Genomic DNA, 70,536 nt, shown 5'->3' on the forward strand with positions numbered 1-70,536 from the left:
AACAAGAGGCACTCCTGTTATTCCAAGGAGCTTCATCAACACAGCGATTAAGCACTCTGCTGCCAATGGACAGGTCAGTAGTTCAAACCTACTAGCTGGTCCTGGGAGAAAGATGTGGTGTATAAATATTACAACCTTCAAATCTACATAGATTACAAATTCAGGCTAGCTCAACTCGGTCCTACAGGGTCGGTATAAGTTGGAATTGGAATTGGCAGGATTTTTGTGGAGAGGGGGTTGTACTATTGTTCAGGTCAGGTGCCTTTCATGTAGACATTGCAAAGCAAAAAACGTGAGCAAACATTCTATTTTATATTTGGCAATTACAATTGTGGAAAAGAGACTGATTTGACGACCATTTCTCCTATCTCAAACCAGCTTCCTCTAACACAGCGGTTCTCAACCTGTGGGTCCCAACCCCTTTGAGCATCCAATGATCCTTTCACAGGAGTTTCCGGGTTCATAAATGTAGCAAAATTACAGTGAAGAAGTAGCAACAAAAATACTTTGATGGTTGGGGAGTTGCCACCGCATGAGGAATGTATGAAAGGGTGGTGGCGTGAGGAAGGTTGCGAACCGCTGCTCCAATAGAACCTCAGCTGCTCATCATCTGAGCCCCCACTAGCTGGTGATGCTCAGGCAGCCAAGTGGGCACTGCGGCGTGTCTGGCTTCTAACGGTGACCCTGGGTCAGGTCCACTCCTGCTGAACTCCGTGGAGCACAGCTGTGTAGGACGGCCAACTGCCATAAGGTGAGCGACTGATGCTCAGCACGGCCTTTGGATGCTTCCCAGCCCCCTTGGGGCCGCCGCACCGTGCCTCAGCAGCAACAGTCTGCAAGATATTTCAGACACATATTTGAGGTACACCTGTCTCCCCTGTACATCTTGGAGTTTCTTTTAGATGCTGTTCATCTAAGCCCTCAATAATCTGGGCTAAAATGGACAAACCAACGTGATCTGGCATAAACAATACTAATTTGATAAACGAATGCATGAATGAAAGGTGTTACATCAACTCTTGTGAAATGAATGGCTGATCCCCAGGGAGTGATCCATATAAACACTCATGGAATAAGCAAGTGAACTGGGGAATGAACGAAGGACTAGCTGTTACTTTCCATATGCTTCAAGCTTCCCTTTCGTTTATTTTGTTGTAGCTATAATTCAGTCCCAACCAGCCAACTCTCTAAATTTATGATGTGCTTTTATTTTCTGCTGATGAATTCTTTAATGGAGGTGGGTGTCAGATGGATTGAATCCTGTTTCAAAATTGCCAGGAGATCTTTCCAAACGGCCTTGCCCGGCGTGAGCATGCGGAATGTGGCGGGCGGCACGCTGTGCTGATTTTAAGCTCTGTTATGGCAGACCTGCATGACTGAGGGCCGAGGGCCACGGGGAGGGCATCCTGCTCCTTGGCCGAGCACGACAGGGTTTCCCACAAATGACACACGAGTGGGGCCCTAGTGCTCATGCGTCTGCCTGGGAGACATATGAACGGGCCGGATTGGTGCCTCTAATCCTCTGCCATCCTTCACTTCACTGTGCTAGATCCTGTGGGATTTCCAAGGAGGGACTGGTTTTCCTCCAGGCTAAGTAGAAATCTATACTCAAGTGTCACAACCACTTAGTTTAAATATATTTAGTGACATTGGGATCTTTGGCCCTTGGGGTGTTCCTCTGGCTCTTCAACATTGACCTGAGGGACGCCTGCAACCCGGCCTCGGGGACTATGCTGAGTGGAACGGAAGCTCTAATCCAGAGGCACTGGGTTCTGGAGACCCCTTGGGGAGGTGCCCAGAGGCACTTTCCTCCGCCTGAGCAGGGAAGTACACAGCTTTGAGAGAACTTGGGGCCTCGTCTACTTTTCGGAATTGTTTGAGGTCTCTCAAGGAGGTTGACATAGAAAAGTAAAGTCACTTCAAAGTAACCACAGGGAAAGAGACAGAAGATGGGAAGTTGCTATGACTATGTCAGAACATTCTTAAAGAGTGAACCCAGAGCATGCGTGTGCGTGCGTGTCGTTCTGGGTGTCTGGTACATATCGTCCTGGGTGTGCGGTGCTCAGCCTGGTTTCAGGACACTGAGTAGCTGGTGGGATGTTAAGATCTAGCCTTTTCATTTAGCTAGTTCGTTGTCGTGTAGACGTAATTCTCAAACTTACCCATTTTCTCCATCATTGGTTTTCTGTTGAAAATTAAGCATCACGTGACTGAAACTGATCCAGAGAGAGGCTTATAATCTTAGTCTTAAGAGTCCAGGCTGCACTCTCCTTGTTTGGGAAAACTCATTTTATCTCTCCTTCATCTACATTCCTCAGTAGCTTTCCAGGTGGTATTGCTGCTTCTCTGGAAGCAATGAGATTTGATTTACATTAGAGATGTGATTTATATTAGAATTTATTTATATTAGAATATTAGAATTTATTTATATTAGAATATTAGAATTTTGTTAAACCTGAATCTGAGCAGCAAGCAGCTGCTGGCTAAGATCTCTTTTTCCACCGGCCAGTTTACCCAGCGTGCCTTAAATCAATGTTGAAACAATTCCCAGGGCCTGTTGAGTCAGTCCCTTCCAGGGAATAAGACTCTCACGATACCACCTTTAAAAATGGCCACAAAATATATTCCAGAGCGTTCCACGGCTGACCTAGAAGCTGACAGTTTGAACCCCCACCCAGTGACCCCTTGGAAGAGAGACCCAGTGACCTGCTCCTGTCACCTCGGCCTGGAGTGCCCTCCCTCTGTCACGTGGGATCAGTGTGGGACGGCACCCACACCACCTGACCACAGGCGGTGAAGGGAGTCCTTTGGGAGTAGCAGTCATTGTCAAGCAGAGTGAAATCAGATCGCCAAGGCCCCCTACACAGAGGCACACACACGAGGTCCTGGACGGAGTGGACTCCAAGTCACTGTGACCCTCGGGGGCAGAGGAGAACTGACCTTTGGGGCCATTGGCCAATGGCATCCTAAACGAAATGAACGTTAACATCATAGCGCTTTGCCTACTTCCTCCCTGAGAAGAAATTCACCTCCCTCCATATTGGTAAAGAGACTTGTGTTTCCCAGAAATGATGACCTGTATTTTTCTAAGCCCAGCACAGATGCCTAGTGGCCCGTATTGAATAGGACAGGGACAATATTGAACTGTGCCGCAGGATTGGCCATGCCAGCTGCCTTTCAGAAAAAAATGCCAGCCAGGAGAAAACAACGTTTCCAAAGAAATCACCTGGCAAAGGGGAAAATAAATAGCACAACTGAGCTGCCCGTCTACCGAAGAAAACGACTCCTCTGAACTCTTTCCAGTGCAGTTGTGCCTTTTGTGGGAGAGGCCGAGAGAAAAAGTGTGGGCCCCATGGGGACACCAGGGAGGTGCCCTTTAAAGCAAGTTTTGTCTTTATTTACAAGTAGCTAAAGCACAGGGATTAAACACACGAGGTAGTTGTCGGGTCTCTGCTGCTTATATTCTTGGATGGTGCATCTGATTAATGGCCCTGGCTGCCGATCCAAAGATGGAAGGGGTGCCAACCCACCCAAGGTGCCTCAGAAGAAAGGCCTGGAGATCTACTTCTCAGAAGTCAGTCATTGGAAATGCTGTGGGGCCCAGTCCTGTAAGCCTGTCGTGCACTCGGAGCACTAGCTCTGTGCCAGCCACTAGGAAGTGCAGCCTGAACAACACTGATGGTACCCCGCCCTCCCCGATCCTGCATCCTGTGAGAGAGGCAGAAAGTAGACAGTAACCATGCCTGCAACCGAAACCAGACCATTCCTTTGACATCAGGACGAGTGCTATGACGTCATCCACTTTAAACCAGGATGCGTTTTATGAAGTCATCACTGTAGGTCAGGACGAGTGCTATGATGTCATCAAATTTAGATCAGGAGGACTGCTATGAAGTCATCCACTTTAAGTGTGAGGGCTATGAAGTCATCACCAAGGGTAACCTCACAAACCCTGGGGTCAGGAAGACTTCAGAATTGATATGGCCACCGGTGTGGTGACCAGGTGAAGTGAGAGTTTCTAGATTGGCAGGAACTTCATCTGGGGCAGAGGAACCAGCAAATGCAAAGAAGCCACTCAGAGGGACCTAGCAGGTCAGGTTAAAGGTTTAGACTTTGGTCATCTCTGGGGGGTTCCACAGTGATGTTAAGCAGAGGAGTGACATCATCCAAGCTGCACTGAGGAGACACCATCTGAATGTTCGTAGTCACTGCTTCAGTGACAACACAGGAAAAACACCAGAGCAGATGCTTCTCAGTGGGCAGGGAATCCAAAGAGCACAGCAAGGTGAAACCTCACGGTCCCTGGCTGCTTTGGTGATGCTGATGGTAGGGTGATGGTAGGGTGATGGTGATAGTAGGGTGATGGTGATGGTTGATGGTAGGGTGATGGTGATACTGATGCTATGGTGATGCTGATAGTAGGGTAATGGTGATGCTGATGGTAGGGTGATGGTGATGGTGATGGTGATGCTATGGTGATGCTATGGTGATGCTATGGTGATGCTGATGGTAGGGTGATGGTGATGCTGATGCTGATGGTAGGGTGCTGGTGATGCTGATGGTAAGGTGATGGTAATGCTGATGCTATGGTGATGCTGATAGTAGGGTAATGGTGATGGCGATGGTGATATTAGGTTGAAGGCAGGAAAGTCATGGCATCATAACAAGCCCATTCATGAAATAACAAATCTCTTATAGCTATCAAGTTGGTCTCGAAACAGGTTTTTCAGGGATGAATGATCCTACGGGTTTTGTATTCAATGCTTAGTGGAAGAAATCAGAAGTTTTCAGGAGTTGAGACTCCTGCTCCTTTAAAACAGTTCTGGACAATTCTCAAAATTCTCATACTCCCCACGTATGGTGCGTCCAGCCGGGCAGCTAATGTGAAGAGCTGTCTGGATCTGGTCCCTGGCACACGACAAAACCTCAGCACATGCTAACAGCGATCATCATTTTCCGTAATAAACACTAACCAGCTTCCTCCCTGTAGAATCCCATCACACAGGGCACATGGCCACCTCCTATTCTTCTCTCTGTTCCTATCAATCCTCCCTCCTCAGCCTTACTTGTCTCGGGATTTTACCTGAGGACCAAGAGCAGATTTCCGATGCTCAAACAATCACAGTGCTCGCCCGTCACTGAGCCCAGTGTATGTGATCTCATTTGTTGAAACAAACTTGTTCTTTGGTGTCATCGAACTGGTTGCAGCGCACATCAGCCCTCCGTCCAGCATAACAGTCCTGCTCGGTCCTGCTCCATCCTCTCAGTCCAGGCGGTGCATGCGCCCGCTGTTGCAGCCGCTCTGCCAGCCCATCTCACTGAGTGGCCTCCTCTCGTTTGCGGCCTCTCACCTCTACCAAGCATGTTTTTCTTAGGGACTCTTCCCTCCTGACAATCTACCAAAAGTATGTGGCATGGAGGTTTCCCATCTTGAGTCTAAGGAGCCTCTTGGTTGGGCTTCTTCCAAGACAACTGCTTTACGTTCTCAAAAAGTCCATGTGTGTCCGGTCTGCCTGCCAGCACCATAAGTCAAACATGTTGAGTCCTCAGCCTGTCTTCTTCGTGGTTCAGCTTGTGTGTGCCGCTGAGGCACCTGAAAATATGATTGGACATTTCTTCTCTTCACGTTCACCAGAGGACAATGAGGCTCAGCAAGACAAGTGACTTCTGTAGGGTCACTTGGCCAGCAGGAAGCAAAGTTGGGATTCAGACCCATTGTGGGAGTAACATAGCTCCTGTCAACATGAGGGTATTAAGAATGAAGGGGTGGAGTGTAGCCTGTCAATTGGGTTGCAGCTTGATGACCTCATTTGGACAGAGATAAATAGCTCACCAGAGGCCGGACTCACTCACTCTGCCTTCCCTTTCCTGCTGTTGGAACAGTCATGTGGAGGCCCAAGCCAGCATTGACATGTTTCCACCACCACTGGATCCACAAGACTTTCCACCCACCGGCCTGTGATCTTCCTGCTTTCAGCATCAGTGCAATGCTGCATGAGCCTAAAGAGGAATTTATGGACTAGTAGCAGACATACAGAATATATATCAGAATATGGACTTGATCTGAACTGGACTGGGATGTTTTTCTCTTTGATATAAAGCTCTCACACACGAATGTCTCTGGAGGATGTTTCTCTAGTCAACCCAATCTAATACACCCATTCATGAAATAACAAATTATTTTGATCTGTCTGATTCTGATGCCCCTTTAAACAAACAAACAAATAAATCCTGGCCTGGGCCCCCAAACAATCTCCACTGGCTATTAAAGGGCACTTCTAAGTTAGGGAGACCGCTGGGCGGCACACATGGCTTGTGCCAGACTGGCAGTGTGAACGAGGCTGGGCAGTGTAAGACCCTTCAGCAGCAGACTTGGTAACCAGCCACAGAGGAAGGCATGCTGTCAGTGACACTGTGTTGATCCCAGCTTCACCAGGGTTCAGTGAAGGGGACTCAAGGGCAGTGGGGTCTTCGTGAGTGAGGACACCCTGCCCCGGCCAAGTATATGATTGCTGAGGCCGGTCTGAGTCGGCGCTGGGGCCTCCGTGTCCCACCAGCCAGGCCAGTGGCCAGGGCATCTAAGTGTGGTAGACAGCATTACTTTGACTGTGGCCAGGTGGTGGGGAGGCAGCCCACGCCCCTTTCCGGCCTCTTTGTCCTGTTTAGTGCTGGACCTGGGGCCTCTCCGGCAGCCGGCTGGTCTTGACTCTGAGGAGAAGGAGTCAACATCTTGGGCGCTTTATGAGTTTATTTCAGAAGATGGAGCCTGTTTGTCCCTGGGGCCCTTCCCCCTTTTATGGCCTCCAGCCCTTCTTGATGAATTCTAGTGGGTGGAGAGAACACCCCCTCTCCCCGTTTCTACAGCGGATCATTAAAACACCACCATAAACCCAGGGCCATAAAATATTATGTGCCGGGCATAAAAGCAGGTAGATTTTCCCAGAATGACAGACTGGACCCGCTTTCTCCTGCTGGGCCGAGGCACAGGGAGACAGTCTTTCAGAAGTTGCTTCTCTGTGCTCCGTGTGGTGGAAAGTCCTGTTGGGAGAGCAGCCCCCAGTAGTGATCCATTTTTTTCCACGGACTCGGCAGCGTTTGGATGAGTGGAGCATGGCAGCCCCTGCCCATGCGAGGTCAGAGGACTCAAGGCTTCGCAGCGAGGAACCGGGGCCTCACAGTCTGGGCAGAGCCCACCATTACCCTCGCTCCAACCGACCGTCTGCACATCCCCCACAGCAGTTAGACTGCCTCTGCCCAGGGCAACCCTGAACGAACCCTTGACAGAAGATGCCAAGGGGGGTTCCCACTTAGTTCTCTGTACCCCTTTATCCAGTCACCTGTCACTGACCTAGCGTGACGGAGCTCCGACTGAGCACTTGGCCATAACCCAGAATAGCATCCCAAGTCCATGCAGTCTGCAGCTTACTGCATCCTCCTGGGGTAAGGTCTCAGGATGTCCGTTCCTAACATCATCAGATCCAAGGCCCTAGCCCTGTATCGGGCCAGCTGGGTTACGAGTGGGAGAGTTTGGGAGTTTTGTAAAAGATTAAATAGGGCAGCTCCAATGAGGTCTGGAGCAGTACCAAGTAAGCAAACACATGGGCCTGCTTTCCTATGAAGTGTCAACATTCACCCCTCACATCAAGACCAGGAAGACCCATGTCAGATTAGGTCCAGTGCTGCAGCTCAGGCCTCTGCAAACCCCATGCCCTCAGAGGTACCTTTGGCAAGGGGGCAGGTTCTGAGTGCCAGTGCGCAGCCTCACCCACATCTCTTTGTCAAAGCACCTGTGGAGTCACTGAGAAGCTAAGTGGCTGGCGCAGGGCAGCCATGCGTGTTAGGGTTCTCTACAGAGAACCGTGGGTGTCTGTTCCTGACTGGGACCCAGCACCACCTTCCAGGCCACGCAGCATTCCGAAAGGTGCCGCCTCTGGGCTAGGACGCTCCAGTGCAGGGGAACCTCAGCACACTTTGGGAACTCCATTTTCAACGCCCACACTTCCTGTTCACTCTCAGGGTGGCCACCTGCTAGTCGGCTTCCTGCGGAGCTGCACAGGGCCCAGGGGCTCATGTGCCTCTGGGTGAGTGGAGGCTCAGTAGCTGCTGGGCAGGTGAGAAGGCTTTTTAGCTATCGTGGGTCTCAGGCTGGATGGAAAACAAAATGCTTACAGGGCACTAGTGGGCCAAGCCTGTCCAGGATAAGGAGCAGGGAGCCTCAGAGCCTGAAGCAAGGTGGGGTGGGGGTCAAACAGAAGTTTCCAGAACCTTGCTTTCCTTTTCTTTAAGGATATGTGTATCCCTGGAGAAAGAAAAGGCCAGATGGAACACACAAACCTTGGGGGCGAGGATGGGGGTTCTCCCATGCCCAGAAGGGTCCTGGGCAACTATGGATCTGGGGTGTGTTGGGGTGGGAGGGCAGGATGGTGTCAGGGAATGTCTCCCCTCATGCCCTGTGGTGGCTATCCCAGAGGCTGGTTGGGGTGAGAGAACAGCCACTTCCCCGGGCACCGATTTTGTGCCTTGAGGTCAAGTGTGTGCCACATGGGCAGTGGAAATTCAGTCTTGCAGGAGCAAGGGGCTTCTCTGTCAGAACCCTGGGGGCAGGGCCTAGGGAAAACAAGAATCACGCTTGAGGCAGGGTTTGAAGGTGCCCCAGGACCACCAAACCAGCCCCACAGGGCTTTTAAGAAGGCAACTTGTCTGGCAGGGTGCTTTGCTACTCCCAGTGCCTGCTTCCTGGGGTCCACACACCTTCCAGGCTTCTCACCTGCTGGCAGTTCTTGCCCAGGGTCCAGTGGCTGCACAGGGATATGCTGGCTGGGCGCCCTATTCCCAAATCCCCACCCCAGGCCCAGCCCAGGGGCTTAGAGCCTTTCCTTCGGGGGTCCGAATGGGGTGGTCCCCCACGAAAGCAGCAGGCCCATGCAGCCCCCTTGGGAGCAAAAGGGTCCAGCCAAGGAAGCTGGGGTTCAGCCTGATGAGGTCAGGGCTGCAGAAGCCCAGCTGAAAGCAGGCCTGCGGTGGGCAGGCAACACAGCAGCAGAACCGCTCTGGCCCATAGATGCCTGAGGGATGGGCAGCCTAGAAAAAAGGGTCCCAAGGCGAATGTACCCCCCTCCCCCGTGCACCCCGGGCTGGTGGTATGGCTTTAAAATCCTGCCTAGTTTGTCATAGGCTGGCCTCAGCACGCATGCGTATAGGCAAAGTGGAGTTGTTCTCCCCCCCCCCCCCATGCCTTCCCCCCCTGCTTTCTCTCTTTCCAGCCGCCTTGGGTTCGGCGACTTAAAAAAAAAAAAAAAAACATTTTCAGAGAACACCAGGGGAAAGAGGCGTCCTGAGAGGGTGGGAGGGGAGGCGAGTGCGGCTGTTGGTCAGAAAGGGTGGGGGTGGGGGGACGCGGTGCTCGCCGTCGGCCGGTCGGTCTGTCCGCCTAGCAAGGGATCTTCGGGAAGGTCGCTGCGAACTCCCAGGCGCCGCCTCCGCCGCGCACAGTCCGACCGGTGCGCAGCCACCAGCGAGCTCCTCTGGCCCGGGACGCCGCCCGCCCGCCCTCGCGCTCCCTCCCTCCCTCGCCCCTCCAGCCCGCGCCGAACGAGGAGGGGGACGGCCGCGGCGGCCGTGGACCGCCGGAGCTGAGCCCGAGCTCACTGCGCTCTCGCTCTCCGACGCCTTCGCCCTAGAAAGGCGGGGAAAAGACGAGGATTAACCCGGAGAGAGAAAGAAGGGGGCGGGGAGGGGGGGAGCCAGCATCTCCCCCAGGGCAATCGCCCGTCGTCCCTTGGAACCCACCGCGCGGCTGAACATCCGGGGGCGACTGCCACCCACTTTGCGCCCCTTTTTGCCAGACCCCAAAATGAAAGGACACAAGTTGGCTCTGACTGTCTTAGCGAGGACGGCGACTTGTGCGTATTCAGCTGCATCTCCGGGAGAAAGAGCCACACGCTCCTGAGTGTTCCGTGGCCGTAAAGCGGGTGTGTGTGTGTGTGCGTGCGCGCGCGCGTGCGTGTACCCAGACGTGTGTGTGTGTGTGTGTGCTCGCGCGCCCGTGTACACAGACGTCCACACACTCGCGGCCACGGCATCCGCGCCTGCAAGCAGACTTTTGGGCCACAGGCTCGGAGGAGGAGCTGCCGTTCGGGAGGAGGGAGCCGCCGGGAGTTGCAGAATCCGTAGTGTGAATGAACTGGGGGCACCTGGGCGCACGGATCCCCTCCCCCGCCGCCGCCGTCGCCCCGGGCCAGAGTGGAATAGTGGGCATTTTTTTCACCCTCTTGTGAAGAATTTTTTCTTTTATTATTTGTTGTAAAGTCTTTTGCACAATCACGCCCACATTTGGGGTTGGAAAGCCCTAATTACCGCCGTCGCTGATGGACGTTGGAGAGGGAGCGCCTCGCCGCGAAACAGTCGCCTGCGCGCCCTCGCCAGACCCGCGGCTCGCTCCGAGTGCCTCGGCCGGGCCCAGCCCCTGGCTTGCCTGGCCGCGAGCACCCGCGCCTCCTCGGCTTGGCTCGCGGGGGCATCCCGGCGCTGCTGCAGCTCGGGCGCCCGGACCTGGACGACTTTGCCCGCTGGAAGTTTGGTTCGCTGCGTCCGCCGGGGGAGCTCCGCCGAAGCCCTCCGCCGGCCTCCGCCAGATCAGCCCCCTCGGCTGAACCAGGCCGCTCCACTTGGATTCCTGGGCTCCCCTCGCCCGGGGGCGACTTCCTCCCCGCGCCCCCTCCCCTTGGCCATGAAGGTAAGTGTTCCGTGCGCCGCGCCTACTCCACACTCTGTTAGCTCCTATCCTTCCCCCCCCGCCGCTTGGAACTTAGTCCAGTGTCCTCACCTCTTTCCAGCCCTCCATTTCTCCTACCGCCTCGCAAGGCTGGAACTCCCGCGTCGCTGGCAAGCACCCCTATTCTCTTGCCTTCCACCCTGCGCGCACTGCCTGTGTCCGGGAAATCTCGTCCAGTCCCACCAAACCGCCGTCTGCAAACCTTTCCAACTCTGAAGAAACTCGTCCTGAGAAAAACGGGAAGAGCCATCGCAGGGCAGGGAGAACAACTGAGAACTTTGAATGCAATTTACTATGTATATTTCAGTAACAGGCTAATGATTCAATTCAACAAATATTTGCCGAGCGTCCACCGCGCGGGCACAGAGAGGGTGTGTGGCCCCGGCTTGGACAGGGGAAGGGAACCCCAGCAGCCAGACTAGCGCCCAGCTCCCTAGAGCAGGACCCACCTCCATTCAAACGCAGGCCGCTCCGCTCCGCCAAGGCTGGTCGCGGCCCCGGCCCGGCCCGGCCCCGGCTGCAGGCGCGCCGCGGGACCCTGCGCCTTTAAGAGTGCCTGGCCGAGGGCCAGCGCGCACCCGGGCGCGGGGAGCTGGGTCGCGTTATTTGCATTATTAGCCGCCGCCGGGTGAGTCCGGCACTCGGCCCCGGTGGCGGGGGTTGGAGGCGGCGGACGGGCTCTGATCCAGGCTGCCCAGCGGGGAGCGCACCCGGGCCCCCTGCGAGGCGTCTGCCTTGTTCCTTGGAGACTTTTGGGGCCTCGGCGGTGTTGAGAGAGCGGGTAGGGGGCAGTTTGTGAACCCGTGTTTGTTTTAATTGTCAGTTGTGTGTTAAAGCCGAGTCACATACTCCCGAAGGTCACGGAGAGTTCACTTTTTACGAAAAGTTAACCTTTCTTCCTGCAGTGGAACTTGCTGTTTTCCAAACACATTTTCTCCTCCTTTTTCTTCTCGCTTTCCTCCAAGCCTTGATGGCCATTTCCATTTGCTCTTCGCTGGCCTTCTTTTCATTTTCCCAGAGAATTCTGAGGGTTTGGCAGGATGTTTCTTAAAAGCAAACAAATAAGCTTAACTCAGGAAGGAAAATAAATAAGTAAATAAATAAAGATAAAGCAACAAAATAAAAAGACCTGAAAACCCCGCCGGGCAGTTTTCCAGCCCCCGACCAGGGCCTCTCGGCTCCTTTTTGCTCTGTCTTTAAACGGACATCGTGCCTTTGGAAACGTGCTGCTGCTGCGTGGGATCTCACCTCCTGGGCCAGCGCCTTGCCTGCCCCCTGCCCACACTCACACACTGCTGAGCTGGCCAGAAGCAGAGCCTTGGGCTGCCAGGCGCCCTCCGCCAGTTTCTAGGGAGCATTGCTGAGAAGGAGCTAGGAAGAGGGCTAGTTGGGTGTGTAATGCGCCTCTGTATGTGGACCCCTGCCATGAGGGGGAGGGGTACACAGGACCAGCTTTTCTGGGATTCTGGGCAAAGGAGCCTTTTAGGCCCACCCCTTCCCCTCCAAAGGAAGACCCTCCCCAAACCGGACCAGGACACCCATTGCCTTTCCCCATCCTTTTCCACCCGTGCACCCCGGTGCACAAGGGGTGTCCAGCTCAGGATGCCTTTCTTCCCTGCGGTGCGGTGCCGGCCGCCCTCTGTTGGACGCCAGGAGGTAGGACACCTCCGAGTCGCCCTTCTTTGGGGAGGCAGGCAGCTGCCCGCTTCTCCCTCCCACCTCAGGCTTCCTCCATCACTGCCAGCCACCAGGCCCATTCACCCTGCTGGGCCCTCGGAAGCCTCCTGAGGACCAGCTGCACCATGGGGAAGGGGCCATGGGGCTGACCCCACAAATTGAGTCTGGTGGCTGCACTGAGGGTTGGTAGCCCCTCCTTGTGTAGGAACTGGAATCTCTCTCCAGGAGGACTCACTTCTTTCTTCTCTCCACCCCTCCCCCCTCCTATCATTGCTTTTGCTCTCTTGGCCCGGGAGTTACTGCTATTGAAACAATGTTGCAGTTCCAGTAGTCTTTCATACTCAGTCCATGACTGAGCTGAGTGGAACCTGCCTGCCAGGAGAGCCTGGGAGGCTGTGTGAGGAAGGCTGAAGTGGTAGGGGCAGGGCCGCTGTGCTATGGGGCCTGAAAGGGCTGGTCTAGAAAAGGAGGGGAACTAGGCCTTTCTTCCCTGAGACTTCTTGTTGCTGAGTCTGCCTGTACCTGTGCCCAGGGCACTAGAGAGTGCCCACTTGCCTTGGCATTGATTTGAGCTTCTGCTTTTTCTCTCACCACCTCCCCCGCCCACTAACTGCACTGTTTCTTAAACTGTGTCCTTATGCCCCTGGTTCCCCTAGCTCTGGTCCCTGCACAAGTTCCTGGGAACCCTGGCTCCTTTATCATGGCTACCAGAGGTGACTTCCTCCTGGTCTAGGCCTAGTAAGTTGGGAGCATCCCTCAGCATCTCTCCTTTGCCCCCCCTCCCCCCTCCCTCCCCCACCATCTTCAGGACATCCTGAATTTGCAACTGTGGCAGAGATTTGTGCCATGTTGCTCCAACACCTCCCCTGCTTCAGTGATAGAGCAAAATTCCCTTTACATCTAAAGTGGGATTCTTCCAGGAAGTTCCCATCCTGCTTTTCTCCTGGCTCACTTCATGCCTCCTACCCAGTTGACTACTCTCATCTCACTGGACTTCCCCAGACTTGGGAGGCAGCTGCCTGAGACTGTCTGGTCTGAGGGGGGCTGCGGGATGGAGGGTCTTTGCTTGGCTTTTGCACCCTTTCTCGTTAGAGGCTGCCTGCCTCCAAAGACAAGGGTGTCCCCCTCTGAGGTTGTGCTCCTTTGCATTCTCCCTGCTTCCCTTCCCCACTTGCAGGAATATCTTCAGTGGGTGACAGAAATAGGGAGGCCCACCGTGAATTGCCTTGGGCCAGAAACAAGGCTTTTAGATGCCTTTACTGCCAACCACCCAGCCACTGTGGTGTTGGCGCCTGATACCACCTTCCCCATCTTAAAGTAGGAGCAACACATGCCTCTTCTTGGCCCCCAAAGCCTTAGAAGCCATTTAGCCGTTTCTTCCGAAAACTCAGCATGCACCCAGAACTTTTGCTTTTCAGGGTATGAAAGGAAACCTCTCTGGAAGCTGCTTTCAGATCAAATCAGATCTTTTGGTAAATGCACAGAAATGTTTTCTCTGACCGAGTCGTTATTTATAACTTATTGGTTTGCTGCCGTGGGTTCATGGAGTTTTTGGAATTTACAGTGCCTTGGGGTGGGGGGGGGGAGTTACTGCGCGGGAGATTGTAGCAGGAAGGTGGCCAAGGGCCTTCCTGGCAGGCACGCAGGGTTCAGTGTAGGTGCTTACTTCAGATGCTCCCCCTGCACCATCTCCTTTGGTGGCTTCCTGGTCTGGAGCAGGGGTGACCCAAGTCACAGACACCGGATGGCGATTCTCCCACTTGGCTCTGCTCAGAGGGCGTCTGGCCAGAGTAGGTCCGGTTAGTGTGGCCTCGCCTCTAACAAAGAGATCTGCTGTAATCCGCAGAATCTGTTATCAATTTCTTCACTACCCGAGCCCCGCCCCGCACGCCCCGCCTGTCGGGGAGCTGGGAAAGTGCACGCGGCCCGCCGCGATCCAGCCAGAGGACTTGAGCACGGTGGAGCAAGTGTGCACGCGTGTGAGTGCGCGTGAGTGTGTCTGAGGGTGCGCCAGCCAGTCCAGACGGCCTGGCCACCTTCGGAGAGAGTCGATTTAGCCACCGGGGCCTTGGAGAGAGACAGACCTGGCGGCCCACCCCCTCCAGAGAAGGAAACTTGACACTTCGGGCAGGAGTGGGGAGGGAGACCTTGCCTGCGCTCTCCTAAACTCGGGAAACCTCAGGTTTCTGCTCTCCATGATGAGCCCCCCTCACTGCACTGCTGTGGGGAGGCCTGGGCGGTGGACAGCAAGCCCTGGTGAGCAGTCGCAGGGGACCACGGCAGCGGTGCTTCTCCCGCAGCCCCAAGGTGCCGCTGTGCGCCCCCAGCCCCTTCCTGCTTCTGCGGCCGCGCTGGCCGCCCTCACAGCCTTGCTGCTGCGCGCAGGTTCTGGCAGGGCCCTTCCCCTGGTGGCCGAGAGGAGGCTTGCCTCACCTTTCCCGAGGAAGGGGCGCCCTCCTGGGCTGCGGGCGGCTGGGTTACACGGATCAGAGAAGTAAAAAGCAACGTTTGGAAACCCACTCCTCCCACTGGCGTCCCCTGCTGCCTAGCTCCTCGGTCGCCTACAGGTGGAGAAGTCACCAGTGCGGAGGAGCCAAGGCGGAAGCTTTCAAGGCCACCTCCTGGCCCCAAAATTCGTTGTGATAGGAACCTTTGCCGCCAGGGCCCTGGGTGCCTTGGACTTCAGGGGTGCAGCTGCGGCGGGAGGGGGCCCTAGGGCCGGGCTAATGCCAAAGGGGGTTGGCCAGCACCAGTTTGGGCCTCGCCCTGCATCCCTACCCTTCTGGACAGACCAACCCTGGTCTGCCCTGGGCTGGAGAAGCCTGCATGGAAGGGGGGAAGGTGGCAGTTTCCCAAGCCAGTTTCACCATGATTGCGAAGTAGCCTCCGCTGCCGGTACCCCTAACTAAGGCCAGGGAAGTTGGAGTTCTTTCCAAGCAGGACTTAGGCTCCCTGGGCAGCCTTTTGGAGAGTAGGGCAAATGAAAAAGCAAACTTTGCGAGATGCGAGTTGGTTTGGGCAGGGGGAGCGGACACTGACCCCCTTCGCTTCTCAGGAGCGCCAGCCGTTCATAGAGAATACACCCCACCCAAGACCTCGGGAGGAGAGGGAGGGGCACTGCTTTCCTTTCTTTTGTTAGGAGAGGCAGTGCCTCTCCTCTGCGCCCCCTGCGCTCGCTGGCTCGCTCGCCCTCTCCTCCTCCCCGCCCCGCTCTGGCTGGAGCGCGTCCTGAAGGAAGCCTGGCCTGCCTTTCCCATCTGGAAGTGGCTTCCCCAAATCGGCCCGTAAACTGATTATGAAACATACGATGTTAATTCGGAGCTGCATTTCCCAGCTGGGCTCTCTAGCTCTCGCCGGTCCCCAGGGCCTCGCCCCCCACCCCCTGCCCTTCCCTCCCGCGTCCTGCCCCCACCCCCCACCGGCGCTGGCCACCCCGCCTCCTCTGCAGCCGCCGGGCTGGCGGGCGGGCGCGCGCTGCACTCGCCGTCCTGCCGCGGCGCTCCCCTGGCCCATGGACTTCATCCCGGCTCCACTTGTTGCGCGGCCCAGGTTGGGGAGAGGATGAGGGTGGCAGCGGGTTCCAAGTGAATTCCCGCGGAGGGACCAAGTCCCACGCGACCTAGAGGGGAGCGAGGGGTGCGGGACGCCGGCGAGCAGGAAGGAGGCAGCGCCTGGCACCGGGGCTCTGACTCAACAGCATTGAGACATGTTTGTAATCGCTGGCGTGCCCTGCGCTCAAGATCCCAGCGAAATCAGATTTCCTGGTGAGGTTGCGTGGGTGGGTTAATTTGGAAAAAGAAACTGCCTATATCTTGCCATCAGAAACCTCACGGAGGAGAAGCGCAGTCAATCGACAGTAAACTTAAGAGACCCGGATGCGCCCGTTGTCTAAACTTGTATCCTTGAAAATTATCCGAGAGGCAATAAACCTCTCCTTTTTCCCTCTGCAGAAGTCCGTTGGAACATTAAGCCCCGGAGTTGCTTTGGGCACTGCCGGCCGGGCAATGCCTTCCAGGTTCTTTCTGACGGCTTTGGCCGCCCTCTTCTCGGTGGCCCAGGTGGTTATAGAGGCCAGCTCCTGGTGGTAAGTTCTCTGCGTGCCTGATGCTGTGTGGTGGCGGTGTTTTGTGTGTTGAGATTTGTGTGTGTGATACTGCAACGTTTCAAGCAGAAGAGTGGCATTGGGGTGCGTTTATCATGCGTTGGCACACACATACATGCTATTTCTATGTGCATATTCAAATATATGTGACAGATGTATGTATGAGTTTTCTTTTGGTTTCCTCATATTGTAATGCTTACCTTCTGCTCCACAGGGAATTGGAACCAAAAAACCTAGGCCCATGTCCGGATGTGTGCTTGTAGCACATCATATAATAAGGGGGAGCAAATGCACGTCCCGAATCATTGTACACCTATCTATAAAATTTATTTTTTGCCACCTCTGAGTAGTAAAAGTGCGTTTCAGCTTTTATTTTCTGTCACTTGAGGTGATTAATCTACGGGGTCTGAAGTAGGCAGAGTTCTAGGGAAACAACTCCAAGTGGGGAAGTACGTGGGCTTGAAGTTTGATCAAAGGAAGGTTAACGTGAAGTAGTCAAATGTCCCTAAATGAGAGTTTCTTTTTTGCTGTGGGCTTTCTCCCGGGACTGTACTATATCCGGAGGATTATTTTTGACGGTGCTCTGGATATTTCTGCCCTTGTAAACGAACAGCGTTTCCCCCCTGACTGTCAACATTCCTCCTGTTCCCTGGCTCCCTTGTGCGGGGTCCTTGAGGATCACACAAGGAGCCCTTTTAAAAGGCCCTGGGACTTGCTGCCTTTTCTTCCTCCAGTATGCCCCCACCCGGGTCTTCCATCCATCACAGGTAACTCTTCTCTTCCACCCAAGTCTTGAGTGGGTCTAGTGTGGGCAGTTGTGCGTCTTCCAGCAGACCATCCGCTTTGTGGGACAGAGGGAGTCACTAATGCCAGAGGCCGACCCTGGAACTGCCATTTGCCCCCTTTTTTCTTAGTGAGTTTCGGAAATTGGGTTCAGGTACATGGTAACAGGGACAAGGAAGCCCCAACCAAGGGGCCAGTTGGCGGGAGGGATGAGGGGCCGCACAGTGCCTCTGTTTGGAGTTCAGACAGGCATTTCACAAAGCCCTCCTCAGACTTTGTCCTGCGGACAAGTGGAGTGGAAAAGCATCTGTGTGCTCTTGGCGGCGTGGGCTGCTGCATACATGCATGCGGGGCCGACTCAGGAGCCCACGTAAATCTTCTGTGTGCATCTCCCCGCCCTGTTTCAGGTCGCTAGGTATGAATAACCCTGTTCAGATGTCAGAAGTATATATCATAGGAGCGCAGCCTCTCTGCAGCCAACTGGCAGGACTGTCTCAAGGACAGAAGAAATTGTGCCACTTGTACCAGGATCACATGCAGTACATCGGAGAGGGCGCCAAGACGGGCATCAAAGAATGCCAATATCAATTCCGACATCGGAGATGGAACTGCAGCACGGTGGATAACACCTCTGTCTTTGGCAGGGTCATGCAGATAGGTAGGAGACCGTTTCATGTCAAAATATGTATGTGGAAATATGTGTGCGTACATATAGATGCATGCGTGTGTGTATACATGCATGTGTATGCACAAACACACTTTTGTCCTAGAAAATTCTCTAGTGTTTACCCATATCCTTGATTTTGTGGATACCTTCCAGCTGGGGTAATGGATTTGGAGATTTTTGTCATGATGAGTATTGGTGTTAATTCTGGTTCCCTCTTTTGATGATAGTTTTGGCATTTCTTTACCTAAATCAAGAGAAGCTGGATCACAGACACTTAGTGCTCAGATTTTTTGGGAAAAAAGTTTTGTCTCATACAGAAGCAGAATGTTCCACTTGGTGTCTCAAAAGGGGCTGGGTCGTTTATACTCTCACACTTTAAAACCTTTCGGCCTCGCTGAAGTTTCTTACCTTAAGCCGTCATTCAAATGTCCCAAACAGCCCCAAATAGCCATCTCTCAGAATGCTGAGTGTGTTGGCGGGAAGGAGGGTTTAATGTTCTTATTAAAGACATTTCAGAATATATATGTTAAAAGCTTTTACTTTAATTCCAGAAGGAATCTTAATTAGAAGTTATTCCATTTACATGTCTGATTTGGGTAATTGATAACCAGTCCAGAAGGGAGGGATCTCAACTGAGAAACTTACTTTTTAAAGGTGTTGTTAAAGATAACACACTTCATTTCTTAATTTTTAGATATCTTATTTGTTTCAGAGGGATGATAGTACTAAAATGAGGGTAAAAGCAACAATTTTGAAAAACTAGGTTGCCTCTGGTTTGGCTTAACCTTAGAGGATACAATACTGTTTGATAGATGTGGCCGTGTGTGTGTGTGTGTGTGTGTGTGTGTGTGGTGCTTTCTAGTGTGAATATTTCAGGTCTCTTTACTTTTATGCATACAAGCCCTTATAATGAATGTGACTTCTAAAATAGTCAGCAGTTTATCAAAGCAATTAACTGTTTATCATGACTACAAATAAGAAGTTGGCCGAGTATCCATCACGGATGGTTAAAATGCTTTTTCACAAAACTTGAAAAGTGCATTCATTGAGAACAAAAAAGAGTTGTCATTGCCTGCCTGAGCCAGGCAGCTTCATAAACTAAAATAATACAGACAAGAAGCTGTTTCTCTAATTGAATGACAAAGAGGGCTGTAGCCTAGGCCTGTGAGGTTTCCTAGGGTTTTGTCCTTTCTGTTAATGAGTGAAATGTGCTGATGTAGGTGCTGGGATCTGAATCCAGAAGTTCAGCGTCAGAAAAACAGAGTTTTCCTTGAATGAGCTGGTTACCTGGAGGTGGGGTGGGGATGCCGTTTTCCTGTATTTGCACATGGCAAGTGAGTGTAGCTACAACCGCTTTAGTTAGTTAGTTTGTTTGTTTGTCTAGCTATGTCAGAATGGTGAGTTGTCCCATTTCCTCCCTTCAAGGGTCCCCTGGCTTTTGCGCTTCCCCTCCACGTGGACAAGTTTCTTGCGTATGGGTGTGAGTTAGCAAAACCCATGCGCCTCGGATGGTGACCAGCCCTTGGGAATGCTTTCTGTGCTTTCCATCACTGGAGCTCAGCTTGCATTTAAGATCCTCTTCTGTCTTCCAAGGCTGCCTGTTTGGGGCCAAAGTGTTCAGAATAAGACTATCATTTGCTAAGTGAAATTGAGTTCTGCCGGAGCCGTACTTAAAATGCAGTCCAAAATTCAAAGAGCGCCCTTCCTCGGGGAACAGGCAGAACCCTGGGTGTCAAGGCCCACATTTAATCATCCTGCCCAAGTCCACTGGCCGGCCAGCCCTCCCTCCTCAGTGTTATCGTGCGTGGGTGGGAGGGAGGGCTGCCTCCTGATGATGCCCCGGGCAGCCCTGCAGGCCCTGTCGCCAAGTCAGCTGATGTTTCTGGAAGATACCAGTGTGTGCAGCATTGGCCCCTGCCAACTCAGTTCCCCAAGTGCCTGCCCTTTCAAGGCTGACCTTTGCTGCTGGGTACCTGGCTGTGGGGTGGGGTGGGCACCACTGGGAGCTTCTCTCTCTGACTTTCTTTAAAGACGTGATGGGGAGAAAAAACCCAGAAGATATCTTTATCAAAGAGGACCATGTTCCCAAGCCCAATAAAGCAGTAGTTCTCAACCTGTGGGCCGCGACCCCTTTGGGGGTCGAACGCCCCTTTCACAGGGGTTGCCTGATTCTTCAAGAGTAGCAAATTGACAGTTATGACGTAGTAATGAGAATAATGTTATGGCTGGGGGTCCCCACCACATGAGGAACTGTGTTAAAAGGTCGCGGCGTGAGGAAGGTTGAGAACCACTGCCATAGAGGGACGGTTCCCTTCATGTTTCTGTTCCCTTTTATGGGATGTGTTTGAGGAGAATGCACAAAGGGGAAGTGTAAAGCCCTGCGATGCTGGAAGGTATAGATGGGCCATAGACACACCAGGGCCCTGGGGAATAATTACTGTCTGCAAATCTGACTCACCCGAGGAGCCTGGTGGATCGCCTCCTCTGGCCCCCCAGCCCTCCTCCGGTCCCTTTTCTAAGGTGCCCCCTGCCTGAAGGGAGGCAGGGCACACAATTGCTGCTGCGCCCACTGCTCAGGCTCCATTCGGGAAGCTTGCTCATTTTTCATCCTGTTCCCCTCTCCTCCCGGCTTTTGGACTTTTGTCCTGCCTCTTCTTTGTCTGCCCGCTGTGAAAAGGGTAGCAAGAGAGGGTCCTTTAGGAAGGGGTGTGAGCACCCAAGTCCGCAGCCAAGTCACAGAGAAGGAAGGCCAACTTCAGGACATGAGCGGTCTTCCAGCCACGATGACCGGCCAGCGGGCTATTCTTCCCCAAGCACTTTCCAAAGGGATGTTTCCCCTGTCCGCACGGGGAGTCCAGATCGTTTGTCTTCTGAGGGGGGGGGACAGAGGGAAAGGAAATGGTGCTTTTATATCAAGGCCCCTGTCTGCTGCATGGATCCTCACGGAGAGGGGCTGATCTTCTCCTTCCCCCTGGAATTGCTCTCTCCTCATCCCCTAGCTGTAGCCTCGCCCACCTGCAGGACTCCTCCCAGGGACACAGCGCTTATTGTTTCATCACTGTTAATCCTCAAACAGCTCCCCAGAATCTCCTCACTTCCCTCTACCCCTCCAGCCCACCCCCCCACACTGAAGTCCTGGGCCTCTCTCCTGCAAGCTGACACAGGAGCTCTCTGGGTCCTCTTGCCAACCACCAGCATACTCTTCAAGTTCGCCCTGTTCAGAAGGGGGGAGAGAGTGGGTCTGTGGTTCATCGGAGCCGTGGCCTTTAAGGGCTGATGCTTACAAGTGGCTGTGGACAGAGGTCTGTGCCCGGAGTGCAGGAAAAGCCGCCGGCAGGATCCTGACTTGGCACTGCCACCCTCGGGGCTCGGCTGAGTCCGCAAACTCTGGGTGTGCTCATTCCTCTCCCCCCAAACACAATTGTCCCCAAGTTCTTGGCCCAAGTGTAGGAGAGAGAGATTCTGGTGCAGGGATTTCCATGCTAGAAGGGGGCTTCTTCTCCCAGACGGCTAAGTCAATTCCCTTATCTTCCAGTCAATCAGAGTGAGGCCCCCTGCACCCCACTGCCCCATCCAGGCCCAGCTTTGCCTAACCAGGCGCGAATCCTGTCTGTCTCGTACAACTTACTCTTTTGATTGAGTTGCCCCCTGTGACCTGTGGGAGTGCCCAGGTGCCGACTCACAGCGACCCGCTGCGGGTTTCTAAGACGGTAGCTGTTGACAGGAGCAGAAAGGGTAGTCTTTCTCAGAGAACCGGCTGGTGGTTTTGAACAGCCAACTATGCAGATCACAGCCCAACATGTGTATTTGCCTCCATTCCCGCCCTCGTCCCCTTGCCAATAAGTCTCCTCTGCCTGCTTTCCAGAGGGAGATGCTTCAGGAGTTTTAGGGAAGGAGAATACTTGTTTTTCCCTTTCCTCCCCCAGATTGTCTGCCCCCTCCATCCCCTGGCTGTCATTCTAGCAGTTGAGGCGGAGGCCGCGGGGGGGGGGGGGGCTGTGGGAGTGGTGTGGAAGGGCATCGGGCAGTTTACAAAGCAGACATCCTTGACTGGGACGTGATCACACCAATCAGCTTGGATTTGAGAAGAGGCAGGTGCCGGTTCTAATGTTCCGGGATCCGGTGTAGAAGGGGCCCGTGGCACAGAAAGCTTTATTCTGCGATGACTGGTGACACTGGACCGAGGAGGAGGAAGAGGTGGAGGGACTGCAGGCCCCAAAAGACTGAAGGAGTACGGCTACAGGGGACCGATCCTTGGGGAGAAGCAGGACCTTGAGGCTTTCCACTCCTGTAAAGAGTTTCAGCCTCAGAAGCAAGCCCACTGGGAAGTTCTAGGGGCATTATGAGTCGGAATTGACTCGATGGCTGTGAGTTTGTTTTGGGGTCTTTGGAAAGCTTTCAGGGATCCTGAATGCCTCAGCGTCTGCGGTCCTTTTCCTTTCCCAAGCATACGGGAATTCACCCAGTTCCGAGGTCTCTCAGAAGAGCCTCCAATCGAGAATTTGTGATGGAAGCCATGGAGGGCACTTTTAGAAGCCAGTCTTGGGCCCTGATGTGTCAGTGCAAAGACCGTTGCTAAGCTTTCATGTGCTGATGCTGTGCTGGTGGCATAGTGGTGATGTGTGTGGGGCGTGATTCGCTTGGTCGGCAGTTGGAAGCCACCAGCAGCAACTTGGCAGAAAGGGCTTTCTACTCCCGTGAGCAGTCACAGCCCCGCACACCTGCAGGGGGTGCTCTGATTCCACATGGACCGCATGTCTTTGGAGTTGGCTGAGTTTTATGTGCTCTCTCTGGCGAGGGCGATGGGAGAGGGTCCTTGATTCCCCCAGGGGCATCTTGGAGAATGGAGTACCTCCTGGCCTAACCTCTGCCCCCCCACCCCCGCCTCCCGCCATCCCACCCCCCACCACCACGGGCTGCCATGACAGGAGGGACCAGAGGCATGTGCCCTGGTGCATCCTGCAGGCTCCGGGGCTGCTGGGTGGGCCGGGCCCTGGTGACCCGACCCGCCTCTTTGTCTGCAGGCAGCAGAGAAACAGCCTTCACCTATGCAGTGAGCGCCGCAGGCGTGGTGAACGCCATGAGCCGAGCCTGCCGCGAGGGCGAGCTGTCCACCTGTGGCTGCAGCCGGGCTGCGCGTCCCAAGGACCTGCCCCGGGATTGGCTGTGGGGGGGCTGCGGCGACAACATTGACTATGGCTACCGCTTCGCCAAAGAGTTCGTGGACGCGCGGGAGCGGGAGCGCATCCACGCCAAGGGGTCCTATGAGAGTGCTCGAATCCTCATGAACTTGCACAACAATGAGGCTGGACGCCGGGTGAGTGCCTGCACCCCTGGGTGTCCCCACCCCCACCCTCTCCCTCCTGCTTTGTCTCCTGGTCTGTGTGCCCCACCCCGCCCCTCTCTTTGCCCTCTGCCCTTTTTCCGTGTGTGTGTGTGTGTGTGTGTGTGTGTGTGTGTGTGTGTCTATCTCTTAACATCTCTTTCCTCACATAGGCCCACCCGCCCACTGGCCTCTCCTCAGATGGACCATGCCCAGGAGAGACTGGGGGAGGGATCCTTTCACTTTTGACCCCCTCCCCTGCCTGCCCTGATACCGAGTCCCATGGGTGGCAATGACCAGTCGGCTAGAAACTGAAGTACTGCTGGAGTTGTCCCCAGTCTGGGATTGCACTTACCCCTCTGAGAGAGGAAGCTGTAGATCCCAGGGGGGGACCCCGCTCCTGACCTTACCTGTTCCAGCCCCCTTGTCCTCCAGTCACAAGATCTCTGACCAGAGTTGTTCAGGGCTTGTTTGCCAAAGAAGTTTTCTAGGAAAAAAGTCCAGTATGGTTAGCAGCGTGGAATGTTATGGACCTTGGTGCTCAGGCGACCTCTGGGGGCAAGGGAGAAGAGCTCAGAGGGGCCCAGCAAGGAAGGTCTTGGATGCATCCCCTCCCCCCGCAGGCCTCCCCATTCCTGTTGCCCCGCAGGAGTGAATTGCACATGGCGCGTTATGACAGCCTTAAAATGAACGGGCAAAGGCTTGCCTGCACGTGGGCAGCACCAAGCACCGGTGCCATGACTTGTTCACAGACACCCACAGCCCGCTGTGGGGCCAGCAACTTCCTGGTGAAAGACCTGAGTCTTCCATATTGGGGGGATCAGGAAAAGAAAGGTAATCACAGAGGGGGGCTAGAAGGAGCCCTAAAAACCTCTGTTCCCTTGCCCTTACTCTAGAGACTGGGAAACTGAGGCCCAGAGACCCACACCACTGCCATGGAAGAAAACTAGCTTTTGATAGAAGCCCAAGCTGCTTTAAAAATGTGTTTTAAACTCTCATTCTTAAGCCAGTTTGTCACAGGGAGGTAGGTGCTGAGGAGAGGATAAGGGTGGGTGGGGGGAATAAGGCTTTATTTTGCTTTTTAGAGATCGAGGTGGAAAGCTAGCTCTGTCTCCCCTTTTGTCTTTGAGCCTCAGTTTCCACATCTGTGTCAATGGCACAGACAGCTGGTCAGGGCGATTGTGGGAACCAAGTAGAATCACATATTAGACAAAACTCTATGAAGTTGTCAACATTTGACGTTTTGTTTTTGACTGATAACATGAGAATTTCATAGTCCCATCCAAGGCCAGCCGGGAGGTTAGTGTGAGCCAGTAGTGAGTGCTTCTTCTCAACTTGGCTATTAGATGTTTTGGGGGGAGGGATGGGGGGTGAACACTGCAAATTTGGGCCGGTGCTGCTTTTCGGGATCAAATCATTGCTCATCTTGCCACCTTGGTCATCTGCGAACCTAGAGGGATCATGGCCTCACCTTACCCCCCGCCCATAGCTGCAGGTGGCTAGAACCATCCACTGCCGCTCAGTGTGAGGCTATCACTGTCTGCTATCTGCCCTTGTTCTTTGTGCAGAAGATGTGCCCATCACCAGGGACCAGAAGGGACTCGGGGAAGAGAGGGGCTGGCTTCCTACCCGACCCATCCGGTCATTCTGGGACCTCTGTCCCATAGAGACACCATTGCACGCTTGGCCAGCAAGGGTGGGAGGGCCCAGGGATTTCCTCATGGCACTAGGGGATTTGGGTTTAGGGACAGCATCTTGACCACTGTGATTGTATCCGGTGTTAGCAGTTAAGTAGACAGACAATACCGTATGGACAGCCCCTCAGTGAGCTGAGCTCAGAGCCTGTGGGTGGGGGGATTTTCCCCCTGGAGGATACTGGGAGCTGAGGCTGGTGAAGACAGGGCACACAGAGCCAGGAAATCACATTAGGCTCTCCACCGGACATCTGCTTTGTTTTCCTTGAGGGAGGGAGAGAGAGGTTGAAATACATTTGCAAAACCCTCCCTCAGACAGGAGTCCAAGGAACTCACTCTGCCCCACTGCACACTTGGGCCCCTTTCTTAAGGAAGCCCTGTGAATCCCTGGTGGAAGACAGTAGCTCTTTGGGGTGGAAGTGTCTCTGGAACTCAGCCTGGCCTCCAGGTCGCTGACGGGTTCTCCTCAGCAGGTCAGCACCACACCAACTCCAAGATCATGAGCAAGAGGAGCCGTGGGCAGTCAGAGCTATCAGTGGGCAGCACAAGTCTGCTAGGCATGGTGCTCTGGGACTGGCCCCAAGAGTGCTCCTCCTGGGAGACCTGGGGTGACCAGCCAGGGGCCTTGGGTGAGGATGCCATTTCCCCATCATTCTGGGAGAGGCGAAAACCCAAACCAAATGTGTTCAGACTCCTAGCAACCCGTTGGGGTAGCATAGAAGTGTTCCCGGGCTTCCATAGCTGTGACCGCTAGCACGTCCCAGGGCCGCATCTTTCCCCCACAGAGAAGCTAGTGGGTTTGAACCACTGACCCTTCCTTCAGCAGCCGGTCATTACCCACTGGGCTCCTTCGGGGACAGCAGGTGGGATCTGTTACGTGCCTGCTCCTTCCAGGTGTTGTCCAGGCAACTTGCCTCGTCCTTCTGCTCTCAGAACAAGGCTGCAGGCTGGTACCACCCCCGTCCCTCCAAAGACTGAAAATGGATTCAGAGAGAGGTGGAGGAGGAAGCCAGTTGCCCGAATGCAGGGTCTGAATCAGGACTAGAACCCAGGTGTCTGCCTCCAGGGTGGGGCACTGTTCAGAGAAACTAAAATGAGACCAAATCAGCAGGGCTCCTCCCCTTCCCCCCCACCTTATTCCAGCCCCCTGACCTGTACAGGCCTCTCTGAACCTCTGCCACCGTTTACCGTCCAGCCTAGGAGACCGTCCGTTATGGCAAGGGCTCAGGCAATAGAGGCCGTGACAGACAGCCCTTGGCATACAGCAGTGGGCAGGGAGAGATTAGATCCCAGCTCCCACCTGTGCTTCCGCTCCTCTCTGCCCACCAGGTAGCGGCTGAGTGTCCTTGGGCAAGTACAACGAGACTCTGACTCCCTGCCCTCCAGTTGATTCCAACTCACAGCGACCTACTAAGTGTCTGAGACTTTTAAAGACTTAACGGGAGGAGACAGGCTCATCTCTCTTCTGTGGAGGGGCTCAGCGCATAGCCCACGGCACCCCCTACTTCCCCAGGGTCCGGAGAGTCACTCGTGAGTGACCGCCCTCCCTGGTCCTCGTTCTTCTCTGTGAAGTGGACGTGAGGGTAGATAGCCCTTCCTTTCCTGGCTGGTTACAGGAGTGAATCCCCGAGGCGGCCTGAGAGACGGGAACAGTCTCTGGCGCGAGGATCCAGGTCCTGCCACGTGCTGCTCGGGTTCTCTTTGCCAGAAACAAGCAACAGGAGCTTCTCTTTCCCCGTCTTCCGGCTCCCACTCAGGAAGTGTGTAGTCGTTTTCAATTGTTGTCCTTCTGCAATAACCCAAACCAAACTCAGGGCTGGCCAGCCCCGTCCGGGCCCAGGTGGAAGCTGAGCACCTCCTTCCAGGAGGTTTGGAGAAGACAGCACACGGGGCTTCTGGGGGTGGAGGCCCATGAAGTCTTCCCTGGGGTTTCCATTGGTTACCAGATCCCAGGGCCACATCCCTCCCCTCCTCCTCCCTCCCTCGTGGAGTCTCAGAGGCACTTGGCTGCTGAAGGGAAGGTTGAAGGGTTGGCTTCACTGGGAGGCACCTCAGAAGAAAGGCCTGACAGTCTACCGCCCATCAGTGGATCGCTACAGGGCTGCTCTGACCACGCAGGTTGCTGTAAGCTAGCCTTCACTCGACACACTCTGCTGTACTGGCAGTTCAGCCGGTGACCCCGGGTCCATGTGGAAGGTCAGGGAGGAGAGCTTCCTTTGCCTGCCCCCAACCCCCCCACCCCCGCTTGCAAATGCCTCCCTTGGACATCTCCGCACTGACCGTCCCCTGTCTCCCTGCAGACGGTGTACAACCTGGCCGACGTGGCCTGTAAGTGTCATGGGGTGTCCGGCTCCTGCAGCCTCAAGACGTGCTGGCTGCAGCTGGCAGACTTCCGCAAGGTGGGCGACGCCCTCAAGGAGAAGTACGACAGCGCAGCGGCCATGCGGCTCAACAGCCGGGGCAAGCTGGTGCAGGTGAACAGCCGCTTCAACTCGCCCACCACGCAGGACCTGGTCTACATCGACCCCAGCCCCGACTACTGCGTGCGCAACGAGAGCACGGGCTCCCTGGGCACCCAGGGCCGCCTGTGCAACAAGACCTCCGAGGGCATGGACGGCTGCGAGCTCATGTGCTGCGGCCGCGGCTACGACCAGTTCAAAACCGTGCAGACGGAGCGCTGCCACTGCAAGTTCCACTGGTGCTGCTACGTCAAGTGCAAGAAGTGCACGGAGGTCGTGGACCAGTTCGTGTGCAAGTAGTGGGCGCCCGCCGGCCCCACGCCCGAGACCCGCTTATTTATAGAAAGTACAGGGATTCTGGGTGTTGTTTCTTTAATATTCTCCCCCCCACCACCACAACTACAGCTGAACCCCCACCCCTCCCCTCTCCTCTCCTCTGCCCCTTCTATTCCCGTCGAAGAACTCTGTACTTTATTATTAATATTATAATTATTATTTGGCAATACGTGAGGGTAGGGAAGCCAGAAGAAGTATTTATTTTGTCGATTTTTGAAAAGGTAATGCAAAACCAATTTGGATGGCAGAGGAGCAGGGGAATCACATGCACGCCCTGTGCACCCTTGCGGTGGCTATGGGACGTGTCCAGACGGTACAGGAAGCCCAGGGACTAGTGTGGATCAGTAGCAAGAGGCTGGGCCAGAGGGGACAGATCCACGCGCGATTCAGCCTCGGCGACCCAAAGGAACGGTGAATGCCCTGCTGAATGTACAAGGTCCCTCTGGGGTCTTGAGAAATAGCAGCAAGCAAAAGAGAGAGCTCCTTCCCAAGGGGGCCTGCCTGCCTGCCTGCTTTTTTTGTGTTTTTCAAATGGTGGTTTAAGAAGTTCCGAGTAAGAAGCTCTTCATCCTGGGCGCAGGTGCGAGGAGCTATTGTACATTCCCATCCTTCAGCCAAACCAGATCCTACTTGATAGACAGGGAAACTTGGACATTAGAGAGAAACAACTCCAGAAATTTCCCAAAAAATTTTTTAAGAGGAAAGGGGAAAAACCAACACACCTATAATGTCTCTGTTAGGACAGTGACTTAAAACCGCATCAGGGATCCTAACGTCTTCCGATTAGAAAACGAGCTCTCCCAATCCCAGTGATTCTGGGGCTAGACTTCATGTGTGGGGGAGAGGAGTTGGCTTGGCTATAAGACAAAACATACTATAATGTCAACAGGATGCTTGGTTAATAAATGACAATACTGTAGTGAGAAGAACCCCTGAATTCCATTCACAGTTCCGCAGTCCAGGCACCCAGCTACTGGCAAGCCACTTAGCACTCAGCACTGCCCTGAGCAGAAAAGCTGGCTGTCAGAGAAGTCGCGTTAGATCCGCTCTCTGCCCTTGACCCCCAAGCCTTCTCTGACTCCCCCCGGGCTGGGCTGCTGGCCCCAGTCCCAAAGGGCAGCTCTCCGTGGGCCCCTCTGGGGAGGAGAAATGGAAGCTTAGGAGTCCGCTTAGGAAATAGTCCACTTCTTTGGGGGGCAGGGGGTTCCCCTAACACTTTTTGTTTGAGGCTCAGTCCTTTTCTATTCTACTGCAACTCCAGGATGAGCGGGGTTCAGAGATGTGTTGCAGCCCCTCACACCTTGTTCCTGTGTTTAGACTATCCACTTGCGCTTTTCCTAGCGTACTGCAGGTGTACCCCAAACTGTTCCTAGTGTACTTGAGCAGTTGCATTTATAAGGAGGGGAAATGTGGTCTAAAGGTGCCTGATATCTCAGTCTTTTGTACATAGCACATATATATATAATATACATATATAAATATAATTATAATTCTATCTCCGTGCGTCCAGTGACTCACCGTTTACTCTGGGGTTCTCTCTCTGACTGGGATGCCCTGGCCCCTTCTTGCAATCCAGGTGGGATCTTCGCTGCCAGTGTTCCTGGTCTTTGCCTGTCAGTTGGGATCTGAGGCATCCCTCGTCCCTATCTTGAGCGCCAAGGAGCAGTCCCGTTTGGGGGAGGCATCTTGAAGGTGTGGCTCTGAAACGCATGCTAGTTTGAAGATGTGTTTGGTCTTCCCTGCGCCCCTCAACTTCCTGCTGACCTCCTTTTATTCAGCCTCTGTGTCTATATACTTTCCGGAGAGGGCATTACTGGTTTGTCAGAGACGTGGAAACTAAGACTGATTCAAAACTCAGAAGCATCGCTAACGTGTTTTTTTTTGTTGTTGTTGTTTTTTTTTTGTTTTTCTGTGGTTCCTTCAGCACAGGGGAAATCGGTGGCGCAGTGGTGAAGTGCTGGCCTGCCGCCCAGAGGTGGGCAGTTCAAACCCACCAGCTGCTCTGTGGGAGAAAGACGTGGCAGTGTGCTTCCATGGAGGTCACAGCCTGCATTCCGTGGGGCAGTTCCGCTCGGTCCTGGAGGGTGGTAGGGGTCAGGTTTGACTCCACAGCAGTGGGTGCAGGGGATGGCGGCTCCTTAGAGTGACAGCCAGTTATTTGGGTTTCCTTTTTTTTTGGTTTGTTTAAAGCAGGGACACCTGTTTGCCACAGTGGCCATCATATGTGTCCCGATGTGTGCCCTGTAACCCTGGAAAGGTGCCCGTCGGGGGCGCCCAGCCACCTCAGCCGCTCTTAATTTATTGCACAAGGCTACTCCCCCGCCCCCACCCCCATTGCAGGGAGTTGCAAAAGATCTTGAAATTAAAAAGCACTAACCAGCTTAAAGTGTCACTTTTTTGGTTTTTATTCTACAAAAACCAGGAAGAGGTTGTTTTAGTTTGCTAAGTCAGATTTTGTTTCTTTTGAGTAATTCCTGTTGATGAGGAGAGCTGAGTTTAACAACCTTAGCTTTTAAGAGATACTATTTAATGTAAAATAGTCTACTTGCCATTCAGATATGATGTATATCCTCTGCGGCCTTTATTCTGTACTTTTAATGTACATATTTCTGTCCTGTGTGATGTGTACATTTCACTGTTGTTTTTTTAAAAACACACATTGAAAGGCTTCTGCCAAATGGAAGATAGAATATAAAATAAAATGCTCCTTGTCTCTTGGTAAGTGGCTTCTTCCATTGTCCTCCAGATAACTCCCGTGGAGATTTTTGGAGAAATCATGAGGGGCAGTGTGGGGGGTGGGTCACACCGAAGTGATCGGAAGAGTGGCAAGTTGTTGCCAAACACTAAACTGCATTTGGAAGCTTCAGAAGGTTTCTATATGTAATGGAATTAAAGAATTCTCTCTTCCCACATGTGCTCCCTCTCCCCACCCCCCTTGAAGAAATTGAGCAGATGGTTTAAAGCTGGTTACGGGATGGCTCGAATTCTTTCAGCATTATGCATATCGCTTAATTGTTTTCGAGCGTGTTGCTGCTGTAACAGCCTGGAGAGGAACCGGAAAGGCCCAGGTTTTTACCCATGAGCAGACTTTGAGTTGTTTTTGTTTTACATTTTAAAACACTGTTATCTTTGTGCTTCGCTGCTGCAACTGGTGCCCCTCTGGGGCTCAGTTTTCCCTGGAGTGCAAGCGGGGTCTCCAGGCCCCTTGACAGCAGCTACGTGGAAGACGCGCCTCGGTCCACAGGGAGGGAAGGAACCTCACTGTGAACGGAAGGTTTGCTGTGCTCAGTGCAAGGTCTAGGAAAATAGGCCCCAGATCTGGCCGCAGCAGCCCAGGTAGATCCGTGAACCCCGTTTTCACTGTTCTTTTCGGATAACCTTGTAACATGGGAACCTTTGAAGGATGCCAAGAATGCGTTATTCCACCCCCCAAAAAACCCAAAAAACAGACCAACAGATTGAGTGTTTAAAATAGAATTTCTGGGCAAATGCAAACCCTGTGGTTCTGGGCTCCCATCTGTTTCAGTTTCCCTCAGTTGTATATTGACCAGCCTTCTTTACGGCAAAAACACGCTCCCTGGAAGAGTGTCGGCATTCCCCCTTCTTCTCCAGGTGGGCTTTCAGGAAAATCAACCACCAGTGCATAAACAGGCTCGTCCAGAGTGGTCCTTGTGGCTCCAGGACAGGAGAGACCAGTTTGAGACCACTGTTTCCTGTTCAGCCCTTTGAGTTGTTGATCACCTTGGACTGGCACTCCATGCTCTCGGCGCATCCCCAGCCCCTCGCCCTGGACGAGTTTGCCGGTACCAGTCTACCACTTGTGTTTGCAAAACCCAATTCAAGCGAAGGGTCGTCGAGCATAAAGCTCTAGGGTAGGATTTTAGGTGCTCGATCTGGCTACGACTGAACCAGGCGCAGCCCGGTCCTGCGCCGGCCTCACAAGGTGCTCTGTGTGGGCCACGGTGGCAGTCACTGTGTCACACCACCTCGAGGAAGGTCGTGCTCTTTGGTGGACGCTGCTTCACTGAGCAAATGCCCTTCTCCAGGGCCTGGTCGGTCCCCATCCATGCCCAAGTGTCCCCCACCTCACAGACAAGAAGCATTCTGGCTGTATTTGTTTGTTGTTTTGGCAGTCTGTGGTATATTCGATTTCTGTCACCGAGACCCACTCTTCAGCCTTGCTGAATGGAAGTGTTGTAAGAATTCTAAGTCAGAGGCTGAGTGGGATTGGCTAACTAAGTGATTATTAGCCACAACAGTCCCCAAGGACGAGTGGTCTGTATATAACTAGAGAAATCAATAGACGGGGGGGGGGGGGGGGGGCTGTAACTCGAAGGCCAACAACACGCACCGAGGCATAGGTCTAAAGTACTGCACTGTCACTGAGAAAAGAATATTTATATTTAATGCTTGTTTTTCCCACTGGAATGGTTGACAGAAAAGTAGAGGCCACATTTAGGAAGTAAGACGTGGCTTTCAGGAAACCGTACGGAGCGTAGCCGAGAGACCCTGGGCGCCACCTGTTCACAGGGCCTGTCGTCCGGATCAGACGGTGCTTGAGACGGTGCTTCCGTGAGAGATCTTGTGACTGCAGAGGGATTACACAGTGGTGTTTCCCCTCTCTTCTCTTTAACTGTGTCTATTTGAATCGAGACGATTTAAGAAAGATGCTGTCTTTAGAATTTTTTAAAGGGGGGGGTCAGAAGAAAACTGCATTTTAGGCCATTTTTATCCACAATGTACAGTGTTCAGGGCTAGGAATGAGATAAAGATTATTTATTTTTGTTCATATCTTGTACTTTTCTATTAAAATTGTTTTATGAAACCTGGCGCAGTCACGTGTGTGTTTGGCAGAGATGGAGGGTCCCTTGCAGCCTGAGGCCCCACGGGGGCATGGAGCACAGCTGTGGCCCGAGGCACCTGCAGAAGAAGAGTTCACCTTGCAGGCACGTGGATGGTTAGGGGCCCGTCTTAGGGCTCAGCCTTGTACGTTACTGATGGTTTTTCTGGGGCTCACGCTAACCTCTTCCTGTCTTGGCTTCTGCGATGCATGCGTGAAGGTGACCTTTGTTCATTTTCGGTCCTGCACGCCCTTTGTGATTGGTGACTGTTGATGAGCTGGAGTCATTGGGGCGCAGGATGGGCAGTGCCTTCCCTCCCCCATGGGCTGCAGCAGCTAGCAGGGTTCTTAAATGGTGGCCCGGGGTGAGCCAATGGCTTCTTCTTGACGAATTCTCACAAGGAGATTTCCAGGCTCTTCTTCGTGGTCTCTCTTTCGTCTGGAAACTGCTGAGCCTTCTCAACCGTAGAGGACCAGGCAGGCTGACAGGTGGCCCGCCCAGCAGGATGGCAGCCGCCCACGAGCTGCAGCAGCATGGCACACGACAGACCAGTGTGTGGTGGGGACTTTTCAGGTGGCAGGAGCTCAATGAGATGGGGCTACCATGGAAGGTCAGGGCCCGGCGCAGGAAGGAAAATGGAATGAGGCACTTGACGAGAAGACAGATCCAAGACAGGGCATCCCCTGGACTCTCCGCCTTGCTGTGGTTGCCAGCCGGCTCTGTGGGCCAGCATTGCTCGGCCTCAGTGCTCTGGACGTTTGAGCTGTCCTTTGCATGGAAGGGCATTTGCATTCCTGGCCTCCACCCACTAGATGCCAGTAGCAGCCCCCATTTGTGAAACCCAAAATAAACAGTGCCCTCCAAGAAGCAAAATCCACCCACCCGACTCCCCCCAGCCCCCCAGTTGAAAAGTACCTGGTCAGGTGGCCTGACAGATCCGCTGAGCACCCAGGCAATGCAAGCTGACCCCAGGGGTGGCCTGTCCCTTGTCTCTGTGGACTAGTTGGGGAGAGGAGCCTCTCGTTGAGTTTCATCGTGTGGAGCGAGGCATGCAGTGTCTTCACGTCTAAGAACAGGCTCAGGCCAGATTGCTTAGGTTCCAACCCAGGTACTCAGTGCTGACTTTGTCAGTGTGGGAAAATGAACTAACCTTCATGCCCCTGATCCAGGCGTCCTCAAACTATGGCCCACGGACCACATGCAGCCCATGGAGGACATTTATCCAGCTCGCTGGGTGTTTTTGCCCCATTTGTTTTTTTACTTCACAATAAGATATGTGCAGTGTGCATAGGAATTTATTCATAGTTTTTTTTAAAACTATAGTCCGGCCCTCCAACAGGTCTGAGTGAACTGGCCCCCTGTTTAAAAAGTTTGAGGACCCCTTCCCTGATCTGTACGTCTGCCATGGGGGCGGGGTGTGAGCACCATCCTTGGGTTGGCTGTGGGATAAAATGCGCTCACGTGGGCAGAGTGCTTGCAGCTGGTTCGACTCCATGAGAAGAGGTTAATCAATGTCAGCTAGTGCTGCCGCGTGGGAGCCCAGGTGGTGCAGTGGTTCTGTGTTGGGCTGCTAACTACAAGCCCAGCTCTTTGAATCCACCAGCCGCCCTGAGAGAGGAGAAAGACAGGCCTTGCCGCCGCCGCTGAAGCGTAAGTCTCAGAGACCCCCCAGGCCCTGTCCTGCCCTGTCCTGTAGGGTCAGTCACTGTGAGTCTTGGTGGCATGAGCTTGGTGTGTTTTGGTTGGGTGTCCTCAAAGGAAAAGGGCGCATGAGGGTGAACCCTGAGAACCACCGGCGCCCTGCATCCAGGATGTGGTTCTCTCAGACCTTCACAGTTTGAAAAATACTCCAAATTGGTTGTCCACAGTTTGGAAGATGGGCCTTACAAGGTACATGTCCGGCTTCTCTGAGAAAAGAGGGAAGAGTAGGCGTGCCGGGTCCGGGATTCCACGGGCCTGGACTAGCGGCCTGTGCCCCTGGCACATGGGGTGGGTGGGTGGGTGGGGGCAGGTGCTGCGGGGTCTCTGTCCCTGTGGGAGCGGTACTCTCAGAGTGGACCGGCTTGGCAGCCATCTGGCTGGAAGCCCGGCGCCAGCCTTGAACCTTCGAGTTTGCTGCTGGGCACATACCACCAGGGCTGTGTCCATGCGAGCGGTGACTGCTCTGTGCTGTCAAGTCCACGTCCACCCAGAGAGACTGTAGGACCGAGCAGCAGAGCCCTAGTCCAGCTTTCGGGGTCCACCTCCCCATCCTGGGGCACACCACCAGATCTTCTTGCTCTGGGGTTGGTCCTTGTGCCCCATGCAACACAGGGCCCCCTTCAGACAGGACTTCAAAGACAAGATGGAACCCCACTCTCGGAGCCCGTGCTGACTCCTAGCCAGCCCCTGGGGGTCTCTGAGACTGTGCCTGTCGATGGGAATAGAAAGCCTGGTCCTCCCAGCGGAGCTGCTGCTGGTGGTTTAGAACCCAACCTGTAACCACTGTGCCACCCAGCTTCCCAAGACAGGACGGGCCGTCCCAGTTGGCCCGTCACCTGGGCTACTTCTGCGAGCTTCAGAGATTGTGTGACAGTCTTGTTTCCTCCGAGTCAAGGTTTCTCAGCCCGGACACAGCATTTGGGACCAAGTCATTGTCGTTCTGCGGGGCTGCCGGTGGACTGAAGACCCTTAGCAGCATCCCCGAGGTCGAGCCCCACCCGGGTGTGACCGTTGCCATCTCCTGGGGAACAGACTCGCCCCGGGGGGCGGTGGAACTGCTGCTCCATCTGGGGCTCGCTAATGTGATGAAAAGCGCATACAGAAGGATGCGTCATTCAGTCTGAAGACGAGACTCCATATCCCAGGATTGCCTGGGAAATGCACGCAGGCACCTGACCTTGTCTGGGTTTGAGCCCCAGCACCCCCTGTGGTGTCACCCTGCACAGGTTCCTGATCCTGCTGATCCCCAGGGTCTTTGCTGGAACACGGAGACACAACCAACCAACTGACCGGTAACCAAAAGCCCAGTGACATTGGGTCGTTTGCACCCATAGCGACCCTGAGGGGCAGGGAGCTGCCCTGTGGGCCTCCCAAGACTGCTGTCTTCACAGAGGTAGACGGCCATGCATTCTCTTGAGGCTCAGCTGACGGGTTTGCTTCAGGTCAGCCCTAAGCGCGGTAACCACTCTGCTGCCAGGGCTCCTGAGACCAACCAGCAGGGTTGTGACATTTCAGTGACATTCATGTAACCAGCAATCAACAAGGAAGCCTTCCCAAACCTACACCCCCTGTCGAGCCCCTGCAGGGTGGAACTGAGTGCTACAGGGCTGCCGTGCTGTCGTCTTTATGGAAATCTGTGGCACCGCTGGGTAGGCGTGAGCTGCTCAGCTGTGGGTGAATAGCCCAGCGTTCGGTTTTTCACCATCAAGACATCCATACATCCAAACCCCCTGCCATCGAGTCCATTCTGGCTCACAGGGACCTGCTGCACAGAGCAGAACCAACCCTAGACACAGAGCAGAGCGTTTCCTAGACAGAAACCTTTCTGTGGGAGCAGAAAGCCTCATCTTCCTCTTGAGGAGCGGCTGGTGGGTTTGAACTGCTAACCCTGCAACCCACTACACCATCAGGGTCCCTCAAACATATCAACAGGGTTGTGCTGCTTAAATTACATGGACATATCATTTGTAAAAGGTCTCCTCAAAAGCCCAAGGGCATTAACAACTTGCAAAGAGAATGAGTATTGAAAACAAAGATAAACGATTAGCTACGTGTTCCTAGAGAGCTTTCTGCCGCAGGGCTAAATGGATGCACATCCCCACTGCGATGGAGTATTTCACTGCCTGTAGAGCCAGGAGGTGCCTGAGAGAGACCTTCGTAGCCAAACACGTTTGGAAAGCGGCGAATGACGAGCCAGGAACGATTTTGTTAGCCTATTGGCAGTGCTCAAAAGACAGCTGCTGTTTAAGCAGTTTGTCAAGGTTTCCGACTCCTGTTTCTTGTATACCTGTTAGCGTCCTCGGGCAGGAACCTGGTGGCACAGGCATTCAGACCACAGCCTCAGCAGCCTCATGAGGCAGCCCAGCTCTGCCATACAGGGTCACTGAGAGTCCAAGCCAATGACAACGGGCTTTTTACTATCTGTCCTCTGGATAGATTGGAAGTGCTGGCAGATGTGTTTTCCTATAAATCAAGAGTTGTCTGGCTTCATGTCTGTGGCCGGGAAGGGGATAAAGTGCTACCTGGTGAGGTGTCTACAGGGCTGGCAGGTGTTCCTCTTGCTAATGGAAGGTTGGCCCTGAGAGGCTGTAAAACTGCTTTCCACGCCTGAGTGACGGGTAGGGAAGAATGCCCCTACCCCCACCCATCCCTGCCCTCTCTCCCGGATAACTGCCCTTCTTGGGAAACGCTGGCACATGCTGGCTCCTGCCTGGACCATAGGAGCCACCCTGAGACAGTATGATAGGAAAAAGGAAATGAGGGAGATCCGAAAGAGGGAAGAGGAAGTAGAACACCCAGGAAAGAAAGCAGGAAGAGGTGCACATGAACACCCAGCGTCACCTTCAGGCAGGTCTGAGTGGAGTCTGGTTTTGACGGGGTGGGGTGGGAAGGCAGGAGCCCAGGTGGTGGTATCGGGCCAGCATCTCCCTGCTAACTGCAAGGTGGGCAGTTCGAACCCACCAGCGACTCACTGGGAGAGAGATGAGGCTGCCCGCTCCCATAAAAGGTGGACCGTCTTGGAAACCCTGGCTGCTGTAGAGTCACTCTAACAGCCTCCGTGCCATGGGTTTGGCCTGGGTTTGGATGTGGCAGGGGCATGTATGACAAGCATGTTGACATGTGCTGAAAGTTTCACTGTTTATCTGATTGAGGGACTCAGAGGTCTAAGACTCACTCATGGAGTTGTATTTTCATATCAGTAGCACGCCTGTATGGTGCTTTCTCTTTGTGCACACTGCTCGTCATCCACACGTGTGCCGTGCTGATGGCCCGTTATTTGGGAATGTGCAGTAGAACTGTTGCCCTCACTGCATAGACGAGGACGTAGAAGCGTGGGTAGTTTGTCTGATGCACGAACCCATTTGTCTGACAATTCATGTTCCTCCTTTCTCTATTGAGAGCTGACACTGGCAGATGGATGCTTTAGCCCCAGACTGCTGCCTTCCTCCATGTGTGTCCAGGACAGTGGACATTGCCTGGGCTTTTATGAAATATATATGACACCACTACTGCCTCTAGTTCTTTCACCAGCTGAGAGCAGAGGGCTCCTTAGGGTGGAGGGAGCCACAACAAGGAAGGAGCCTGGGTCTCCGACTTTACGACGTGGGGGAAAGCCTACACTGGCCAGAAACCCCCTCCTGCGACGGCCATGGAGGAAGTTGTGAAACTCCATTGCATGGAAGAGCTGACCTGTGTGAGAGCCATTCTCATTGTGCTAGCCAACACCCTGCCCCTCCCTACCTGCCGTGCTCAGAGCCCAGGCCTGTCACCGAGTCCCAGAACATAATGGGGGGGGGGGGGTCCACCCAAACAGAAAATTCATAGACTGAGCAGGCCCTGGCACATCTTTCCACCCTCCTCCCTGCCCCGATGATTCCAGACTCTGAGAAGCCTGTGCTCCCACCTGGAAAGGTTCACCACCCGAGAAGCCCAGGTGTGTCCTGTAGCATCTTCAGTCAATATAGAGGGTTCCACCCTCCGTCAGCTGTGGGAGTTCCCAGCCATCTAGGAAATCAGGCCTCATGTAGCCAGGGTGGGGCCTTGTCCTGATTCTGTCAGAAACCTGGGTGTGATATGGGGGCCAATCTCTTCTCCACTTGGGGCCTCTGATTTCCTTTTTGTTTCTGTTATCTACTTCTTTTTTTGTTTTGTTTTTCCTCCCCACCCTTAGAAAACATCTAACTTTATCATTAAATTATCATTAACTCAGTATTTATTCAGTGTGTCAGGTTCCAATATCTAGGTGATGGGGTGACAGGAGAATGAAACAAACTCGCTCTCTGCCACCGGACCTCACAGTCTGGGAACCAGAAGTTATGAGGATAGGAGATCAGATGGACAGGATGCTTTAGGGAGCCCAAAGAGGTGCCCCAACCCCAGATGTTGGGAATTAATAACACTCACAGAAAATTATTTTTCAGCTGAGCTTTTAAGGACACACTGGGGCCATCCACATGAGGGAAAAGAATGAGCATTGAAGAGCCAGGGATCAGGTCATACACAGGTCTGGGGGTGGGAGAAAACGCACTGGCAAACCAGTCAGTTCTGACTTACAGTTACCCTCTAGGGCCAGGCTGAGCTGCCCTGTGGGTTTCTGAGCCTGTAACTCTTCATGGGATAGGGAGCCTCATCCTTCTGCCGAGGGGTGGCTGGGTGGCTGGCGTGCTGTTTTCCGGGCTCTGTGAAGAGAGAGGTTTGCTAGGCTGGGGAAATGAAAGGAGGCCAGGTGCACTGTGATCCAGAGAGCTAACTTCCTCCTTGGGGTGATGGGCAGCTGTGCAAAGGCATTCAGCTATGCGACCTGAGGCATGTCCAGGACTGGCTGGGGGTGGGGTGGCAATTATGCCTCCTCCATTCCTGAGATCCTAGGCAGACCCTCCATTGTGGCCATGGGATCTGGAGACCCTCTGGCGTTCTGTTGCCTTTCTTTCACCCCTTGGTTTCCTGTCCAATTTTGGGCATCTGAGTGTCCCCATTACTGAGAAAGCCCTGACTGCACGCCTGCCACCTCCACTGCATGTCTCACTCATGGTAAATTCCGCCACGCACCCCGGAATGACACTGTACATGCGCTCCTCACTGCAAGAATCACTTTCCTAGACCCCAACCAGCTGCTCAAACCCATAGTATCATGGACTGGAAAAGATAGATGTCAGAATCTTAACCCCTGTACCTGCATGGTCTCCTTTGGGACAGTTTTCTCTGTTACCTGTGCAGTGTCCTGAACTCGATCCATCCCGAGTGACAGAAAGAATAGACACAGAGGTACAAAAGCACACAGAGCAGAGGACAGGTGCTCTGTGGGCTTCTTCTATCAGCCAAGGGGCCTAAGAATGCCTGTGCTACCAACAAGGAAGGTCACAGCCAAGACTCTGACTTGGACAGTCAAACCTGCAAGACTGTGAGAAAAAATCATTTCTGTTCTTTAAAGTTACCTGTTGTGGCTCTGGTGTTACAGCAGGTCTGGGTCACTAGGATGGGTGGTGACCTAACCGATGCAGGCCTAGGGGCCCAGGTTGTGCTTCATCTGTCTCATCTCCTCCTGGTTGGTAGGTCATCAAGAATGGCTGAGAATGTGCTCCTCTGGGTCCCAGAGCCTTGGACAAATCAGGTCACTTGCAGTATCAGTTAGCTGTGGTTGAATAACACACCAGGGCAACACAGGGTCATGGTGAGCCCCAATGAACTTAATGGCCATGGGGTCGGGTTTGTGCAGACCAGAACCCAGTGGCTGGGAACTGTCCTTTAGTTCCTCGTGCTTGGAGGTTCTGCGGAGGCTCCCTGTGAGACCTGGCCAATCAGGTCATCCTAGGGAGTGTCGACCCCAAGTCCACACTTGATTCCTGCCGGGGCGCTTCCTTTCTTTGCAAAGGGTGGCATGGGCTTTCCAGTGCCGTGAGATGGACTCCCAGGAAGTTGATAGTAGAGTCGTAAAAGTTCATCTTGCACCACCACATTCTCTGGGTCAAAGGCGGAGTGCGGGGGGCGGACTCTCCTTCCAGATAGAAAGGGCTGCACAGGCACCTGGCAAAGGCATGGATGTTCAAGGTGGAGGGTGTTGCTGCAGACACCTTGCGGGCTGTCTCTCCCCCCTGGATCCAGGTCCCACAGTGTACCGCTGGCGCTCCCCGGCAACAAAGCCTCTGGGGGTGGGGTGTGAAGGAGAGCCCCACTGAGGCACGCTAAGGACATGCAGAGAGAGGGAAAAGGCTCTGAATTCAAGCAGACCCAACACCAAGCTTCGCCAATTATTGTGTGCATCCTCTGGCAGGTTCCCCAACCTCCCCGTGTCCTCAGAAGCACTTTGTGGACACAACAGTGTGCTGGGTGGTGGTGGAGATTGTGAGCCAGGAGCACCGAGGCACTCATGAAGCGGGGACAGCAGTGACGGTGCAGGGTGGTGGAGAGGAGCGCAGGCCCGGGGAGAATCGGCAGCATGCCCATCGCCAGCTCTTGGATGATTCACGAGCCTCCCTGGTTCAGCAAATTGTAGGTCTCTCCCTTGAAGGCACTAGGAGGCGGCCCCTGAAGGTCCTTGATGCGGTTCAGACTGGGGACGCGGGGGGTGGGAAGTCAGAGCGACAGGCTCGATCTCAGCCCAGGCAAGCCAATTCCTCCCCTTCCTGGGAAACTGCACATGCTCTCCCGTCGTAGGAGGCCCTGGGCCCAGCAGGGCGGGGACTTCCCTCCTCTGTGCGAAGCCAGAGCCTGGGATGGGGGCGAGGAGAATGCCGGCTGAGTGGAGCTAAGGGCCAGCCCTGCTCTCAGGAACCTGAGCTCCAGGCCGGTCCCCTGGGGCAAGCTGCGAGCTTCTGCAGAGCCTCGGTTTCCTTGTCCACAGGAGGGACCTTTTGAGACTTGTGCACCTCACCGCACAGGCCAGTGCCCGTTTACCAAACGTTTAGATGCACTGTCTGTTTTCCGTTGTTATCAGGGATTTTGACTCATCTTCTTTCATGTGATCGCTCAGTATCTGACAAAAGAGAAGGCAGTAGAGGCACCTGAAGATTTAGCATTTCCCCCTAAGTTACAGAGCAAAGGGGAGAGGGAGGCCTCCTCTTCCCTTGAAGAGGAGACCTGCTGACGCGGTTACTCGTTAAGCTGAAATCCAAATGGTCAGCAGTTTGAAACCACCATCAGCTCCTTGGGAGAGGGACTGGGCTCTCTCCTCCCGTAAAACAGTTGCCATCTCAGAAACCCCAGGGCAGCTGTGCCCTGACCTACAGGGTCACTCTGTGTCAGTACTGACTCGATGGCAGTGAGTTTAGGGGGGGGGTTTGTTTTGCTTTTTAAAGAGGTACAGTCTCAGAAGCTCACGGGGCAGTTCTACCCTGACCTACGGGGTCACTCTGAGTCAGCGTTGACTCTGTGGCCGTGAGAGCGTGAGAAGACAGAGAGGTTGGGGGAGGGGGGAAGGGAGAGAGAGAGACGAAAGTAGCCCTCATGGTACTGTCAGGTAAGCACATTGGCAAGTTCACTGCAAGGGCAGCAGTTCAAATCCATCGGCCACTCCATGGGAAATGGAGGAGCCTGTCAACTCTCACGAAGATGTCAGACCACTTGTTGTGACTTGGAGTCATCTTGATGACAGTGGTGGGGGTGGTTGAGCCAAAACAAAGCCGGTCCCTCCTCCTATGTCGTCTTGCTCTTCCTCACGGGGCAATGATGCCTGGCGGTGGCTGAGAAGGACAACATGAAGATGGGAAACATGCTACACAGTTCTTACTCCGGCAGGCAACCTCCTTGGAGGGATTCATCTGGGTGCCTTCCCTGGCCTGGGGCCCCCTCTGACACCCATGGCTCGATGGTCTGTGTCCCAAGGGCTTCTGTGTGGCCGGCTTTTCGTGGGTGCAGAGAAGAGTGAGACCGTCTCCTACATGGAAGCCTGCTGCGTCTAGATCGGCTGTTCTCATCCATCCTGATGCCGCGACCCTTGAATACAGTTCCTCATGTGGTGGTGACGCCCCAACCATAACATTATGTTCGTTGCTTCTTCATCACTGCCATTTTGTTTCTGAATTGGGAAGCCCCTGTGAAAGGGTCATTTGACCCCCAAAGTGGTTGCAACCATAGGTTGAGAACCGCTGGTCTAGATGCAAGTCCACTAGGGGTCTTGATCCCAGGGGGGACCAAGGAAGAAGACTCCACGGCAAATTCCCAGGGTAGCTTCCTCACGCTGACAGAAAACCCCACTCCGAGCACGTTTTCACCAAGCACTTCAAACCGCTTGAATTTAGGTCTTGAAACCCAAGAAACCAGTTCTCAGTATTTTCACCTCTCCCCCTGCTTCCTCCTAAATTTCATTAGGGCTGACAATTTGTATATCCACTTACAGTGTAATGTGATTTAACTGGCTGACCGTAACTGTTAGAATGCGGCCTTCCCCGGGCACAGTGAGCAGAGGCGGCAGCTGGGGACGCTTCCCAGAGCCTTGGGGCCTCTCTGCGATGGTGCAGCCTTTTACAGGCCTGAGTGTGGCTTGTTAGACCAGCGTCCATGCTCAGAGGCTAGAGGGACAGCCTCTTGGCCGCCTTCCCTCTTCACCCCACAATCACTTTTGTTCCTGGACACTGAGCGATCTTGCAGTTTTCGGCATGCCATAAAACACGCTCCACCACAAGGCCGGTGTCTGTCTGTTGAGCCAGGGCAGCGGGCAGCAGGGAGGGCCAGGCCTCTAGCCAGCACGTCTAGTTGGTTAGCAGAATTGATAGTGTGCGCACTGCTTCTTTGTGGCTTTGCTTTCTGTTTGGGCTGCGTAACTAAAACAGAGCTGGTGCCGCCAACGAGGTGGGAAGCCATCCTCTGTCGGTGTCTTGCACACGTGGGCCTGTGTGTGTCAGCTGGGACTGTCTCATGGGTTGGATGTGCACGTGAATCTGCACCCCAGCTCCCTGAGGGACCTCTAGCACATCAGCCCCCCATTTTTGAGCACCAGTTTCCTAGCCCGTGGGGGACAAGCCTGTGATCCTGGCCTCCTGGAATGGTGTTCTGTCCCACACTGCACTGGCCTGGGTTCTTAGCCACGAGGGCTGTTTCTACAGAAATGAACTCAAGTGGACCAGAGAAGGGGTCATCAGAGCTCAGCTCTTTGGAGCCAGCAGCATTTCAAGCACGCAACAGTCACGGGCCCTAAAATAACAACGGAGCCATACGGTTGTCGATCCTCCCGGAATGCTCGATCCACTGGCTCTGGCCTGGGGCCTGCCAGCCTGAGCAGTGCAAGGTGCCCTGTAAGGGCAAAGCACTGGCCTCCCTGCCTGCGGACGGCACCGAGTTGAAACCACCGGTGCTCCGAGGGAGAAAGGCCTGGGCTCTGCTCGCGGTGATAGTGCCACTCTCAGAAACCCAAAGGTGAGGTCTGCGCGCCGCCCTTTAGGGGCTCCAGGGTCCTCTAGGGTCACTGTGGGTGGGAATTGACTGCATACCCGTTTGATTTTGTTTCCCCCTTTTTCTTCACTCCCTGCAATGGAGTGGGCTGAATTACATCATAAGCACGCTTCACAGGGTGCCGTGTCCCCAAGTTTAGAGCTTGCAGTTTCAGACCGGCCATCCTGTTCTTAAGAGTAGGCAGTATGTGCCACAGCCGGGAGATGCTCTGCGGGAGGCAGCAAACAGCTGGGGGAAGAATATGCCCTCACAGGGGTCCTGGGCGCCCTGGTCCAGGCTGTATCGGGGTTGCCCCACCCGGACGTCGGCTCCCACTACCCCCGAGGACTAAACGGAAGCAGCGTGGTGACCGTCTCCGCGGTCTGAGGAGGATGTAGCCTCCAGGGTGGCGCTGGGCCCTCTGGCAGCCATTCAAGTTGGCCCCCTGTTTCCCGAACTGCAGATGGCCTGGTGATTACGATGCATGGTTAGAGGCTGGAAACTGGCAGCAGCTAGGCGGAAGAAAGGCCTGGCTTTCTTTTCACGCCAATGGTCACTGCCTGGGAGACCCACAGGGGGCGCTGTGAGCCACATGGACTCCATGGTGGGGGACCCACAGGGGGCTCCGTGAGTCAGCACTGACTACAAGGCGACAAGTTCAAAATCAAGATGTTGGTAAAGTACAGATTTGGGGAGCTCTCTGAGCGCCTCAGATGGTGCTGTTCCTGGGGACCGTTCTTCTGTTTACAACTCTCTTCTGGGTCCACACTTGCAGGCCTCCTCCGCCTGGGAGACAGTCTGATTGGTCTAGCTGGCAGAGGTTGCTAGCCGTGGTCCAATCAGCACGCCTATGGCGGGAGGAGGGTGGAGTCACGAGACTGTCTCTCCTACCCCCCCCCCCCCCCCCCCCCCCCCCCCCGAGTTCCAATTCTGATGGACAATTTGAGGGCCAGCCTGTGAAGACCAACATGGGTCCCGGGATGCGGTGTGGTGGTGGGCACATTGTCTTCATGGTTTTGTCTTGTGATGTCTGCAAGGTGAATGGATTTGAGTCCCAGTGACTTGAAGAGAGTGACAGGGTGCTTTTCTTGTTATGAATACTGAATTGTTGATTTTGCAACGTGGTGAAAGTGTGTGCTCTTTACAGGGATGCTTGGCTTGATGATTGGTGCCCAAGAGGCTTACTCCCCTTTTGCCCACAGCCTGAGTGTTTGACTTGGTAGTGGGAAAGAACAGAATCGCCAAACACCTGTCTGTCCCGAGAGTGTCTGAACAGCAGCTCAGCTGTAATTATGGGTAAGTGGCAGACTCGATTTAAAATGTTAGAATGGTCAAGCTCTCGTGTAAAATGTTCTCAGTAAGTTGAAGCATCCTGTGGATGCATTTGTAACCACTGCTCTTGAACGCTGAGAGAAGAGGTCCCTTAGGTACGGCTCCTTGGTGCCGGCGAGCTTTCTTTCAGCTGCCTGCCCCAGGGATTGCTCAACGAGCTCGCTGGCCACCAGCTCTCCCACCTGGTCCCCCGGATTGGGACAGTGGACCCTCCAGGCTGGCCCTGAGATTCAGGCTGGGAGTGCCCTACACAGAGTAGGACTGCCCCAGTGCGTTTCTGGGACTGTATGCAGGTGTCAGACAGGAGCTGGTGTAGATCCTGTCTCTATTGCCATTGGAATTAACCAGCTGGATGGAAAAACAGAGTCTCCTAAAAATAAATGTGAAAGTGCAACTAGTAAGCAGTAGCCAGGGTCCAGGGTGGGGTGAAGGTTTATAATGGGAGGCTAGGCCAATCCGAGGAACCAGGGACAGTTTCCACAACTGCGCTGAGAAGGACGCTGAGACTCTGTGAATAAGTAGGAGTTACTTTAGCAAGACAGCTTGGGAGAGTGGAGGCAGAAAGGTCATTCTGTACATCGGAAGCAGCCAGTGCAAAGGCACTGTGGTAGAAGGGTATCTTCAAGATCCTTGATGAGGGTCACTGTGATCACATGACCAAGAGTGGGTGCTGGATGTCTGATTGACCTGGAATGGCCAGGTGGAGGGCATGAGGGAAGGGTCACTGTGATCACATAACCAATAGTGGGTGCTTGGTGTCTGATTGGCCTGGAATGGCCAGGCGGAGGGCATTGGGGTCCTTCTGTGTGCTAAGGAGCCCTAGAGACATCGGGCTGCTAATTGCAAGATCAGGAGTTCTGTAGACCAGCGCCGCTCCGGTGAAAGATGGGAATTTCTACTACCGTAAGCAGTGAAAGGAAGAATCTTGGAAACTCCCAGGGACCATCTACCTTGTCCTGGAGCGTCCCTGTGAGTTTGGGTTTGCTCGTGTTAAGGATTGGAGCTTTATATCAGAATGATATATTTCTATTTGCAATCCACAGAAGGGCCGTTGAAGACAGGAGAGGAGACGGGCAGGCAGAATTGACAAGGAAAAGACAAATAAAACCCAGAAAGTGCAATGCATTTACTATCAAAACCCACATCGTGCCACCAGACATGCATCCAAGCTCTAGCCTGCTGCATTGCTGAGAGGAATATAACTTCCGGTGACAGCTCATTTTATCTAGAAAGGAGAGGAATAGGTCATCAACGTTTTTCTTGTTTGAAACCGAGTTTTGAAAACAATTGTTTAAACACCATTTCAGTCATTGTCAGAAGGATCTTGTCCATTCATTAGGTGGGCCCAGCTCAGTCCATTACCATGTCCCTCTTCGCAACGCAATGATCAGTGTTTTCCATCTTCTGAATGTAACTTCACATTATAAGCATGAAATCACATTCAAGGTGCTGAATTATTTCAGGGAATTAATATCTTGTTTCCTACAGGCCAATGTTTTAAGTATTTGGGTATGTTGTAAATAATCATGTCTGCGCCATATAGCAACACGGGATGTTATAAACAAACACTACAATCCTAAAGGCTGGGATGTATTTTTGTCTTTAGTTGTCTGTGAATGGTGATGTCCCTTCCATTCATATGCGGCACGCACGGTTGACTTTGGGATCCCTTGTTAGGACTGCAGTGTGTGCAGATGTGCAAGGTTATTCGTGGTTCATGGCCATTGTAGTCGATGATGGTTTAGATGGCTATTCGATGAGTTTTTCCCTCCTATGGAAAAAAGTTTGCTTAAGAACTTAATGAAATCAGCAGAGTCCTGGGGTAGGGGGTGAGGATGGGAGGCTGCATTGCTTCCACAGAAGCAGCCTGGGATGTTGGGAAAAGCAAGATCAGGAGCAAACACACTGAGGCTCAAATCCTGGCTGCACAGCTATGGCTTGTGTGACCGGTGCTGAGTTATCAACCTCTGCATCTCAGCTTTCTAGTCTGTTGCATGAGAATGCCGTTCTGTCTGAGGACAGACTAGTGGATCCAGGAATGCATATTCAGATCAGTTTCCTCTTTCTTGTATTCCGTAATGTGGGCCTGGTGCCCCCTCTGTGTCGTTCCTCTCGCCTGCTGCAAGTGAGAGTCGCACTGTAGTCAGACTTCATAATGCTGCTGACCCGTGGTGAACTCAGTAGGACGTCTCAGCTGTTTTTCTATAAAGCTGGATTACCAAAACCTGAAAGCCAATTACTTTTCACTACTGTGCCGAGTTGAAATCGACTGGCTGGCTGAGAGCTTGGCTTGGATTCTCTCGTGGAGAAATATATAAGGAAATGTCATAGCACATCATGGAGCAGTTCCACAGAGGGGGTGGTGCTGGTGATCACGTGGAGCTGAGCCAGGTGTTCTTACCCCCGTGCCGCACCGTGGGGCATGCGCACGCAATGGCTCCATGCTGTCAGTCCCAGGAGTCCTGCTTCTGGAACACATCGGAAGGAAATCATTGGGCGGGCTGCACATCCACGTGGCCTTGTCCTCATTGTTGGCGATGGTGCCGCATTCGGAGCTCCTAACGTGGATGTGGCTAAGTAACTTATGGCAAAACCAGACGAAAGATTGTCCTGTCCTCACCGTGTGGTTATGAAGGATGCTTACTGCCGGCAGTCGTTCTGGCACGGTGTTGTCGAGGACAGGCCCACTGTGGACAAGCAGGGCTAGCAGAGTTCAGTCCTGGAGACATTTTAGGGAAGGGCCTTCCCTCTTCGTACAGCTCTTAAAGGGAGATGGGGGGGATGAGTGTTCACGGCTCCCCCGATGGTAAGGGTGAGAGGGATTTTCTTCACGCCTAAGAATAGCTTTACAGCGTGGATTGTGACTTCCACTAAAGAGCAGAGCTGCTGCACTGAACCTTAGACAGAACTGGACAGCATAAGGGGCTTCAGACCACGGCCCTCAACCTCTGCGCCCTGCATACAGCACTTGCAGTCATGTGGGAGTTTAGCACCTCCTTGGGCCAGGGCCTGGCTCAGAGTGATCCTAGGCAAGCTTCTTTATACTTCTGAGCCTCCGGTTCCTCACCTGTGCAACAGGGTCGATTCTCATGAATTGGAGCTGCTACAAAACAAGGAGCACTGAAAGGGGCAGGTGTGAAAGTGCTTGGTGTGTGGCAAACCTCCTAGGAGCGGGAGCATGGAGGGCTTGGTCTGCCATGAGGGAAGCTTGGAGCAGTGGAGACGATTCCACAAGAACAGAGCTTGGCTCCCAGAGGAAGGAAGGGCATACAGGGAGCTGGACACTCGGGGAGGAGCTCCAGGGAAGAACTTGTAGGAGCAAGGAGGAGCCAGTCCTTGTAGCTGACAGGTGTGCGACTCAGGGGTGAAAGGCTGGGCTTAGTGGGCCCACACCTGTTGGGCATTAGCACTAGAGCCAGGTGGGCGTGGCTGGGCAGCAACCAGCTCCAGACAGTGGGGCAGGTCTGGGCCCATGTTACCTGCACCCTGGGAGCCAGGAGCTCATTAAATAGGAGGGGACGGAGCAATTATGTGCAACTTCTGAAGGTAAAGCCCAGACCTTGACTGAGGGGTGGGGGCAAGAGAGGGGCTTGTTCTCTCCCTGGGGCTCTGTCTTGCAGGAAGGCAGAAGGGGTAAAAGGATGGAGATGGCTTCCTGGGGTCTCTAAGATCAGTGGGTCCCAGGGAGGCGTGAGGGCCACTGAGCATGGCTGGGACCTGTCACGGGGAGCCTCCTGAGCGCTGGAGGAAGGGAGGGGCAGGCGTCAAGAGGTGCGTGCTGCTCGGGCTGAGCCAGCTGGTTTGGGGTGGGGTGGGGTGGGGTGGGGGTGGAGACAGGAACTCCCAGAGTGAAGATGGCGCAGCACTGGCCCTGGGGGCTGGCTGCACTCTGTCAGGCTGAGCCGTAATGCCAGCCACAGCCAGCGCAATCAGCCCACTGTCAGCCGTAACAAGTGAAACTGTTTTTAGTAATGTTTCATCCTCTGTGCCCCAAATACTTTCTTTTGCGCCTGCAACACGATGGACACTGGGTAGCTCACATGTTGTACCTCAAAATTAGGCGAGTCACATTGTCGCGGCGGCAGGAGCTTGTGGCAGCTACATGGGACAGTGCAGATGTCGACCTAGAACAAGCTGGCGAGGTTGGATGTGGTTTCGTCCTTTCCCACATTCCATTCGGACCCCTTTCAGATGCCCCTCCCACTAGCCCCAGGCTCCACCCAACTCATACCCCACTAAGTACACCACTGAAACCAAACACACTGCCATCCCGTCCACTCCTGGTGACCCCATGGGGCAGGGTAGAACTGTCCTGTGAACTTCGGAGACTGACTCTTGTGATGGAGGAGAGCGCGAACTCTCTCCTGCGGTGGTTTCGAACTGCCGACCTTGCTGATTGCAGTCCAGCATGTCACCACTATGCCACCAGGACCCTTAATCCCTCCGTGCTCCCCTGCCACCCTCCACCCCCAACACACACTCCAGCATGCTTTCCATCGACTGAGACGTGTAATACCAAAACCTGTCCAAGCAACGAAGAAGACATCCAGGAAAGGGTTAGGCCTTGATTTCTCAGGCATGGTCCAAGCTAGAGGCTTTGCTGTTGCTGAACTTCTACCTACTCTGGAAGGTTCCTGTCTTCTGGGCCCAGCACTCGGGCTTTCTTCTGAGGCGGTGACAGTGTCTCACTGTGCGTTAGCGCATGGGGATGGTGGTGGGTTTCAAGAGTGGAGCCGAAGGCTGGCGGGCCTACTTGAAAGGCCACCTGTATCGGCGTCCCCGCTGCTGTCTAGTTGCTCCTGCCCCTTCCTTCCTTTCTGACTGGGGAGAAAGGTCTTGCTTCCAGTGTGGTTTGATGCCCATGGGCTGTCCCTGAGGTGGGGGTGGGGTAGGGAAACCCCCTCTGGTGTCAGGGCTTTCTGATCTTGGAGGGTTTGGCTGACTTTGGGGCTTCATGTCCACAGCTGTGGGGGGATGGATGCATAGGCCTTGAGAGTTTCTTGCAAGGCTAACTCAAGAACGTGTATGTAGGAGCTCTCTACCTGGTAAGGACTCGGTAGAAGGGAAATGATAATGCATTGTTGCCGCTGACTTTCTTACCATTATTGTTGGTGGAGCGGGACCTGGTTGAGTGGGTGGCGTGCCCTGGGAGGGACATGGGTGTGGGGTGGGGGGAGCTCCATGCCAATGGAACTCTGGAAGGGGTTCTGCGGGTTGGAGGCAGAGCTAGCGGGTGGTGGATGGGCAGGGCAAGTGGGGAGCTGGGCTTGGGCTGGCAGTCCGGCAGAGCTCTGGTCACACCGTGAACTCTGTCAGGGGGTCACGCTCCCCTCCGCACATTTCCAGCTCCAACTCCCATGTCCAGAGTTACCCAAACATTTTCCAAACCAGCCTGACCCCTTTCTAATGCGTTCCAGATGCATTTGTGAGAAATTGGAAAAACGCAGAGCCAAGAGGGAAGTCGTACATTTTTAGAACCCTACTGGGCCCGGGGAAGGGGCTGCTCCTGCTCCTCTGCTCCCCACTCCCCCTCACCCCTACATGCTACCTCCGGGAGCCTCCTCAGCCCCTCCCCAGGACAGCCTTTAGAACCACGCCCCTGTGGTGAGCTTTGTCCTGAGCACACACCTGGGCTCTCGGCCATTGATTTTCAGGTCCTGTATTGAGCAGCTGCTTTGTGCGAACCTGAGCGCTGGGGCTGGCAGACAAAGATGTGTGGCAGTCCGCACCCGCCCGCTTTCCCGGGGCGGGGACTGTCAGGGAAGGGCAAGCGCCCCAGATAGTAAATGCTCCAAAGCAGCTGCACTGGTCTCAGATGGTGGTCTCAGCCCTCCTTGTTGTGTATATGATCGAGGACCGAAGAGCTTTGTTAAAAACGAAAATATATCAACGACTAGTGTTTTAAACGTATTTCCAAGGGACAGTCAGAACCCCAGTCCTCGGCCCCAGAGTGATGACATCACAGAGTGCCATGTGGTCTCTGGAAAATGCCACTGCTCAGCGGTGAGACAGGGAGGACAGGGTCCTTAGTGCGATTCTGCACCTGGCTGACAAGGCCTGGAGGTCAGAGACTGCTCGGGAGGTGTAGGGAGAAAGGGCAGGTATCTTTCAAAGTGTCAGCCATTGGAAATCCTGGGGAGCGCCGCTGGTGGACACGAGGCTGCCCTGCGTGGACATCGGCTGGACAGCAGCGGTTTGCTGGCCTGTTATTCTGAGAGTAGTCTTGACCTCACAGATTCCTACAAGGACCTGGGGAACCCCAGGGACCCCAGGCCACGCTTAGAACTGCTGCTTTAAAAGAGAGGTCCAGATGGGTAATGAGACTGAAAACAAGGAGGGCCGACTGGGACCTAAGGAGAGGAGACACGGTTTAAAGGAGCACTGGGGACCTTTGGGGCCTGACAGAACATGGGCCGAGGCCCTGGGGGAAGATAGTGTACTGGCCTGCGCCAGCTGCAGCAACACCAGCAAGCCGCTCTGAGCTCCACTCCGGGCAGCCAGGCATGCTGCTGCTCAGTCTAGTTGAGATCCTGCTAGATGCCCCGTCCGGGGCCAGACCAAGTCCTGTACTCCCGGAGGACCAGCGCCTTCTCCTTCGTGTCCAGCATTCTGCGGCCCGCGGAGAGGCAGGCAACCTCTGTGTGCAAGCACCTGGGGCATGAGGACCTTAGTTGGCCAGGCCAGGTGTCAGGGAGATGGGTGTTAGTCTCAGAGGGTGGGCAGGGATGGTCTAGCCACAGGGGTGGCCGCGTGTGCCACGTAGAGCAGGTGGGCGGAGGGCCCTTGGTGACTTCCTCTCCTTGGACCCCCTTGGGGGCGCAGCAGTGTGTAAACCTGTGAGCCGAGGTCTTCTGTGAGTTACCACATCAGTGACGCCACCTCTCCGTGCCCTGTGACCCCAGCCCCTGAAACAGGGGGGGCAGTGGTGAGTTACAGGTGAAGTTAGATTTGATGACTCCTCTCCAGGAGCCCTGGTGGTGTAGTGGTTATGTGCTGGGCTGCTGATCGCACGGCCCGCTGTTCAAAACCACCGGCCGCTCCATGGCAGAAAGATAGGGCTTTCTACTCCTGGAGAGTTATGGTGTTGGCAACCCACAGAGGCCGTTCTAGCCTGTCCTATGGGGTCGCTAGGGGTCAGCAGGGGGTTTGGTTTCCTGGTGTTCCAGTTCCTCTCTCACAGAGTAGGAGCTGTACCCCCACGCCCCTCCCTGTCCCAGACCCAGCATGCTGTGGGAAGCCTCCCACTAGCCCTGGCAGCGCCCAGGGTTTATCAGGGGATTCAGGAGCCCTGCACTGTCCCTGCCCATCTGAGCATCCCAGGCTGGAGACAGTGTGGCTTCTCTATCCTGTGGTGGCGAGATGGGGGATAGGAACGCCATGCAATAGAAGTGCTCAGGAGGGGGCAGGGCTAGGCCATGGGCTATCACTCCTGATAAGGTGGCAGCCATAGGAGAAGACATCTGACAAGTGCACCTGTAAATCCGTCTTCCACTTTGGGGACATGGGATACAGGAGTGGGGCGACGGTGGACTGGGCAGCAGGGTTTGCAGCCAGGTTTCACTTGGACAGAGGAAGGCCCCCGCCCCTCCACCAATTCTGTTTCTCTAAGGAAACCTCCAGTTCTCAGCAAGGGGAACTGAATCATCTGTAGGGACAAACCCCAAGGAGAGAGAAGCCATTAGAAAGCAGATCATGTAAAACCTGGGCTCCAGCCCATGTTTATTTCCTAACGCTCTGCATGGCAGGAAAGATCCGCCCACCGACGGCTTCTTTCTCTATCCCCCCGCAGCATAAGGACAAGCTAATTATGTGGTAGAAAGACTACCTGGCGGCCCCCCTAGCCCCTGCTTTATCATCCCATTCACAGCAGCAGCGTCCCAACTTGGATGGCACAGTGCGCATCCCGGGTTCGCTGTTTATCAGAGGGATTCAGGTCAGTCACTCAGCACGATTTGTCCAGATGGTGGTGTACTGCACTGGCTTATGTGCTGGGCACTGCACTTTGAAACCACCAGCCACTCTGAAGGAGAAACGAGGCTTTCTACTCCCATAAAGAGTTACAGTCATGGAAATCCATAGCGGCAGTTCTAGCCTGTCCTGGAGCGTTGCCATGAGTCAGAATCCACTTGGTGGCAGTGCATTTGCATTTGGTGGAGTGGGAGTTGATAAGGTAACTTGGCATTGTACCTGATACACCATACGCCAAATTTACTACCATCCAGTCATAGTAACCCGATAGAACAGGATATAACTTCCCCTATGAATGTCTGAGACGGAAATGGTCAATGAGAGTAGAAAGCCTGTCTTTCTCCCCAGGAGCAGCTGGCGGTTTCGAACTACTGACCTTTAGATCTCAGCCCAATGAGTAGTCCCTATGCCACCCTCCTAGTGACCCTATAGGACAGGATAACTAGGGTATTTCTAAGACTATAAATCTTTACAGGTGCAGAAAGCTGCTTCATTCTCCTAAGGAACAGGTGATTTCGAACTATCGACCTGGTGGTTAGCACCCAACTCATAATCCACTATGCTACCAAGCTTCCTTAGGGCCATATAACGAGAAAGGTCCAACTCCAACTGATTCCAGAGCCCATGCTCTCAACTGGTCTGTCCTGTTCCCACCAAACAGACGGCTTCTGCTTCTCATGTTGCCAGTCTGGGGCTCAGTGACCTGGGGGAAATCAGTCCTGGCTCCTATTTTCATTTTCTTGCCCAATTATACCAGTGAAGGTGTGATGGAGCCCCATGAGACCATCAGGCGGGACTGCACATGAGGTCTTGGCATGGCTAAGATCTAACTCCTTGAGAAATTTTCTAATGTCCAATTCCTGGAGAAACTTTGATGGAGTCATTTTGTCTCCCTGCCTCAGTTTCCCCCATCTTTCAGTCAGAGAATCTTTCCCTGGATGGTGTCTGAAGCTCTTCTGGATTGGACACCCTGACTTGTTTCTGGGGACGCTGAAGTCCAGCAGCCTTTCCCGAGAGTGGCAGGGGGCAATGATCAGACTTCATGCAGGGCACTGCCCTGTCACAGGCTTGCTAAATGTTGGCTTTGGAATTGCCTGATAGACCTGCTCCAAGAAATTGTATCTAATCGAGAGGCCCTTTAAGAGAGCACCGTAATTCCATCTGTCTGGGATTGAGATTTTGTGACGTTGCCACTGTGGAAAAGTCAATCTCTCTCACTCTGTTTCCCTGCTTGTTAAAATAGAGTTGGTAAAAGGATCTCCTTCACAGAGTGGAATGGGATGAGGACATTCACGTAGCATGTCATGAATTTCTTTGGTGCCATGGTGTCAGTTCTGACCCGTAGCAATTCTGTGTACAGCAGAACGAAACACTGCCCAGTCCTGTGCCAGCCTCACAATTGTTCTTATATTTGAGCCCATTGTTGCAGTCACGGTGTGCGTCCTTCCCACCGAGGGCCTTCCTCTTTCTCAGGCCCCTCTAACATGCCCGATGGCCTTCTCCAGGGACTGGTCTCTACTAAGAGGTCCAAAGTACTTGAGACAAAGTCTTGTCTTCCTTGCCTTTAAAGAGCGTTCTGGCCGTACTTCTTCTGAGACCGATTTGTTTGCTCTTTTGACAGTTCATGCTTCACTTTCAATGTTCTTTTTGCCGACACCATAGTTCAAATACATCGATGTCTCTTCAGTTTTCCTTAGTCAACATCCATCTTTCACTTACATGTGAGGTTACTGAAAATCCCACGACTTGGGCTGGGCACCCCTCAGTCCTCAGAGTAGTGGCCTTGCTTCTCAAGGTGTTAAAGAGGTCCTGGGCAGCAGATTTCCCCAATGCAATGTGTTATTTGATCTCTTGCCTGCTGCTTCTCTGAGCTTTGATTGTAGATCCTTGACAAGTTCAATTTTTATCTGTTTATCAAGATCTTATATATGTCCAGTTATAAGAATTTGGGTCTTCTTTCCATTGAGTTGTAATTCACACGGGAGGCTGCAGTCCTTGATCTTCATCAGCGAGGGCTTCAAGCCCCCTCACTTTCTATAAGCAAGCCTGTGTCATCTGCATATGTCAGGTGTTGATAAGCCTTCCTCCCATCCTGATGCCACATGCCTCTGCACAAAACGCCACTTCTCTGATGATTTGCTCAGCATACAGGTCGACAGTGTTTTGATGTCATCCGTAAGGTTTCAGTGGCTGAGTCCTCAGAAGTAGAGGTTTTATTCCCTCTTTGTGGTCTGTTCTTAGTCTGGCAACGCTGCTGAACCCTGATCACCTTGAGGGACCCTGCTGGTATTTGAAATAGCAGTGACATCGTTTCCATCTTCACAGTAATACACAAGCCACCACAGTGTGGCAAACTGACAGATGAGTGGGGGTAGCCTGCCTAGCACTGAGCACACCAAGTGCTGCTCACTCTGCGAGCCGCAGGTGTGTCTCCGTGCCAGGCTCTTGTGCAGGGATCAAAGTTAGAGGCTAGCTTTGAACGTATGTGATTGCCTACTAATCCCTGTATTCATGGGGGCTAGCAAAACACATGGCCACGTTCACCAACTGAGTTCTGAAACAGAACAAGCACCTCATGTTACAGGTGAGGAGACTTAGGTGAGGAGGGCACCCTGTGCCCAAATAGTCCGAGGGAGGAACCAGGACACAGCTTCCGGATTTGAGTCAGTGTGTCTCCATGGCAGCACACGAGCCCACGGGCCTTGCCACAGTTCGTCAGTCATGGTTGGTTGCCACGGAGCTGGTTCAGACTCCAGCGACCCTGTGCGCCACAGAATGGCGCCTCCCGGGCCTACACGGGCCTCACAGCGGTTCTGTTCGAGCCCACTGCTGCAGCCCCGGTGCCAGCCCCGCTCACTGCGGCTCTTGCTTTCTCCATGACACTCTCGTTTCCCGCTCAGGCCGTCCTTCTGCGGGGACTGTCGCTCTGCCATGTCTACCAGAGCCCATGAGATGAGGTCTGGCTTGTAAAGAGCACTTTGGAGGTACTTTCTCCGAAGCAGATGTTGGGTTTGGGCAGTCAGTTCATGGGACTGTCAAGATGCTTCAGCACACAATCAAATGCATCGCTGCCTCCCTGGTCTTCCTTATGCCTTTCTCAGGGGTTCGAGCCACTGACAGTCCCCGGCTGGGGTCAGGGACACCTCAGTCCTCAAAGGGACATCTTTACTTGTAACCCTCGGAAGAAATCTTACGCAGCAGATTGTCCAGTGCAAGGCGTCCGTTGTTTGTTCTCTTGATGGCTGCTTCCATGAGTATTGATTACGGATCCGAGTAAAATGAACTCCTTGATTATTTAAACCCTTTTCTCCGTTTATGATGACATCTTCTGTTGGCCCAGTTGTGAGGATTTGTGACGTCTTTACCTTGAACTGTCATCCGTATGGAAGGCTTGGATGCTCATCCCGAAGTGCCGCACGTTCTCCTCCCTCTCAGCCGGTGAAGGGGGCATCTTCCCATGCAGGTGGTTGATGACTCTTCCTCCCGCGAGGGCTGGCTTCTTTCTCTCAGCGACGTGGTGCTGCCCTGAAGGGCTGGTGCCTCCAGTAGCTCCTCTGAGAGCACTGGTTCCCAACCTCCCAACCTTCTCACTGCTGCCACCCTTTCGTACAGTTCGTCGTGTTCTGGGGCCCCCCAACCACAAAATTACTTTCCTTGCTACTTCATAGCTATCGTTTTGCTACTGTGATGAATTGGGAGGGCCCCTGTGAAAGGGTCGTTTGACCCCCAAATGGAGTCGCGACACACAGGCTGTCTTATGCTGGAGAAAGAGTTGAGCGTTCTGGGGTCTGAATAATCCATGAAGCAGTGATGGACGAGATCCTTACAACTCACAAGAAGGCGGGAGGATCTTGGAGATTCAGACAGGGTGGTTTTATGCTCCCATACTTGAAAGATGACACTGCCTGGAAGGGGGGGAGCTGGTGCCAATGCTGCTTCAGAGGCAGCCCTGCCAACGGTTTCTCAGTGACCCAAAGGAGCCCAAATATTCACTCAGCACCACAGAACTTTCCTCTCTACCCGAAAGCCCTGGCATTTCCCAGCTGGCCTCCTCTGCTGAAAGCAGGAGGTTGTAGCCCCAGCGAGACTTCAAATCAAGCATGGTGCATTTTTCACGAGCCCTGCATAATGAGGTGTGGCGACCTCTTGTAACGAGAGCTCATCGTCCCTCCAGGAACTCTGCCTGTGAAGATAGATGGCTTTCTGCCCAGGATTGGTAGGCCATCCCTGCCATGTCTGACTTGAGAAGGGCTTATTGAAACTGAAAAAGAAGCCCTTAGATGCTGTTGATAGTCAAATCGTGTGGGTGCCGCATTCTTGGGACTGGAGGACTGGGGCACATATACAACACCAGCACAGGCCGTGTGGCCTGGGGCGGGAAGAAGCGGCTTCATGAGGAGGGCTTCAGGGCGAGCCTTTTGTATACTATACAACCTTAGAGGAGAGTCTTGCGAATTTTCATGTCTCCATCCCCAGTCTTCCCCCTGAATTCCAAAGCCTTTGTCCCACCCCTTGTCAGTCACTGACCCCCGTCTTTCCCTCTTCTGCTGTGCAGGCTCCAACTCCCAGTGTTCCTCCTCTCAGCACATGGGAACTGCCAGCCCCTGGCTTAATGGGAACTCTGACTCCCCCCCTCGATTTTTCCTGTTCCTCACATCCGCTCCAGCACCAAGTTTTATGGATTTCCCCTGAAAACACACTTGGCTCAGCACCTGCATTTTCATTCCAGCATCCTGGTTTGAGCAACCTTGAATTTGCTCCTGAACAACCAGCGTGGTCTACTCTCATGGTGAATTGTGTGTCACCTTGACTGTTGTGCTCAGGTGTGTGTTCAGACACTAGTCTAGACTTTCTGTGGAGGTACTGAACATGTGATGAATGTTTATACCAGTTGCCCTTAAATAAAATGAATTTCCTTCTTAAATATTGGTGGGTCCCATCTGTGTTAGGCAGGGTTCTCTAGAGAAACAAAACCAAGACACTTATGAATAAATAGATAGATGGATAGATAGGTTTGTACAGCGAGAAGGAATGTAACAGTTAATTAGTCCACACAGCAGGACAGAAGGTTCAGTTCAACTCACTTCCATGAAACAGTTAATATGCTAGAAGTCCTTCAACTCTAGTGGGATGCCGGGTTCAAGGTCAAAGAGGCAGACATCAGAGTACTTGCTCCCTTGTGTAAGGCAAGCAGAGTCTGCCCACAGGCAGCAAGCAGCAGCATGGGAGCTTAGCAAAGCAAGCCTGGATGAGATATTGAATGCCAAAAAATGCAAGGCAACAGGATCCACTAGCCACCAGCTCAAGTGAGGTATATACACCAGCAGTGTGGCGTTGCAGGTCTCAAAGGAGCCTCAAACTCTAGCAACGCGATCCCTGGGTTGGCTTGGTCCACAGGTCGTGTAGCTCACAGGTTGAGGCAGAGAACTACCTAAAGCAGCGGCTTGCTCCAGCACACTGTGATCATCAGAGAGCAAGAGAGAGGGCGTGGGCCTTGTAGAGCCATTTATCTCTTTGCCCTCCAATCAAACTGCGACCTGGTTATTCCCACATGTTCCTATTGGCCAGGTTGGCACAATAAATCTGTCACACCATCTAATCAGATGTCCTCCTGTGGGTCTTAGTTCAAATGTAACCTCTCCAGGCAAATCTTTCCTGGCCTTGAGCTAAAGCAGCAACCCACCTCTGCCCTCCGTAAACCCTTATCTTGTCATCTTGAGAACCTTCTGTGTAGTGTCTCCTACATAAAATACTCGTTCATTTAACTGGTCACTCTACCTTCTTCTAAACAGATATAGGCATACTTGATCTATAAAGTCCCAGTGGATCGATTGAACTGTGCTACCCCGAAATACGTCTCAACATGGCTGAGCCGCGGTCCTCAGTACACGTTGGGAGTTGTGCAGTGACGGAGCAATGACCCTCGTGTTGTGGTCCAAGAGTCTGCTGCCAGTGGATTAGGGCGGAAAGCAGCACCTTTACTTATAAGTGGATTGTCTCGGATGTGGCCTGCATTCCTTCCACTTGTGTAAGAGATCAAAAGGGAGAGAAGTAGGCATGAGCGATGGCCGGACTGCTCCTGAGAAGGGAGAGCCAGGAGTAAAGCTCATCGGTTAGACCCAGGGCCCTAGGCTAAGAACCTCCTAGACCCTAGAGGATAGCGGCTCTGATCACCGGAGCTGTCTTAAGGGGTGCCAGGCCCACAGGAGACAAGAGCCTTCTCCACAGAGTCAGCCCAGAGAGAAAGCCTTCCCTGCGAGGGGAGCCCTGAATTCAGACTTCTATCCCTAAGTGGTGAAAGAATACATTTCCGTTCTGTTTGTGAAAGCCATTCAATGGCGATATTTCTGTTACGGTAGCACTAGATATAGCACGAAAGCTGCCAGAGACCATTTATGAATGAATACGTGTGGCTGTGTTCCGGCAAAGCTTTATTTGTGGATATGGAGGTTCAAAGATCACATGTCATGAATGATTATTTTGATGATTTTTGTTTTTATTAGACCTTTAAAGAATTGAAAACAATTTTTAGTGGTTGGTCCTTGCATGAGGAAGTTGTGTACTAGATCTGATGCCCCCTAGCTTAGACTATTAGCCCTGTCAGGAGGAGGGCCTTGACTGCTCTGGTCATCACTCTCCTATTGTTTGAGTCTGGGTGGACGAGAGAAACCAACCCAGAGGCACTCATGTGTGTATAAGAAAGAGCTATTTATAAAAGATCCATTGTATATTGAGAAAACACCCCAGCCATGTCCAGATCAAGTCCATAAGTCCAATATTAGCCCATCTGTCTGAAACCCATCTGTAAATCTCTCTTCAGACTCACACAACACATGCCAAGGTGCTGAAAGCAGGAGGATCACAGATCAGTGGGTGGAAAGTCTTGTGGATCCAGTGGTGGTGGAAGCATCTCAATGTTGGCAGGGGTCTCCACGTGACTTCTCCAGCTCCAAGTCTCTAGCTCTATCCATGTAACTCCATGTGTCTTGTGAGCAGGAAGACGAAGCAGAGAGCGTGGGTCTGGCCTCCAGTGAGCTGTTGATATCCATAGTGATTCCAAATGAGGTCATCAAACTGCAACCTGATTGTCAGGAAAATTTCCACCCTTTACCCTTCAGAGTCTGAAACTGACAGCAGATTGTGTAACTACCACACCTATGCATTGATAAGCATTCTGGGCACATAGACTGTGCTCTCTAAATACTTAATAAAATAGAGCAAGGGGAAGAGGCATGTTTCAAATGTCAGACTATCATGATTTTAAAAACAAGGGTAAGAGGAACGGAATAAATGAAGGAAGTCTTCGAGAGTGCGTATCTGAAGACCTGTCCATAGGAATCTTTAGACACGAGTTCACCCTCTTACAGGACAGCCGCCAGTGTGAACTTAATTGTCCCAATGAATGCAGTGATTCATCCGGACCCAGCAGGGAATTGTTCTCTCTGTGTATACTCCAAGCAGCCCTGTCGTCTAACTGGTTACACACGGGGCGGGGGGCGGGGTGCTCAGTGCAAGGCCAGCAGTTTGAACTCACCAGCCATGCCAGGGAGCAGAATGAGGCTTTGCACTCCTGTAAAGATGGACAGGATCTTGGAAGGCCACAGAATCAGCTCTACTCCGACCTACAGAGTCACTATGAGTCAGAATCAACTTGAGGGCAGTGGCTTGGAGTCGGAGTGTCCAGTCCCCACACTGCCCGGCAGTGTGGCCAGCCTGCCTGAGCACCGACCCAAAGGAAAAGTCCTGGGAATGTTACGCAGGCACAGGGAGTTCACCTCTGGATCAATTAAGGGCTTTGGTGAGCAAAAGTATGTTTGATCTTTAAAAATAAGACTAAACCTTTCAGTCATACCTGACTTTGTATCTTTTGTGGTTTTTTTTAATCTTCACTTCTCAACTCCTGGCTCAGAAGTGTTTCTCTGACTCTGCTTAAAGCATCTGTCCCCCTGCAGTAGCGTTGACACAAAGCACACTGTTATTGATAATCCTCTCAGAGGGACACTGGCGCTCTTCATCACAATTTGGGGTGGAACCTGTTCATTGCCTTGGCCATTTCCTTGTCAGACTGCTGAATGAGGCCCATTTGGACTGCATCTCAATACCAGCAGAAATATTTAGAAAGTGAAAACTATATGTAACTGGTTGAATCTTAGAAAAACCATATAACTCAAATGCATTTCTCACTTCATACCACAATATCAGGTGAGTGAAAGGTTTGTTCAAGGACAGAAGGTGGGCTAGTAGTCAAACCCCCCGTTTGGGGAGCAGTGCACATCACGGACCACTCCTGAGGCCGGAACATACAATAAAGAGAGTCGATAGTGAAATTGTTTCTAAAAGACCAAAAAACTTAACTCCTTTAAAACCTGCTACAGAATTATTTGTAGATAAAAGGGCTAATTCCTTTAATATGAAAATTCTTCTATTAAATCATAGAGAAAAATTAACTCCAAATGGAAAATAAATTAGAGAATATCTAGATATATATATATGCACGATACTAATAGACAAATAATAAAAGCTTTTAAGTCAATTCACAAAACGTTTTAATAATAAAATTACTAATGACTATTCCTGCATGACAGATAATTATAATATATTATAGCATACCATTGAACTTAATAATGAAGAAAAACTAACCACCACATCTTTGAAAACATGTTTGATTTTATTAGTAACAGAAAACATCTATGAAAGAAAACAGCTCAGGCATACCATATTCTGTTTGTCAAATGGCAAAGATAAAGACGCAGAACGCTACTAAGCACAGAATGACTGGAAGTGTAGGTTTGCTGGCTGGGGAGGCCGTGTTGCTGTGTGTCCTGAGCCCGCAAACTCAACAGCTCTAGACACCGAGGCCACACGGTATGTGGAGACGGTCTGGATTTCATTGTGATTAGACCCGAGCTGACTTGGTCACCATGTGTGAATTGAAACTGATTAAATGGGCAGATGGTTGACTGAATGAATAAGGAGAGATGGACATGCAAGGATGTTATCTCTATGTTCATCAGTTGTGCATTGCTTAACTATTGCAACCATTGATTTGCCAAAGGACCACTGGTTTCACGAGTGGGTAATGATAAAGGGTTAGGCTGCCATGGGACCACGAGTTTAATGACAAAACTGACAAGCCACCTACGGAAAAAGATGCCTCACTGGAGGGTTGACAGGCTGTATTAATTTGGGGGAAGTGGAAGAGGGGAATCCACAAGAGAGAGAAGAGAAAGCAAAGGAAGCGGTAGGGTAAACTACTGAGGTGTGTGTGTGGGCGGGTGTCTGCGGGGGTGTTGCTGAGCAGTTTAAACTGCTAAATACAAAGTCGATGATTTGAGACGTAAGCCCCCACCTAATTTACAGCAGCAAGTTTGAAAATAATAACGATAAAGTCAAGGGATGCCCTGAAGAGTCGGCCCTCGAGCATGTGCGGTGTTCCCACTCCCATCGTCATTCACGCTGCGTATATCGTTGATGCCTCTGTGCTGAACCACGGTCTAAGCGTCACCAGTGCTCTGGGACAAAGGAGTAAGAGAGATGTGCGATCACCAGTGGATGGCTTTTAAAGAGTCGGATAGACCGGTGGTAAATGGGAGGCCAACTATAAACATTTTTCTCCCGGGGTCCCCTCGTGTCAGGACTGTGTAGCAGCAGACAGTGCCCCACTTGAGCAGGCACCATACACACTTCAGACTTGCAGTTCAAGGCAATAGCAAAACCTTCGGGAATAGCACTCCTGCTTGAGGCAATCTAATTAAACGTCTCCATGTTGTCTGTGAAGTGGCCCCCAATGGACAGAACAAACCTATTTTTAGGCTGCAAGAATTATAAGAAAACAGCGTAATTAGAGTGGAGGAAGTCTAAAATAGCTTGCTTTCTCCACATCAATACCTGCTGGCTTATTTTCCCTAATGTCATCAATCACCAATGAACCATGTCAGAATTCATAGTGTGCTATAGCTCCTGCCCAAATTTGCCTTCTGCGGGTTGTTTGTCACATGGCTCAAAATGGGAAGTCTTTGTGGATGTGGGCAGCCTCCTGCGAGCCAGTGGCTGAGAGTTTTAGAGAGCTGCATGCAGATGAGGCCTTTCAGAAAAGTCCTCTGGTCAGGGGATTGACCCGACAGTGCTCAGTGGAACCATGGGCCTGTTCAGACTGAGACGGGAACGTGTCTCCTCAACAGGGGACCATGACGGACTAGTGATGTTATAAGACCTGAGTGTGCAGCGGGGGTATCTAGAACGTGGTAGATAGTCTAGAAGACCAGAGTGTGCAGCGGGACTATCTAGAACATGGGGAATACTCTAGAAGACCCGAGTGTGCAGCGGGCTATCTAGAACGTGGGAGATAGTATAGAAGACCCGAGTGTGCAGCGGAGCTATCATCTAGAATGTGGAGATAGTCTAGAAGACCCGAGTGTGCAGCAGGGGCATCTAGAATGTGGTAGATAGTCTAGAAGACCCGAGTGTGCAGCGGGGCTATCATCTAGAACGTGGTAGATAGTCTAGAAGACCCGAGTGTGCAGCGGGGCTATCATCTAGAACGTGGAGATAGTCTAGAAGACCCGAGTGTGCAGCAGGGCTATCATCTAGAATGTGGTAGATTGTCTAGAAGACCCGAGTGTGCAGCGGGGCTATCATCTAGAACGTGGAGATAGTCTAGAAGACCCGAGTGTGCAGCAGGGCTATCATCTAGAATGTGGTAGATTGTCTAGAAGACCCGAGTGTGCAGCGGGGCTATCATCTAGAACGTGGTAGATAGTCTAGAAGACCCGAGTGTGCAGCGGGGCTATCATCTAGAACGTGGAGATAGTCTAGAAGACCCGAGTGTGCAGCAGGGCTATCATCTAGAATGTGGTAGATTGTCTAGAAGACCCGAGTGTGCAGCGGGGCTATCATCTAGAACGTGGTAGATAGTCTAGAAGACCCGAGTGTGCAGCGGGGCTATCATCTAGAACGTGGTAGATAGTCTAGAAGACCTGAGTGTGCAGCAGGGCTATCATCTAGAACATGGTAGATAGTCTAGAAGACCCGAGTGTGCAGCATCACACTATCATCTGGAACGTGGTAGGTATTATAGAAGAACCGGGTGTGCAGCGGGCTATCTAGAACATGGTAGGTAGTCTAGAAGACCCGAGTGTGCAGTGTGGGTATCTAGAACGTGGTAGATATTACAGGGAGAAGTGATAAACTCGAGCTCTTTTAGGGTTCAAATCGGAATTTCGATCATTCTTTATAATTTGGTTGGATCAAGTTAAAATATCCTTTGGAAATTGGAGCATTAGATGTACCTTCCTTTCCTAATAGTTATGCTGGGAAACGTTATGCAAACCACACGTTAAAACCCTGCCATTCATGGCGTACTCAGTATGTGCTGGGCACAGGTGGTTTCAGTACTGTACATGCTTCCAACCACTGCGCTTGCCTGGCGGCCCTGTGGGGAGGGTGTCATTTCACAGATGAAGAATTGGTCTCAGTGATCTCGCCCTCATAACAGAAGCCCTCATGGGGAGGTTTGAGCAAATATACTTATTCTTCATTCAGGTGGCTTGCATTTTGAATTCAGAACTCTAGTTCTAGTTCATATTCTTGAACTAGAGTGGGGCTTAAGTAAGGGTGAGGCATGAACAAGCACATAATTATATCACATTACAAGTGACGGGTAACCACACAATACTGAGAATCACAGCATAATCAAGTTTATACATTTTTGGGGAGGGGGCCACAGTACAGTCCATGACATTCCACCTTTTGCTTCCCTGCCAATGTATGTTTCTGCCACATGTAAAAGACATCCATCCTATCACATCATCCCCCAAATCTTAAGTTGAACCCCAGTCCCACCCCTCACCTTCTGAATCCTATAAATCAAATATGGAAAAACATGTCTTCATTTTCAATCCAGGAAATCTACACTGCACGTTACCTGCGTCCAAAGTACACCCATGGGACAGACATAAGGTAGACCTTTCTCTTCCCAGTGGGGGAAATTGAAGGGATAAGGGGTGCCAGAAATGTCGGCGGAACAGTCTACTCTAGCTCTCAGGGCTTGCGAATAATCTGTTCTCAAAGGGCAGCAAAGCCATGGCCCTGCCTTCCAGACTGAGTCCCAGCCATGCTCCCAGGATTCCTAGTAGAGACCCTGCAGCTTCAGGTCCGTCATCTATGCCTGCTGGCCTGGCTATTCTGCCCCCTTGACTGGGGGCAGCCCTGTTCTCTTAGTCCATCTGAACGCCGGCCCCAACCCCTCAGCCTTGACAGATGCTCTTCTTCTGCAGCTTGGAATGGCAGCCCTGTGCCCTCAATGTTGGGCAGCCAGGTCCCACTGCCAGCCCTTAACAGCATGTCACACGCTGGAACTGAGCTGGCAAAGTTCTGACTCTGAAATCCAGAGTCTGTGGTCTCACCCCTCGATGTCCCAGAGGCCATGTCCCCACCCTTGTAACTGAGGTGGTTCTGCCCCTCATGCTCCTCCGGCAGTTCTGCTGGTCTCTGAACTGCCTCAGGGGGTCCGTTTATCATTTACTTACTTACTTATTTTTGAAGACCTCAGATGTAGCCCCTTCACTGGTTCCCTGTCCATAGAGTTGCATCCTTTCCTTCCGTGCTTTCTCTGCCTCCGTCATTCTCGTCGACGGGATTTCTGCTGTGATAACTTGTGAGATTCGTTTCATTGGCCTAATTTCTTTAGCAAAAGTTTATGTTGCCACATTGGTGGTGAAAATTTGAGGACAGATGTTCTTAGTTTATATACCAACTCTCTTTCCGTTTGTTTTCATTTCGCACACTCCGTTCTTAATGCCATCTCTGTCTTTCTGCATCTTACCATAAGCTACAAGAAACAACCAGGCAACCCTTTTAAAACCATGCTTCCAACTAGCTTCCAGTATTCACATTTATCACAGGTTCTATTGTCTGTGCGATATTTGACCATAATCCAGACAAATTCTTTGCCATGTATAAGACATACTGCCCTTCCTCAGTTGTCTAATCATGTGTGCATAATTTTTAAAAGCCTCAGCAGACGCACGCTTACTGGTCACCTTCCCAGCAGCATGGTGGTGTTGGGGTCATGCGTGCCCTCTGAGATGGCAGACTCTCTCTACAGGATAGCTCTGCCCACTTCCCTCTGAGTCCTCACCAGCATTGCCTTGGACATCCGTCCTTCCCCGCAGTCTCCTCAAGGAACCTGTGCTTCCATTGTTGTGCTCCTTAAAACTCTCCCAGCCTCGACTCGTGACCTGCCCTCCAAACTGCCTCCACGTTTCAGGTATCTGAGAGCATTGCCCTACTCCTGGTACCCAACCAGTGCTGCGATGGCAGAGATACCACAGGTGTGTGGCTTTAACAAACAAATGTAGTCCCTCACAGTTTAGAAGGCTACAAGTTCAAATTCACGGTGCCTTCTCTAGGGACTGGGAGCGCTAGTGGTACTATGACTACTCACCAAGATGTGGGCGGTTCATACCCACCAGCTTCTCTGTAGGAGAAAGATGAGGTTTTCTGCTCCCATAAAGATGTGTAGCTTGGAAACCCTATGCAGGGCCACCATGAGTCAGAATGGATCCTGTGACTGTGGGGTTTGGGCTCTAGAAACGTCTTTTTCTTTTTGCATTTGCGTTACAATGTAACTTGAGCAAGAACATAATGACATCATTTCACTAGATGGAGGACAGTCACACACTAGTAGGTACTGGGGCCAAGTCAGCACAGAGTGTCTAAGACAGAGGCACCCACAGGATGGATCGCCTCCCAGGGACACCGCTTAGTGGGCGGTGGACTCAAGAGGGAAACGCTCAGTCTGGTCCTGGATCATACACTTAGCCACGGCTTCCATGTCTTACTTTAGCAAGGAACTTTTCTCCAATCCTGGCATATTCCGGAGAGCGTGCTTACTAGAACTTTAGTTTGAGGCTCCCCCCAAGTATCGCGCCTTTTCTTAAATCGAAGGCTATTAGAAAGTCAGTATTTGTGAGAAGATACTTTATTCTTCAAATTAGGGAGAATAAACTAAACCCGTATTAACCAATATTTTTCTTTTAGAAATGTATTCCAAGGGAGTAATCTAAGACATAACACAGAAGGATCTGTTCAAGCAAACCCCAAAATTGCATTTGTGTCAGAGAATCTAGAACAATCCGTGGTACTTCACAGACATTCAACATGGAATTAGTAAAGGCCTGAATGAAAAATTGTAAACAACCATGAGGCGCACATATACCAATCCCCAATGTTCTCTCGGAGGATGAGGGGATTTTGTTCATCTAGGGTACTCTCGACTCCCATAACGATGTGCATGCTCAGAAACCCACAGGGGCAGGAGCGCATTCTACTCTGCTCAGGGTTGCTGTACGTCACGCCTGACTCCATGGCAGGGAAAGTGAGCTGGCAGACATTGTAGACCATGGCTTTAGAAAAATGTTCATTGATTGAAGCTTGAAAACAATCTAGTATCTGATTACATCAGGTTCCCAAAGAGCGGCCACATCATTTCTTGCTTTATAAAATACAATCCCCATCAGCAAAAGGGTGTGTTAATAACGTTAAACAACCGGACAAACTTTGTTTCAAAACATTAGCAGGAGTTATCTGTGGTTGGTAAGTTAATTTTATTCTATCTTTTGACTTTGAAGTGGTTTTCACTTTTTCTATAATATAGCCATGTTCTTTAGAAATCAATATAAAAGGGATTTGAAACGCTTATGGAAAGAATCCATTATGCTTCAGTCCCAGTTTCCATGAACTTTTGAAGCCCCCTTACATTTAAAACTGTAGCTCCATGGGGTCACAAGTATTTACAGAAGCAGGGAACAAGGATAGCTAAGGTTTTTTTAATTATATAGGAAAAATATGAAAGGTTCATTGTTAGCTGCATTTATGTGGTAGAAATGATACGAACACTCTTCTCTGTTAATTAAAACAAATATTGTGGTGAACTTTCTACAGTGAAGCCTGTGAGCACGGGAGCTCGAGATGTTTTTGCTTGTCCAAGGCCTGTAAGTCTTCCACTTCTGACCCGACACAGTCCGAACAATGTCTTATTAGATGAATGTACCACATCTTCGTTACCCATCCCGCTGTGGATGGAGACTTGAGTTGTTTCTACCTTTGGGCTATTGTGAACAATGATGCCATGAATGTTGGTGTTTAAATATCTATGTGAGAGTTCCTGATTCAAGTCTTTTAGGTAGTTTACAAATCTCTCACCTCTGATTTCATGTATTCATTGCTAAACATTTTCTCCTCCTAGATATCTTGCGCTTTGGTATCATATCTCAGAATCCATTGTCACAAACTTGAACCTGAAGCTTCATCTTTAGGCTTCATTCGAAAGGATTTGTAATTTCTAGTTTTTTCACATATGGTGTGAAATCTGGGTTCCAATTTCAAGGTTTTCATGAGGAGGTGCAATTAATTATTCCTTCCCCATATTGAATGAACTTGGTACCTTTGACAATCAATTGATAGATGGGTTTATTTCTATACTCTAAATTCTGTCCCACTGGTCGGTATGGCTAGTTTACCAGTACTTGACTGCTGTGATACTGCGGTGTGTTTTGAAATCAGAGACTGCGAGTCTCACTTTGCTTTGCTTTTTCAAGATGGTTTGGGCTGTGTAGGCTCCTTGTTGTTTTATGTTAATTTGAGAAGGAGCATTTCTGTGTAGGGGGGAAATGCTGGTAGAACTTTGATTGTGATTGTGTTGACTCTACAGGTGGTGTTGCCATCCGAGCAATGTTATATTCCAGTCCATGAACCCAAGGTGTCTTTCTGTTTGTTTAGGTTTTCTTTCATTTCTTTCAGCAAGTCTTCATATTTTCTAGTGCCATGTCTTTCATCCCGGTTTAAATATATTCCTCGTTTTGATTTTTTCCATGTAATTGTAAATGGAATTATTGTCCTGATGTCCTTTAAAGATATTTTTTGGTGTATAAGACACTTGATTTTGTGTGCTGTTCAGGGCTTCAAACTGCTTCTCCCCTGTTCAGACTTGACCAACAGAGCAACACTGCCCTTTTTTTAAGGTAAGCGCTCAGAAATGATAACTAGAATGAGCAAAGTCATGTGTCAAAGCTCTACTGGGTCTTTGGTGCCTGATACCTGAGCACACAGGCTGGGGTGCTTCTTCCATGTGCGCTTTGTTGCTTCTCAGCTAGATGGCCGCTTGTTTATCTTCAAGCCTTTAGGACTCCAGGCGCAATCTTCACCGCATTTGCTTATGCACCCATTCTGTCTTCAGCAATCGTGTCAGGGGATTGTGGAGTGGAGACCAAAGCCCATCTATAGACAAATTGGACAGCCTTTCACAGAGGGGTCACAAGGAAGAGATGATCCAGGCAGGGTGCAGTAGAGCACCAACAAGACACACAACGTTCCTCTAGTTCTTTAATGAGCCCTCCCCTCAGTCTCATGACCCCAATTCTACCCTCCAAATCTGGCTAGACCAGAGCATGTACACTGGCACAGATAAGAGCTTGCAACACAGGGAATCCAGAACAGATAACCCTCTCAGGACCAGTAATGAGAGTAGTGACACCTGGAGGGTAGCGAGAATGTGGGGGGCAAAGGGCAGAACTGACCACAATAGACACATAACACCCCCTGCACACACCCCGGGGGGGGATGAATAACAGAAAAGTGGGCAAAGGGAGACAGGGAACAATGTAAGATATGAAAATAATAACAATTTATAATTTATCAAGGGTTCATGAGGGAGGAAGGGTGGGGGAGGAGGAAGAGGGGAAATGAGCCGATATCAAGGGCTCAAGTAGAAAGAAAATATTTTGAAAATGATGACGGTAAGATATGCCCACATGTGCTTGACATAATGGATGAATGTATGGATCATGATAAGAGCTGTAAGAGCCCCCAATAAAATGATTTTTTTAAAAGAGCTCTACTAGAAACTCAAGCTTCCTCTTAGAAAACAAGGACAGTGTGTGTGTTGCACAGCAACCAAATCTCCTGACTGGTATGGAAACAATGGGCCGGGCTCCAAGGTGCCTGCCCACTGCGCCTCTTTGACCACGTGTTGCTCTGTTGCCCTCCGGCCCTCGCAATCACCTGCCTCCAACAGGAGCCTCTGGGAGGGCTCGCCGTGCCTCTTCTAAGTCTCCATTTCCAGGTCCCTTGTAATTTTTCTTATCGTGGTTATGGTTGAATACATTCACACATTACAAAGTTTGGTCTGTTCTGATGTTACGGTGTTGGCAACTACAGAACCAGTTAGAACTGGTTCAAAGCCTAGGTATTGCTATTGTCTGTTGCAAGTTTATTAAAATCATTTCCTAGCTCTGCTCCCTTTGCTGTAGATTTCTGGGGATTTTCTACCTTTGGATACATGTCATCTAGCTCTAAGAGCGAGCGTTACCTCTCCTTTCCTTTCCAATTTCTTTCTCTTGCCTACTTGCTCCGTCTAGAATTTCCACGACAACTTCAAACAGCAGTGGTGAAAGTAGGATCTTGTGTTGTTCCCAACCTTAGTGGGAAAGCGTTCAGTCTTTCACCATGGAGCG

General features: G+C 52.3%; 1 protein-coding gene across 2 annotated transcripts; it reads left to right on the forward strand.

Moving 5' to 3' along the window:
• The first annotated feature begins 9,424 nt into the window (after positions 1 to 9,424).
• Positions 9,425 to 32,051, forward strand: WNT5A (Wnt family member 5A). Of its 2 annotated transcripts, none has more exons than XM_075550488.1 (5): positions 9,425 to 10,735; positions 16,402 to 16,535; positions 17,744 to 17,994; positions 23,028 to 23,320; positions 27,321 to 32,051. In XM_075550488.1, the coding sequence occupies exons 1-5, from the start codon at positions 10,730 to 10,732 to the stop codon at positions 27,777 to 27,779; spliced, it is 1,143 nt and encodes a 380-aa protein (XP_075406603.1). In that variant the 5' UTR covers positions 9,425 to 10,729; the 3' UTR covers positions 27,780 to 32,051. The 2 variants fall into 2 exon arrangements, with proteins under 2 accessions (XP_075406603.1, XP_075406604.1); XM_075550489.1 differs by lacking the exon at positions 9,425 to 10,735 and adding an exon at positions 15,906 to 16,000.
• Positions 32,052 to 70,536: the final 38,485 nt, after the last annotated feature.

This window comes from Tenrec ecaudatus, chromosome 5 (assembly GCF_050624435.1).
Source record: "Tenrec ecaudatus isolate mTenEca1 chromosome 5, mTenEca1.hap1, whole genome shotgun sequence".
NCBI lineage: Eukaryota > Metazoa > Chordata > Mammalia > Afrosoricida > Tenrecidae > Tenrec > Tenrec ecaudatus.

Excerpts from the sequence above, each read along its gene's own strand:
- WNT5A (XM_075550488.1), top strand. Across the intron at positions 16,536-17,743 it reads ATAGAGGCCAGCTCCTGGTG|GTCGCTAGGTATGAATAACC; the intron begins GTAAGTTCTCTG and ends GCCCTGTTTCAG. Across the intron at positions 23,321-27,320 it reads ACAATGAGGCTGGACGCCGG|ACGGTGTACAACCTGGCCGA; the intron begins GTGAGTGCCTGC and ends GTCTCCCTGCAG.